This window comes from Schistocerca piceifrons, chromosome 7 (assembly GCF_021461385.2).
Source record: "Schistocerca piceifrons isolate TAMUIC-IGC-003096 chromosome 7, iqSchPice1.1, whole genome shotgun sequence".
Lineage (NCBI taxonomy): Eukaryota > Metazoa > Arthropoda > Insecta > Orthoptera > Acrididae > Schistocerca > Schistocerca piceifrons.
In genome coordinates this window covers 193,290,530-193,362,618 of record NC_060144.1, presented here as the reverse complement: position 1 = coordinate 193,362,618, position 72,089 = coordinate 193,290,530, and positions in this window count along the sequence as shown.

Genomic DNA, 72,089 nt, shown 5'->3' with positions numbered 1-72,089 from the left:
CGAGTTGTTTGGTGAATTTCAATTTCATACGTTGCGAATTGTCATCGCTGATGGTGGTGGTAAGTCACAAATTCTGCATAAGCAAGCGAGAGACATAATTTGCAGGAAACACGCTTTCTTCCAGCGCTAAGCGCCTACATGCATGTACCACAGCTGTCGCTTGGAATCGACAACCATGTAATCCATGTTCGTGCCTCGCGACATGCGCGAACCGCCTTCGTTTGTGGATCGATCTGTTACAACAATTGTAACTTGAAATGCACCGCCTTAAAATTAACCTGACCGAAAATTGCAGCTCTTCAGAGTTGTTAAGTAATTTTCGTCTCACTGTCGCCCAGGGGGACACACAGAAAATCGGGAGACAAGATTTTTTAAAAAATTTATAGCTTAATTTCCTAACAAAACAAATATAGTATCACAAATTGCAAACCAGTGCCGGCCGGTGTGGCCGTGCGGTCTAGGCGCTTCAGTCTGGAACCGCGTGACCGCTCCGGTCCCAGGTTCGAATCCTGCCTCGGGCATGGATGTGTGTGATGTCCTTAGGTTAGTTAGGTTTAGGTAGTTCTAAGTTCTAGGGGACTGATGACCACAGATGTTAAGTCCCATAGTGCTCAGAGCCATTTTTTTTTTTTTTTTTTTTGCAAACCAGTCTGCAGGGTGTATTAACACTATGCCGTCCGGCGACACCATAGTGGTGTCGTGTGCATAGTATCGCTCAGTGGCCAGCGACACCACAGTGGTGTCGTTTGCATAGTATCGCACAGTGGTCGGCGACAGCACTTTAGTATCTTTTACGTTGTGTTGATGTTTTGTTGAGGTAACATTAAGTTACACACATCAACAAGTTTTTTGTTTTTATAAGTATTTGTGCCCTTTCATCGTGGCGGACGAAAGAGACAATAGGATTATTTAGGATGAATGCGCGGACGTGTTGTCTGACGTTCCGGACGACTTGGACAACTGGGAAGAAGACACCGGATATAAAAAAAAATTAAGTGAAGCAGAATCGTCGAAAGATAGTGAAATATGTCCAACAATAATTCGGCGAACGCTACGGTTGCCAATTGATTCGGCTGAATCAGACGAAGAAGACAGTGCACAGTGGTCAAACTTTGATTTACCAAGGACCAATAGTAAATTTGAAGACTCCCCGGATCCAAACATATTTCCCAAAATACACAGAGCGTCGAGGATATCGAAGAATTATATACCGGGAACGATCTATTTGCGCCGACCGGAGTGGCCGAGCGGTTCTAGGCGCTAGAGTCTGTAACCGCGCGACCGTTACGGTCGCAGGTACGAATCCTGCCTCGGGCATGGATGTGTGTGACGTCCTTAGGTTAGTTAGGTTTAAGAAGTTCTAAGTTCTAGGTGACTGATAACCTTAGAAGTTAAGTCCCATAGTGCTCAGAGCCATTTTTGAACGATCTATTTGAATATATTAGCAACGAAACCAACAAGTACTACAGTCAAAATTGCAATAGAAGGAAACTGGATTTAAAAAATGCCAAATTTGTCGACGTTACGGGAGCCCGAACTTAGAAAATGGTTTGGGCTTACTGTCCTTATGGAAATCGTAAAAAAAAAAGCAAGGATCGATGATTATTGGTCAATGAATCCGTTGATAAACACGCCGATATTTCGCAACCCCAACCGATTCAGACAAATATCATTTTTACATTTTTCCGACAGCAACAATAAACCGGATAATGCCGACGGGCTTGTCAAAGTGCAATTACGTAATTGATTATTTTTCCAAAAAGTTCAAACAAACGTTTAATCTAAGTCAAAACATCTCAGCTGATGGAGGAATGATACCGATACCGTGGCGTGGACGGTTAAATTTTAAAGTTTACAAAAAAAATGGCTCTGAGCACTATGGGACTCAACTGCTGTGGTCATAAGTCCCCTAGAACTTAGAACTACTTAAACCTAACCAACCTAAGGACATCACACACATCCATGCCCGAGGCAGGATTCGAACCTGCGACCGTAGCGGTCGTGCGGTTCCAGACTGTAGCGCCTTTAACCGCTCGGCCACGCCGGCCGGCTTAAAGTTTACAGTCCGTCGAAAATTACGAAGTACGGCATACTCATTCGGATGCTGTGTGATTCGCGTACGGGATACATTTACTCATTCAAGAATATTCCGGCGCTGGACAGCCTTTAGCAAAAACAGTGATGAAACTATTGACACCCTCTGATGAAGAGTGGCATCACCTTTGCATGGACAATTATCATAACAATGTAGAACTTGCAGAGAAGTTACTTGAAAAGAAAATTCGAGTTTGTGGAAGGGTACGGCAAAATAGAAGATTTCCGGAGAATTAAAGCGCGCAAAAGTCAATGTGTTTGAAGCTTGTCATCAACGGAAAGGTGACAAGCGGCCGACGACAAGCCAAGTAATCCGAATTAGCGCTACCGGCTCCAAGCGAATAAATTCGTACGAGATGTGCGGACGGCAAAGTATTAATAGCGAAAATTGACGCCGGTGGAAGAATACGATCATCATGTTCGAGTAAACGTGGATCCGCAAAGGGTCGTTTGTAAGGTAACTGCGAACGTGTGTTAGCGAGCTGCCACTGGGTCAGTGTGAAGTATTGCCTGAATCAGCAAAAACATGTCTGAAATGTATGACCTGAACATACAGCGTAATGCGCAATGCTCTGGCTTGAAAGACAGCGTTGTGTCCCGGAACTGGGTTGATCCCGCGCGCCTGATTAGCGGCTGGTACACTGGCTATCCTTAGTGCGGTTTTTCAAGTGACTTTTCACACTCGTTTAGACAAAATGTTGGGTTGGTCCCAAAATACCAGCTCAGAGAATACGATACACAAACCGTTTAAATACGATAACACGAAAAAGTTTATATGATTCACAGACAGATGGCGCAGACCAGTCCCCTCCTTTCTGTTACCATGATGGCTGCGGCGTCCGCAAGGGTATTCAGGCACGTAGTTAAACGATAAAATTTGCCAAATCGTGAAAATTCTGATTTGCTGATACCTCATTTCGACACAGTTATGTACTCTACTCTTGTCAATAAAATTCTTCAGAGTACTGTGCTGACAATACGTAAAAGTTTCCAATGTTTCGGCCACTGTTTCAAATGGCATTCCTCAGGGTTTATCAGAACTAGACATGATTGTTTTAATGGGAATTCCACGATCGTTCATTAAATAAAATATGGAATTTCAGTCTTTGGTCGCTATTCTTTATTTTCAATTACCGGTTTCGGGCTAGCTGCCCATCTTCAGATCTGTTAGACAAAGTTAAAAGTATAATTAATAAGAGAGATACAGTTAGTGATAGAAATACCTTAGTTTACAAAAAGAAATTTTGGAACGTATTAAATGCCAACATACCATATATTGCAGTTACAGAGTAACTTGTCCGTACAGAACAATCGGTTCGCTGTCATAAGTAAAGTAAATTTTAATTTGTTAAAACCTTATATCGCAGTTTATAAGAGTAACCTGATTGGTAACAGCAAAAAGTGCCCTCTACCTATAACAATTGTGCATCTGTTATTATTTCACCGTATATATTAATGGCGAATATTCTTTTTAATAAAACAATTTTTTAAAGTAATAACATATGAATAATCTTTTTTTGAGTGGACCTTGAAACGAAAAAAATTACACTAATTTAGAATTTCTTTATAAAGAGACATAAAATATAATTAAAATGTGGATATTCTTTCGAAAATGTGCGTTTCCTCTTCTTTGTTTTGATTGGTGGTGGAGTGGATTTCCCTACGTCAGAACGTATACAACGCCACGCCGAGTCCTCCTCCGCCCCGCCCAATTCACCTCGCCGCCAGTACGCTGAGGGCAGTTCCGCTGCAGCTGGTTCTTACTGGGGGGTACTGTTGCATTCAAGAGTAAGCCTAAAACAGGTCTTTCAAAATCTTATAATAACTCCTGTGCATAAAATCGCTTTGCTCATTAAGTAGTAGGCCTGGGGTTTTTCTTTGATGAGCGTATATTTCAATCTCTTCGAGCACGTTGAGATAGAGACTTTTTGGAGCTTTACGTAGCACCTCCATTTGTTCATTTATATTACTCACATCATGTTTACTCTCTTTTACATGTGTTCCAAATGCTGTTCGATTGCTATGACTGCAATGTTCCCTGTATCGAATTTCAAAATTCCACCCTGTTTGTCCTATATAATAACTGTCACATTCAGCACATTTGATCCGGAATTGTTGTATTCCATTTGTTTTGTCGTTGCTGGTTTATGTCTTAGTCTATGTGCCATTTGCCCTTCATTCTGAAATGCCACTGCAATGTTTTTTGGAAAGCATTTAGCAATTCTTTCCGACACACGCCCTTTGTATGTCAGGGTGACAAACTTCTCCTTAACTTTAATTTTCCTAGAATCGTTACTGATAGCCGCGGATTTGTTTTTGATCTTGTTAAACATTCGTGTAACATCTTGTGTCCTGTATCCATTAGCTGCTGCCTCTTGCTTAATAATACCTAGTTCTTTCTGCAACTCATCTTCCTTTAGTGGCAATCTCAGGGCTCTGTTGCAGATTGCATGAAAGTACGCTCTTTTATGATGTGCCGGGTGGTGCGACGATACAGGGAACACTGCGTCTTAGCAATCGAACAGCATTTGGAACACATGTAAAAGAGAGTAAACATGAAGTGAGTAATATAAATGAACAAATGGAGGTGCTACGTAAAGCTCCAAAAAGTCTCTATCTCAACGTGCTCGAAGAGATTGAAATATACGCTCATCAAAGAAAAACCCCAGGCCTACTACTTAATGAGCAAAGCGATTTTATGCACAGGAGTTATTATAAGATTTTGAAAGACCTGTTTTAGGCTTACTCTTGAATGCAACAGTACCCCCCAGTAAGAACCAGCTGCAGCGGAACTGCCCTCAGCGTACTGGCGGCGAGGTGAATTGGGCGGGGCGGAGGAGGACTCGGCGTGGCGTTGTATACGTTCTGACGTAGGGAAATCCACTCCACCACCAATCAAAACAAAGAAGAGGAAACGCACATTTTCGAAAGAATATCCACATTTTAATTATATTTTATGTCTCTTTATAAAGAAATTCTAAATTAGTGTAAATTTTTTCGTTTCAAGGTCCACTCAAAAAAAGATTATTCATATGTTATTACTTTAAAAAATTGTTTTATTAAAAAGAATATTCGCCATTAATATATACGGTGAAATAATAACAGATGCACAATTGTTATAGGTAGAGGGCCTTTTTACTGTTACCAAACAGGTTACTCTTAAAAACTGCGATATAAGGTTTTAACAGATTAAAATTTACTTTACTTATGACAGCGAACCGATTGTTCTGTACGGACAAGTTACCCTGTAACTGCAATATATGGTATGTTGGCATTTAATACGTTCCAAAATTTCTTTTTTTAAACTAAGGTATTTCTATCACTAACTGTATCTCTCTTATTAATTATATTTTTAACTTTGTCTAACAGATCTGAAGATGGGCAGCTAGCGCGAAACCGGTAATTGAAAATAAAGAATAGCGATCAAACACTGAAACGCCATATTTTATTCCTCAGGGTGTTTTGCTGACTTCTGCATGAGAAACAGTTTAGTTCCTATATAATTCTCATGTACTATTGGAAGAAGCTGCTTTTGTGATCTGATGGGGTATTGCGGGTGAGGAGGGGGGTTGTTAGACGCCCTTTAGTAGTCTTCGCATTATTTGTCGTCATTGGTGGAAACAGATCTTCTTAACTGGCGTTTGCTTTATTTCTTGTCATTGGTGGAAATAGGGGAATGAAAAATGGGAGGTAATTGTGGCCTAGCACTGATCACCTACAGCCTAGTGCCGGCTGAGGGACGCCAGTACATCATGCCCCTGTGCCCGCTGAGGTATGCCGTGTGTGTGTGTGTGTGTGTGTGTGTGTGTGTGTGTGTGTGTGTTGCTTTGCGAAAGCTGTCATCCCGTACCGCTTTTACAGCTTGCAGCCAAGACACTAGAAGTCTGTACCTGTCCTCTCTCCTCTTGTTGTAGGGTCTCTTCGCTATTTCTATCGCCTCGCTAAACATCCTCCTCAAGGTAAGTGGCTGTTACGCCAGTATGCGGAATTCTCGAGCTGTTATCTGTTTGCCGCACACGACCTGATGTTCCTATATCCGCCTGCTAATCGACCGCCCCATCTCGTCTACTTATTAGGACTGTTGATATTTTTAATAATATCGGGAATCCGATATCTCGATACTTAAAAATGTCATTATCGGCCCTCGGTGCACTGAAAAGTAGTATCGATATATTGATGAGAATGATATCGACACATTGGCCTATAAAAATATCGTCTACACAGAACCTTACAATGCCCGTGGGATAGTATCAACCACCACTAGAGGGGTTCGTGTTTGCATCCGTGGCTAGACTTGAAAGAATGTTGAACCCGCAACTGCTGACTAGTTTTCAGAATGAAGATGGAATTTACGAATATCTTTAAAAATGATTCGAATTTTCCTACAGTTCACCTCACTGTTGCGGTTGGATCTCATCTTACTCATAATCTGCTAGTGATGGCTGAAGTGGCTGCAGAATCAGTCATTGGCTCTGTACCAACAACTTTCTTCTGCATCTAACTTCAGATCAGCCGTATGAGAGCCTCTCATCTCTGAAGTAAAGCCCACCCATCACGTCGTCTGCCAGAGAAGTCCATCTATCAAGACGTTGAAATCAGAAGTAAATTTCTACAGTGCACACCCGGCATGGGAAACTCAGGTCTCTGTGTTTTTCTGGCGTCACGTGATTTGAGTGGCTGAATGATAAATATTGCGAGTGATGACCAGTAAGAAGTTACTCTCAAATCAGGTGGTAAACTAGTTACAAAATTGGTTATATTAGGGGCTCCAAACTGTGTCGTAATCTCTCCATCTTTGTCTACGTTTATATGCTGGCCAACAAGGATGGACCTCTGTGAACACAAACATCTTTCTTACTCCCACTTCTAAAGTAGGTCAACCAATGGTGGCTGTTTTTACATTTCATTTCACTTTGTCTTGCGGGACTTGAGAGCGGTGCTGGTGTGTTACAGTTTTCCAAACTGCCCTAAACTTTCCTGTCTCCATTTCACTCGCTAAGATGTTATCTTAGCAGCCCATGTATGTCGACGTATTCTGACTTCCTGCCATTCTTCCCATAACAACTCCGCTTGCGGTACTCTGTCAAAAACAGCTCATGTCCCCCGACAACACATAGCTTGCTAAAAACAGTTTCTGTTGTCCCTGCACAACCTGGAGGTAAAATCTGTATTGTGACTTTGGGACATCCAGTGCCTTGGCGGTTTCTCTCAAATCACTGCCCAGTCCGACCACCTGGCGTGGCCCCTTGCACGTGTCCGTGAGGGCCTTCTGCGAATTCTACTGGACGCTGTTTCCCCTGACGGGTTTATGAGTCAAATGGTTCAAATGGCTCTGAGCACTATGGGACTTGGTCATCAGTCCCCTAGAACTTAGAACTACTTAAACCCAACTAACCTAAGGACATCACACACATCCATGCCCGAGGCAGGATTCGTACCTGCGACCGTAGCGGTCGCGCGGTTCCAGACTGTAGAGCCTGTAACCGCTCGGCCACTTCGGCCGGCACGGGTTTTATGACCCACGGTATATCCCCTCACAGTCAAGTGCAACCTGCCTTCATAGAGGCTTCTTAATTAGGTGTACATGCATTTTAAGATGTTGTTGTTGTGGTCTTCAGTCCAGAGACTGGGTTGATGCAGCTCTCCATGCTACTCTACCTTTGCAAGCTGCTTCATCTCCCAGTACCTACTGCAACCTACATCCTTCCGAATCTTCTTAGTGTATCCATCTCTTGGTCTCCCTCTACGATTTTACACTCCACGCTGCCCTCCAATACTACATTGGTGATTCCTTGATGCCTCAGAACATTTCCTACCAACCGATCCCTTCTTCTTGTCAAGCTGTGCCACAAATTTCTCTTCTCCCCAATTCTATTCAATACCTCCTCATTAGTTATGTGATCTACCCATCTAATCTTCAGCATTCTTTGTAGCATCACATTTCGAAAGCTTCTATTCTCTTCTTGTTCAAACTATTTATCGTCCATGTTTCACTTCCATACGGGGCTACATTCCATACAAATATTTTCAGAAACGACTTTCTGACACTTAAATCTATACTCGATGTTAACAAATTTCAACATGGGAAATTGTAACGTACGTAGTTAAATACTGGCAGTCACTGGTACTGATTCATATTTGATTTACCGCTGGAGATTAGTTTATTCCGATTTTGTTTGACTTTTTCATACAGGTCTTACATCAGTTACAGGACAGTTTGTGGAAAACGGTTGCGTAACACAGTAAGAGATGAATTCGACGAAATAGGCACGGTCAGGTCAGGGAGTAGGGGAGTGGGTGCTAGTTGCCAAGCTACACAGCTGGGAACATGTTTGCACCTTTCAGCAACTTGCTTGACATGTGTCATGTGTGGCGATAGTCTAACGTTTGATAATTAAAGTCGCTTGTAAAGCACTAAGTGCTAGAAGTGGTTCCCTGGTGAGATTTTGTATCATATCTTGGGCGTAGACCGTGATGCTGAAAGTAACATGTTTCCACTAATATGAATTCCATAGCAAACTCGCAAATGGAGGTAAATAAGAGGAAATCTGGCTATGTCTAAAGTACAATACGCTAATGGCGCAATGTAACTAGGCACTCATTGTAGGTCATACTGAAAGCTGAGCAATAGGCAGAATGTCTTTACAGTCGCTTCGAACAGACCCTCGCAAAGTGTCAGTCTGTTGCTGATGTTATGGTATCCAGTCCAAAGACTGATCTGCTGCATCTCTCCACACTGGTGTGTCCTGTGAAAGTCTTTTCATCTCTTTATAACCACTGCAACCTACATCCACTTCAACATGATTACCGCCGGCAAGCTTTCGTCTCCCTCCACTATCTTTACCCCCTAACTTCCTTCACTACCAAATCAACCATTCTCTAATGCATCACTGTCATATCAACATTAACCCTCTTTTAGCCAAATAATGCCATATAGCTATTTTTTCCAATTCGATTCAGAACCTCTTCATCAGTTATCCGATCTACTCATCCAAACATCAACATTCCCTTGTAATACGTCATTTCAAAAGTTTGTATTCTCCTCTAGGCTATACTTCTTGTTGTCCACACTCTATTCCACATAAAACTACAATCCAGCCATGAACCTCTAGAAACGGCTCACTGACACCTTTAGATTCGAAGTTTACAAATTTCTGTATTTCAGAAACATTCTTCTTGCTTTTGCCAGTCTGGATTTTATGTTTCCTTTACTTTGCCGGCGTCAATTGTTTTTATGTCCAAAGAGCAAAACTCATCTGCTGCTTTTAGTGTCCATTTCCTAATCTACTTCTTTCAGTATCCATTAATTTTTTTAATTTTTGTTAATGCTCATCTTATAACCTCTTTCCCAGGCACAACCCGTTTCGTTCAACTGCTCTTCCAAGTCCTTTGCCATTTCTGACAGAACTGCAACTTAATCAACAAACCCCTTGAATTTTAATTTCTTAGCTAAACTTCTCCTTGGTTTCCTTTATTCGCTGCTCCATTTATAGATTAAATAACACGAGAGACTAGCTGCAACCTAGACTCATTCCATTCTCAACTACTGCCATCCTATCATGTCCCTCGACTTTTACAGATACAGCCTGGTTTCTGTGCAAGTTATCGATAGTCTGTCGCTCCCAATTTTTGACCTCTGCTAACTTCAATATTTCGAATAGTGTTTAACATTCAATATTGTCAAGCTTTCTCTAATTTCACAAATTCCGTAAGCATAGGTTTTCCTTTCTTCAGTCTCTCTTCTAAGATAAGTTGCAGGGTCGTTGTGGCCTCGCATCTTCCTTCATCTCTCCAGAACCCAAAATGATCTTCCCCGCCGTCGGCTTCTACCAGCCTTTCCATTCGTCTGTAAATAATTATCGTCAGTATTTTGCAAGTATTATTTATTAAATTGATAATACGCGCATCTGCCAGCATCTGCCTTCTTTGGAACTGGCTCTATTACACTCTACATCTACATCTACATCTACATGGATACTCTGCAAATCACATTTAAGTGCCTGGCAGAGGGTTCATCGAACCATCTTCACAATTCTCTATTATTCCAATCTCCTATAGCGCGCGGAAAGAATGAACACCTATATCTCTCCGTACGAGCTCTTATTTCCCTTATTTTATTGTGGTGATCGTTTCTCCCTATGTAGGTCGGTGTCAACAAAATATTTTCACATTTGTAGGAGAAAGTTGGTGATTGGAATTTCGTGAGAAAATTCCGTCGCAACGAAAAACGCCTTTCTTTTAATGATGTCCAATCCAAATCTTGTATCATTTCTGTGACACTCTCTCCCATATTTCGCGATATTACAAAATGTGCTGCCCTTCTTTGAACTTTTTCTATATATTCCGTCAGTCCTATATGTCAAGGATCCCACACCGCGCACCAGTATTAGTGTCCTGCTAATAAAACGCAGTCTTTGGTTAGCCTTCCCCACAAAATTTTCTATGTGTTCCTTCGAATTTAAGTTGTTCGTAATTGTAATTCATAAGTATTTAGTTGAATTTATGGCCTTTAGATTTGACTGATTTATCGTGTAATCGAAGTTTAACGAATTCCTTATACCACTCATGTGGATGACCTCGCACTTTTCGTTATTTAGGATCAACTGCCAAATTTCGCACCATTCAGATATCTTCTCTAAATCGTTTTGCATTTTGTTTTGATTTTCCGGTGACTTTATTAGTCGATAAACGACAGCGTCATCTGCAAACAAGCTAAGACGGCTGCTCAGATTGTCTCCCAAATCGTTTATATAGGTGAGGAACAGCAAAGGGCCTATAACATTACCTTCGGGAGCCTCCGAGGGTATTTCATATGTCTGGAATACTTTTGTCGTTGCTTCAACAAGGCCGGCCGCGGTGGTCTCGCGGTTCTAGGCGCGCAGTCCGGAACCGTGCGACTGCTACGGTCGCAGGTTCGAATTCTGCCTCGGGCATGGATGTGTGTGATGTCCTTAGGTTAGTTAGGTTTAAGTAGTTCTAAGTTCTAGGGGACTGATGACCACTGCTGTTAAGTCCCATAGTGCTCAGAGCCATTTGAACCATTTTGCTTCAACAGGTGTGGGATCTGAGCCCTACTGACCCCAGTTAACGAAATGTTGGTTCTGAGTCAATTTTTACACGTTATTATGAGTGAAAGGGAAACGTAATTAAATTCTCTACTCGCTAATGGCTCTGACATTTTTCTAATCCCATAGATTGCTCATGTAAACACAGACAACAATGTCGGACTAAACTACACATAGGCCTACTCGCCTGCAGCTGCAATGTAAGAAAATATTTTGTGTTCGCTGATAATGCGGAGCGCAATTTAACGCAACATTTTGACCGCTGACACACGAAAAAGTCTTTCTGCTTGTAGATGACACGCTGCATTTTCCACAAAAACGAAATAAAGGAAAGTAATACTTGAACTGAACGTCCTGTCGACAACAGGAAAAAGGAAAGTGAAAGAACTCATGCTGTCAGCTGCATCGGGACTTTATGCGGAATCAGCGGCGCTGAGGGAAAAGTGTTCAAAAATGGTTCAAATGGCTCTGAGCACTATGGGACTTAACATCTTAGGTCATCAGTCCCCTAGAACTTAGAACTACTTAAACCTAACTAAACTAAGGACATCACACAACACACAGCCATCACGAGGCAGAGAAAATCCCTGACCCCGCCTGGAATCGAACCCGTGAACCCGGGCGTGGGAAGCGAGAACGCTACCGCACGACCACGAGATGCGGGCGGAAAATGTGTGCCGGACCGGGATTCGAACCCGGGATTTACCACTTACTAGGCACTTGCGTTAATGACTGCGCCACCCCGACACAGTGTTTACGGCAATGCGCGGACTACCTCGGTACGCCCCTCCACCGACCCATATTCCCACCTAGCGCAACCGATCCGTAGTCTCCATGTCCTCCTTTCTCGCTGCTTTAAGATTGCCACAGGAGGTCTAACGTGACTGCGGGTTTGCACTGAAGATGGTGCATTCAAAGTCCAACGAGGCTACTCACAAGGGGAGGCAACGACGTTTGGAACGCGGATTTACTGCAAAATTCGTACACTCGTAGAACTCCATGAGGACAACAAAATGTGTAAGCAGTAGCGCGTACTTCTCAAGCGTTATTGAGAAAATCGCAAGATAATTTCGGTCGTCGAATATATATCTGTGCGTGGCCATTTTAACCATGAAGTGGCTGCGGCCGAGTGGTGCCGGAACGGTAACACAGCGTGTTGGGTCAGAGCGTTTGTTACCCTTTATAATTAAAAAAACTGGGCGAACGGATGTGTGAACAAACTGCACTGGTGTCATCGGACGTCTGCCCTGAACAAATTCGGCGAACAATACAGAGCAAAATGTTTTCTTTTTTAAAAAATTGTTTGGTGTTCAAGCCGCTGGATCGCTGGATCGAGTTCCGTTCGTCAGTCTTTTTTTATTTTCAACACAGTCATTTTCTTTACTATTTATATTACAATTGATATAATGGGAAAAATGCGTCTAATCGGATGAACTTTTATTAAATTTACAATGTTATTTGTCAGTCTACTAATTTTTATTATCACAAATAATGTAATATTCATAACTATCGACTAGTAAACGACCAAACGCATAAAGTGATACTGAAAATGTATGCTTCTCCGTGTCTTCAAAACTGTTCGTAAATTTAATCGAAAGAGAACGAGAAATTGCTTCTCGGAAGAAGCTATTAACTACACTCGATACTGCATAACCAATTATCATGGCCGATTTTTAAGGAAATACTGCGTCATGCATGGTTTGCTTCCAAAATATCGTCTGAAAGAGAGGTTTTTGAAAATGTTAACGAAGTTTGTTTTTCCACGGAAAACGTCAAAAGACCTTGCGTATGCGGAAACGTAGCATTTATTCAATGCGGCTGGTGCCGTTTAACTTTATGTTTTCCATGTTTCTACGAAAAATACCATCCAGCAACTTGTACTCTTAATGTGGAAAGCGACGATTAATTGTACGTCTTGCGAAAGCCGTCTATGCCGGTCAAAACTTGGAGGTAACAAGTCGTTTCGGGCTCCTTCCAGGTATAAGGGATTTCTCAAATCGCGGACAAGCATACATTTTCAGTATCACTTTATGCATTTGGTCGTTTACTAGTCGATAGTTATGAATATACATTATTTGTGATAATAAAAATTAGCAGACTGACAAATAACATTGTAAATTTAATAAAAGTTCATCCGATTACACGTATTTTCCCCATTATATCAATTGTAATATAAATAGTAAAGAAAATGACTGCGTTGAAAATTTAAAAAAAACTGACGAACGGAACTCGATCCAGCGATCTAGCGGCTTGAACGCCAAACACTTAAAAAAAAAAAAAAAAAAAAAAAAAAAAAAAAAAAAAAAAAAAAAAAAAAAAAAAGACAACCTTTTGTTCTATATTGTTCGTTGAATTTGTTCAGGGCGGACGTCCGATGACAGCCATGCTGTTTGTTCGTTCATCCGTTCGCCCAGATATTTAATTATAAAGGGTAGCTAACGCTCTGACCGAACACGCTTTTTTTTTAAAAGAAAAATCTCATTTTGTTCGTTTTCTTTCGTTGTATCTGCTCTGGGCGGACGTCGAGAGACACCCGTTTCAGTTCGTTGTTGATCCATTAAAATTCATCGTTGATCCGTTAGCTCAGTTTTTTATTACAGAGGGCAGCTAACCCTCTGACCGAACGCGCTGAGCTACCGCGCCGGCACAACTCGACCGTAGCCGCTTCATGGTTAAAATGGCCACGCACAGATGTATATTCGACGATCGAAATTATCTTGCGATTTTCTCAATAACGCTTGAGACGTACGCGCTACTGCTTACACATTTTGGTGTCCCCATGGAGTACTACGAGTGTACGAATTTTGCAGTAAATCCGCGTTCCAAACGTCGTGGCCTCCCCTTGTCAGTTATACAAGTGCGCAGTGTCTGTTCTTCGGACATCTCCGAAATAACACACCACGCATTCACATGTGGCAGATCATTAAAGATGGAGCAAACCGTCAGACTGAGATACGGGCGTAATCCCAAAAGTAAGGTCTCCCATTTTTTTATAAGTACAGAACTCTGTGTGGCAGTTGGTCACACAGTTATGAAGAGTGCTTCGCGCGCTGTGTGTAAACACGCTGACGCCGCGCTGAGGCGCTCAGTCTTGGCTTGGCAGCCGTTGAGAATGGAGCTCCCGTTGGATGTTACCGCCAAGTGCGAACTGTGCCCAGTTATTCGGTTTTTGAACGCAAAGGGCACTGCGCCGATTGAAATCCATCGCCAATTGACGGACCTGTATGGTGAGTCGTGCATGGATGTCAAAAATGTTCGTAAGTGGTGTAGAGAGTTTGCAGCTGGTCGGGCCGAAATTCACGACGAACAAAGGAGCGGGAGACCGTCAGTTTCTGACAAGACAGAGTTGAAGGTTCAGTAAAGCTTGCGTGAAGATTGGCGGGTCACCCTGGATGATCTCTGCACGTTGGTTCCTGAGGTTTCCCGAAGCACCGCTCATAGAATTGAACGGAAACATTGAACTACCGGAAGGTGTGCGCAAGATGGGTGCCACGCATGCTGACTGAGGACCACATGCGGCAACTAGTTGATGCTTCCCGCGCATTTCTTCACCTCTTTGCAGCCGAACACGACAACTTTCTGGACTCAGTTGTCACGGGTGACGAATCCTGGGCATACCACTTTACACCTGAGACCCAGCAACAATCACACCAGTTCATAAGTTTCTGAACAGCATGGCGGCGTGCTCGTATGACATGGGCATACACAAACCACCACAGAGTCTACAAAAATGCATCGACAAAAATGGTGATTACGTCGAAAAATAGCTAAATGTTCAAGCTGTAAACTGACGTAAACCATCGTAGAAATAAACAAGTCTATTTACTTATAAAAAAAATAGACCTTACTTTTGGGATTACCCTCGTAGAAAATAGTGTCCCTTTAAATGGAATCATTTTATTATTTGGCTTGAACATTTAGGGAAACCACGGAAAACCTAAATCTGTGGAGCAGATGGAGATTTAATCTACCTTCCTGCCAAATGCGAGTCCATTATCTTACCACTGTTTCACTTTGCTCGGACAACTACCATGGCAAAATTTTATCTGAATTCAATGTGAAAAGTAATATTTTATTCCATAAAAAGTAGCTGCGAAATAATGTACAACATAAAAATATTTCTAGAAGTGGCTTACATCATCATATTTCCTGTAACTTACCTGCGCAATTAAGCTCAGATACTCTTCGAATCGTCGAAAATATCGAAAAACAATGGTTTCAACTCGTGACAGTGCGAAAGGAGAGTATCTATCGCTGTGTGGTTAGCGGTTACAGCTTTTCTGAGCACCAGAACACTGAAGTCTCTAACATTTCTTAACGAAACTTCTTTTTTTACCGACAGTCAACGAGTTGAAAAAGGAGTGCAGAGAAGTGACAGCTGTTATTGCCTGTAGTGAAATATTTCGCGCGAAAAGCCGGAAAGAGTGTTCGATATCTAGACCACGACCGCCGGTGCAGGACAGGATCCGCTCTGTTCCCTTGTAAGGTGGCTATAATTTCGCACCTTACAAGCACTCATCTATATACCTTGCCGCGATTTACAGCCACAATTAGGTTGTACATCGTATACATGAATATTTAAAGAAGACTGACATTGTCACGTACACCTCGTAAATAGCTGTTAACCCTTATAGCATGAAAGGTGACGGAATGTCTTTATTACCAAAATGGCGTAGTGAAAGATTGCCTATATTAGTAGAACTCGGAACACCAGTGGAAATGAAACGGCAGTCGTAACTCAAGCCCTGGGTGGAAAAGCCCGCACAGGTATGTTGGTCCTCCTTCAGACAGGAAGTGCCAAGACGAACGGTCTGGTACCTGAGCGTAGAAACACAATATAGCGGCGGCCGGCCAGTGTTGTAGCAGGGCCGGAAGGATACCCGGATAATACTTCGGAAACTCTGAAAATCTTGGACGCAGCAGGAGGAAGCGTTACCTCGGAAATCGCACGTTGGGTTATTTCCGAGGATTTTTACTCTGAGAAGCGTACCATTGTAGATATTTCCTCGCAAACTTACCGCGCTGGACGATAAAGGACTAAAATAGGATTGAAATGATAATTAAATCGAGACCTTATGCTGTCGACAGGCGTTGACATACATCAACGGGGACAGCTGAAAATGTGCGCCCCAACCGGAACTCGAACCCGGGATCTCCTGCTTACATGGCCGACGCTCTATCCATTTTTTTTAATCTAATTTTGTTCGTTAATAGAATGAGATTTTCACTCTGCAGCGGAGTGTGCGCTGATATGAAACTTCCTGGCAGATTAAAACTGTGTGCCCGACCGAGACTCGAACTCGGGACCTTTGCCTTTCGCGGGCAAGTGCTCTACCAACTGAGCTACCGAAGCACGACTCACGCCCGGTACTCACAGCTTTACTTCTGCCAGTACCTCGTCTCCTACCTTCCAAACTTTACAGAAGCTCTCCTGCAGGAGAGCTTCTGTAAAGTTTGGAAGGTAGGAGACGAGGTACTGGCAGAAGTAAAGCTGTGAGTACCGGGCGTGAGTCGTGCTTCGGTAGCTCAGTTGGTAGAGCACTTGCCCGCGAAAGGCAAAGGTCCCGAGTTCGAGTCTCGGTCGGGCACACAGTTTTAATCTGCCAGGAAGTTGTTCGTTAATGGTTGTTGTGTTTGTTCGGGGCGGACGTTCCATGACACCCGTTGAAGTTCGTTGTTGATCCATTCACTCAGTTTTTTTTGTTACAGAGGGCTGCTAACTCCATCTGAACCACTGAGGGCACCATGGAGGTAAGAATAGAGGGAGACGCCGTGACGTCACAGCTGCGAAGCTATGTGAAGCCGAGGGTAGCCATCTCAGTCCGATCAAAACATTGCTGCTGTAAGTGTTGTGGACTGACAAGGCAGCCAGTCCACAGTGACGGGTAGCCGAAAGAAAGGCACACGTACACACACACCGACTGGCGTGAAGTCTGGAACAGGATAAGTATTGAATGCTAATAAGAAAAGTATGCAGCTCCTCGAATACTTAACTTTTATTTATCCTTGTTGTATACATCGTTCTTCTTGTTGAGACATTTCATACGATAACTATCAAACTAATGGCGCCTTGCTAGGTCGTAGCCATGGACTTAGCTGAAGTCTATTCTAACTGTCTCTCGGCAAATGAGAGAAAGGCTTCGTCAGTGTAGTCGCTAGCAAAGTCGTCGTACAACTGGGGCGAGTGCTCGTCCGTATCTCGAGACCTGCCTTGTGGTGGCGCTCGGTCTGCGATCACACAGTGGCGACACGCGGGTCCGACATGTACTAAATGGACCGCGGCCGATTTAAGCTACCACCTAGCAAGTGTGGTGTCTGGCGGTGACACCACAGTAAGCTTGTGTGCATAGGCTTGTCGCTCGCTTTTGGAAGGATTTTGCGCTATTATGGTGACTTGGGTGGTTTTCGGATGTACGAATCGTTCTGATTGTGATGCGAAATCGAAGGGAATAACATTTCATGTGTAAGTTGTCTCGTTAAGTGTGATTTTACAACTTCATTGTGAATGAACGTGTGCTACATCGGTACTTGTACTATAGCGTGTTTTTCTCCTGTATGATTTTAGATTTCCTAAAAATGAAAGTCGGAAAGCTCTGTGGGAGAATGCCGTATGGAGGAAGAATTGGCGTGCCTCCAAATGGAGCACTATATGTTCTCAGCATTTCCGAGAAGAGGACATAGACCGAACTTCCCTTTCAACAGTAGGGCTCCGAGAAAATGCTGTACCATCAGTTTTCCCTACACACCCAAAACATTTTGCAAAAGGTATGTTAATTCAAAGAATTAAATTCTTAGTTTTCAAGTTCACGTTTCAGTATAATCCGTACGTATCGTCGATAATCGAGGTGTTGAGTAACTCACTTTGTCTTCATCATGTACCAAATTAAAAGCTAACACTACATTAACTGGCGTAAAGTATAGGCCAAAACAGGACACTGTGTAGATTTGCCATTCTATGTACCGTATTTCAGTAAATATTGGTGGTAATGAACAGTGTTTCCCAGTAGTGTAACGTAACTGAAATGTCCCAGTACCTATTACAAACAAGATGTATTTATGGGGCTTTGGAGGGAGGGTATAGCTAACTTAGTTTTCAGTTTCTATTATTTAGCTCTAACTCCGAAAGTAATGGAATACGCGTGTGAAGTAAATTATATCAGTTATGTGAATATTTAAGGCAGTAGTTTGTGAACATCTCACTTTGTCTGGACTACTGAGTTGCACAACATTTTTATTGCACTGTCTTTGCTAGTTAATGGCAGTTATGTTTTAGGAGTAATTGATACAGCTCTAGTTTTACTTATATATGTTGATTTTGGGAGGATTCCTTCAGGTCATTTTAATACATTAATTTCACTTTCCACCTGATTACGTCCTTACACATAGCTTTTGCCTAGGAATGATTCCATGCTGTATATAGAATTTAAGAGGGGAGGTGCTGGAACACTGAAGTGTTTCTGCAGCTACACAGTATGTTATAAAGAGATAATCTGGTTCTCCACATTGTCATGTAGAAACAAATTTATGAAACTCCTTTTTGATGAGCATCAGCCTCTGCACACAAGAGAATATTTGAGAAGAAAATTCAGGTTGGCTGTTTAGAGTATGAGACTACTGAAGCTAATAAGTTTGTCTGGTATAATTATTTAGTGAAGTCACAGAAATTAACACTTGGGCTGTGTTAGATATAACTCTGTATTTGGGTTAAGCACAACAAATGAACATTTCTTTTATTTGATGCACTATTCATTGACATTCTCCATTGAAAGATATCATTGATTAAAAAGCTTTGGCAGTACCTTCTTGTTAACATTATCCACTACTGTGGAACATTGAATATGCACCAACCACTAATGCAAAATCAGATATAACACACAATTTTATATCATTAACTGTTGGACCAGTTGTATTGAGAACTTGTTAACTGACAGCACCCATAGCGATCCAGTATGATAATTAAACAAGACACCCCAGCAGAAATATTTTACATGTTCAAAGTTTATATTTTTTCAATAAGTGTGTATTAATTGTAGCTTCGCATGTGGGAGGCATTTCAAGTTGTCTGCTGAACACAACAACGGTTTTTGTTAGGGTAATGAGTATTTTATGAACAAGATAAATAGTTGCTGGAAAAATAGAATTTATATTTCTGGAAAGGACTAAGACTAGGAGTAATTAGTGGGCTGTAACATGCTGTTCATGACAAACACTGTAACACCTTCAACCATCTGTTAAAAACAGTTCTTAATGTTTTCCATCCGTTTATTTCATTTAGGGAGACAAGAAGAGAAAGCCACCATTGCGGAAGGAGAGCTCTTCCTTTCCATCTCCAGTTTTGGCTGCCGTCAGCAGAGTGCAAGATGAAGAACTTCCTGCTCTTGTTCCTGAGTACACTGCAGGACCACCAGAACGTAGTCAGACATCCTCTGAAAGTGAGGAACTGAAGACGAAGTGTGAACACCTCATAAGAAAAACTGATCAGTACAAAAAACAAATTAAAACTCTTCAGCAGTCTAAGCGACGACTTAAGAAGAAAGTGGCTAACACTTCAGAACGGTGGCAGTTACTAAGCACGGAAAATAGTGCAGCGACAACTGACAATGACCACGATTACTTTGCAACTGGAATTTATCTCTCTGTAGTGGCAGTCCATATTGTAGTATATCTAGCTGGATTTGTGGTGCGTCACTTAGAGAAAACCTTAAAATGTGAACCATGTTTATCCGTGTTGAGAGGGGATGGTAGCCATGTTGCTTATTCTCTCATTCATAGAAAGAGTAGGGGATGGTTGGTTTTACCATCGAATGATGTTGTTGACATCTGTGTGTGTGCAGAAAAAGTGTTCAGGTGCTATACTACAGGTAATTCTAAAGTTCCTTTGAAAAATCAGTTTTCCAAATGTGTGTCTGAGGTGCTTAGTGAATTCATATCCAAGCCAGTGTTTAAGGAGTTAGCAGACCACATGAAAAATCAGCATCCCTTGGACAATCATATGATACTGCTGATTAAAGCAATTGCCACACGATACCTCCTGACACAGCAAAAACATGCAGCCAAGAGAATAAGTGATGCATTGCATGAAAATAAAATCAGGACAACCTATACAAAACTGGTACTCTTTAAAGGTCAGTAACTGATATTTGTACACAGAGGACTAGTGTGTGAGGCATCTTGTATAAAGCACTCATTATATTGAGACAAACTGGGAATGTAATCTTATCGTAATTAATAAATGATGCACATTCTTCCTTTTCCGTTATGTCTATGTTGTTATAACCAGCTACAAAATGTTTGTGATGTCTGTATCTTAAAACTATTAGTACTAGCATATTCAGGGTATCTATGAAAATTTGTTCCTGGTGTGTGATGGAGTCAGACAATTATAATTTTATGTGTGTGTGTAATACCTTTCAATTATATCTTCCTCAAACCAACATTTGGAACTACATTATATGTAGTGTTTCCAAGTGATTGATACTCCACCATACCAGTATGCAGTACTAGTTCTGCAATAGCTTGTGATCTGTGTGCTTCCAAATGGGACATACATTTCTTTTTGAAATATTTAGCCATTGTTTGGCAGAGTATGCTGTAGTATGTTCTAGCCAGTGTTGTTTATTAAGTTTCCACGAGTGACAACATATTAATGAGAAATAGAATTGCCACATTTTTGGCACATTGAAATACATTCCCATCATTGTGTGGTATGTTATGGTTTTTGCTTGTGTGTCATTACAAATTATATTTTTTTGTGATCTAGTCCAACAGTGGTTTACCCTCAAAAAACGAGAGATAGTAGTGTTCGCAGGTGAGCATTATTGGTTTTTCACTACTTCATTGGGCACTAAATTTTCTAGCAGTCTCTCCCCTAATCCATTGAAATGTAACCCATGTGTTGTACATAAACTACAGCCCACAACATTTATATCTGTAGTAAGACATATTTTATAAATTATTGCATATTTTCTTGTGTTTGTTTGCTTGACTACATTCCTGGTTTATGCAAGACCACTGTGATAAATCATATGTATGTGGAATGGTAAATAGTATTACATTTGTATCAGTCAGGAGACAGACATTTCTTTCATTCTCAACAAGCAATGATGTGGACTTTGTTACAATTTCATATAATATTTTTTTTTTTACATAGAACTGTGTTATTTTTAAATTCCACAATCTTGTGAAAAAGGCAGTTAACTGAAAAGTCACATTGTAATAATTTTTCTGTACACCTGTAACAAGCAGTTCAACAAAGTGGATAACAACAGATCAAGAAAAGCTTTTTTGCTGGAATAAAATTCTGATTATAGTACCTAATATTTATGCTTTATTTCATTCCCAGTTCCCATACTTTTTATGAATGAATAAGGAATATATAGCCTATAGTTTTATTAGGACAATGATTTCAAAAGAAAATCCTAGTTTCAATGTTAGTTAAACTTTGTCATTGGCAAGCAATGAAGCTTCTGCTTATTGATTGAGACATTCCACACTTCTCAAACTATGATGTAAAGTTTTGCTCCATGATCTGTCTCAATCCCTTCATCATTTCATTTTGTACCACTGTAAATACCTATCAACTTGACAAGAAAGGCTTTCATTTAAAAGAATGAAAATTATAAAATAGGGAATGACATAAACAAAGCTCAATGTAGAATGGTTTATGCCTAAGCTACCTAAAAACACTGGGACATTGTTGCCCTGTTAAGAAAACCCTTCCATACCAAAATAAGAAATTGGAACTGAAGTTACCTGTTTTGTGTATAACAAACACCTAATTTATATTTCTTGGGATTCTCCGCAGTTATATTCCACTTGACAACAGAATGAAGTTGTGCACAATGTGACAGGTTGTTGGCTAAACATTAACTCACATTGAGTTATTTTATCAGACTTATTTATCTGCTGCTTCATTGTTTAAATAATTAACAACAAAGGCAGATCATTTGGCTACCTCTTCAGATATAGGTGGTGGTCAGAACCGCAATCAGTCTGTTACACATTAGTAAATAGCTGCTACAATACATCATTCTGAACTCAAACAACTGAAGAGTTTTGGTTTGTATGTCACGAAAATCGGAAAAGACGTCGTCACTTTTCGTAAATCTGGCATTGCTTCGTCCAATCAGATGATCGTAAGAATAAGTAAAGAAAGAACCCTAGTTTGTGATACACGTTGATTACTGAATTAACAAAATTGTATCGTTTACATTGAAGACTAGCTCTTCGTAATATTACATTAAAAACTATTTTTAATCAGAAGAAACGCGGAATTTCGCCTTTACGAGATTTTATTTTAAACAAAAACTTTGAAACAACCAATCTGATGACGTTATATGCGTATATGGTGCAATTAGCGACTGTAATACACGCAGCGCTATAGCACACTGGCAATGTTTTGGTCAGAGTGTCATGGCAGCGAGCCACGCCCCCATGGCTTCAAAACGTAGTACGGCTGGGATACGTAGCGCCATCTCCCCTTATTCTTACCTCCATGGAGGGCACAGAGGACAGAGCGACTGCAGGGACTTATCCCTTGCACACTCCCCGTGAGACCCACATTCCCAACTTAATGTCCACACACTACACTTCATTCATAGTGCCCCTGCCCATTACACTCATTACTCGCAGCAGACAATCTTGCCGAGTCCCGTAAGAGTTCGGGCAATGCGTGTGCATCCGCACAGAAGAAGGTCAATAGCTGGTTAGCCTCAACTGTATATGAAGATGGTTGGTCAGCGTTCGGAAGAATCTGTAGAGAGGGAGAATATTCCATGGTTTTGAGAACATGATTCGCCTTCTGAGTTACAAGAGAGGGGAGCCGAGCTTTGCCGGGAAGCCAGTAGTAAAGAGAAAGAGGTCTTCCGTTTGGAGTGCCCGGGTTTGATGGTCGCTCAGTATCAGCTTTTGTTGGTACAGACGGTCTTGCTGTCTTTGCTCTCAGGAGATTTTATAGTTACAACGGTTAGGCGCTGTACTGTTGCGAACTTATAGGACTCTGGACTTCCCCTCCAGGTAGGGAGTCGTCGTTGAGTAGACAGCGTTCAGTGATCGAGTGCAGTTCTGCCTATACTCACGTTGGGACGTTATCTGACCTCCGTCCTTGTGGCTGGGAGTTAGCCTTTCTCGTCTGTAGAACAGACAGAAGAAAAGACAGTATTAGAGTATACCAGTCAGAGGACTGCCTTCTGCCGTTCCAGTGTCTGAAACAGTTTATTTTCTGACAAACTGCCTATTGGCTTCTGTCTCCGGGTGAAGCTTTGACAATGCCAGCCACTCGTGCTGGCCAAACGTCAGAAAAATCATTAGATGAACGTCGGCCGAAGAACCCGAGACAGAAGCCAATAGGCAGTTTGTCAACAAGTGGCCACGAAAGCCTTAACAATTTTGTAGTTTATTTTCTGGCTGCAGTTCTTCCATCGTCGCAGACGTGTACAATAACCATGACTCCGGCGCGCGGGACGCAGTACATACGGTGATATTGCTAATTACTTTGCCTTGTTAGGGCTATAAAGCCAAACAGCTGTGATCACGTAAATTTAATTTCCACTGAGGTTGCACACCACTGTAGGTTATTTTTGAAAGTAGTGTCTTCTAGTGTTTAGTACGTAGATGATGTCAGTCGTCTCGCGTTATTTATATTAGATCGCGTGGCCATAAAAAAAGGGGAAGATTTGGGCAATTGACCAATCGTATTAGTTAGGAAATTTATTTGTATCTCTTTATGTCCATTGGTCATTGATATATGAACATTTCTAATAAAGGGGTTTTAATCTACAATAAATGTATAAGCGGAGGTGTGGCCGAGCGGTTCTAGACGCTGCAGTCTGGAACCGCGCGACCGCTACGATTGCAGGTTCGAATCCTGCCTCGGGCATGGATGTGTGCTGTCCTTAGGTTAGTTAGGTTTAAGTAGTTCTAAGTTCTAGGGGACTGATGACCTTAGATGTTAACTCCCATAGTGCTCAGAGCCATTTGAAACATGTTTCTATAAGCGGAAACAACATTTTTAATAGTTACTACACTACTGGCCATTAAAATTGCTACACCACGAAGATGACGTGCTACAGAGGCGAAATTCAACCGACAGGAAGAAGATGTTGTGATATGCAAATGATTAGCTTTTCAGAGCATTCACACAAGGTTGGCACCGGTGGCGACATCTACAACGAGCTGACATGAGGAAAGTTTCCAACCGATTTCTCATACACAAACAGCAGTTGACCGGCGTTGCCTGCTGAAACGTTGTTGTGATGCCTCGTGTAAGGAGGAGAAATGCGTACCACCACGTTTCCGACTAGGATAAAGGTCGGATTGTAGCCTATCGCGATTGTGGTTTATCGTATCGCGACATTGCTGCTCGCGTTGGTCGAGACCCAATGACGGTTAGCGGAATATGGCATCGGTGGGTTCAGGAGGGTAATACGGAACGCCGTGCTGGATCCCAACGGCCTCGTATCACTAGCAGTCGAGATGACAGGAATCTTATCCGCATTTCTGTAACTGATCGTGCAGCCACGTCTCGATCCCCGAGTCAAGAGATGGGGACGTTTGCAAGACAACAACCATCTGCACGAACAGTTCGACGACGTTTGCAGCAGCATGGATTATCAGCTCGGAGACCACGGCTGCGGTTACCCCTTCGACCATAGATACTAGTAGACTGGCCTTGCTGTGCAGAAGCTATAGGGCTGGTGTGGCTCCAACATAAACCACGTGACTGTTGGCAAAACGTGGCGGGATTTCAAATCAGCAGTCTGCCATCCTATGTTTGTATCGTATTTTCCCCACAGTTCTCAATTGACTGCCAAACGCTTCCAACAAAAATTACTTTTTATTTGCGAAACATTATGCCAGAACTACATTTGACCTGGATTTGTTCACATAATTATTTATAAAATGTAACAAATACATCGAACGCCACTCTGGTGCGCAGCGGGACGAAATTACCATAAACTATCGATTAAAGTAAAATTTCGTTAAAATTCTTTTATACAGTAAGAGTGGGCTCGTGTCAAAACTTTAAACATTGGAATCGCCGCGTTTTGAGCTCTAGTCACTAATAAAAGAAAATGGGATATGGGAATTATGTCAACTATAGGTGCCAAAATTTTCAGTATCAATTTTAGGTGTACTTCAAAGGTTCATTTCCCAATATTTTTACAAAAGTTTAAACTTTCAGTTAAAAAAATGATATTTTAGATGAAAGGTGGGACTTTGAAGTTTCAGAAAATAATTTTGGAGCCTACATTTATTTAATAGTATTAGAAGGTAGAAAAAATTCTCTTAATATGTGTCGACTATAGGTGCTGTTACCTTATTATAATCTCACTTGAATATACAAATTCTTGCTACCTGTGGGCTATTAAGTGCCTCAAAATGAATAATGCATATACCAAAGTGAATATTGAGCACTGTAGTAAAAGATGCCTCGTGAAGCACCTATAAAATTTCAACTGAAACAGTCGTTACAGCTCTCAATTTAACAGGTATTTGTTCACAGTTGATGAAAACAATCTCAAGGAAAACTCTTTTCGAGGTTAAAACACTGTTGTCAACTTCTGTCTTAAGATAGTCGTTCTGTGGGGAAACAAACTGCAAAATAATTCCCACAATGAACTGTGACAGTATATAATTTTTTAAGAAAACTGTCTAAGGGACACTTTTCACTCCGAATATTGCAAAAGACCCTCATCCAGATTAAGAGCTATTTTCCAGGGCACAAACGGGTTAGAGCTCATCTGCCAAAACAAAAACATTTGGCAGTCTCTCAGTACAATAAGAATAGGGGCTCTTATTTTAGAAAAATAATGCCTGTACAGTGATCTGATTTTGTTCTGACACTGTGTGGGATCATGAGGAAATTTTTACTTGCCTCTGCATAATAATCATGTGGGCATAATCAAATAAAACTCCCCTTTAATTACATATTAATGATTATCATTGCAGTTTGTGAACAATTTGAATAGCTTACTACAAATGCAGCAGAAGACAATTAGTCAACCTAGAGCTTAAAAACTCACTTTTTTAACAGAAATTTCAGGCTTACCTTAGGAATAACCTTTACAGATAGGAAAAGTTGTTCTTACACTGAAAAGTGAGGTCTGTTTTCTGCAGAGTTCATAAACTGTCAATGCCATGCACAATGTCACATTCTCATGACATTTTGTACCAAATTTTGGAAATTGTTGCATATGAATGAAATATATATACCTGTACTTGCTTCACTCAAACAGCATTCCGAATTTCTTATTGCAAGCTTATGCGACAAATCCTTAGTACGTGGTGTCTGTAGTGGATGCATATTGCCAGAGGTGAACACTATCCATTGCAGTAACAACTGAGGTAATAGAAATACTTTTGTGCTTGACACTCCAATGATATTTACAAACATGCACTGCCAACACCATGCACAATCTCACATTTTCACTAAGTTCCTTAGCAAATTTTGCAATCTGTTGCATATGAATCAAATATACACTCCTGGAAATTGAAATAAGAACACCGTGAATTCATTGTCCCAGGAAGGGGAAACTTTATTGACACATTCCTGGGGTCAGATACATCACATGATCACACTGACAGAACCACAGGCACATAGACACAGGCAACAGAGCATGCACAATGTCGGCACTAGTACAGTGTATATCCACCTTTCGCAGCAATGCAGGCTGCTATTCTCCCATGGAGACGATCGTAGAGATGCTGGATGTAGTCCTGTGGAACGGCTTGCCATGCCATTTCCACCTGGCGCCTCAGTTGGACCAGCGTTCGTGCTGGACGTGCAGACCGCGTGAGACGACGCTTCATCCAGTCCCAAACATGCTCAATGGGGGACAGATCCGGAGATCTTGCTGGCCAGGGTAGTTGACTTACACCTTCTAGAGCACGTTGGGTGGCACGGGATGCATGCGGACGTGCATTGTCCTGTTGGAACAGCAAGTTCCCTTGCCGGTCTCGGAATGGTAGAACGATGGGTTCGATGACGGTTTGGATGTACCCTGCACTATTCAGTGTCCCCTCGACGATCACCAGTGGTGTACGGCCAGTGTAGGAGATCGCTCCCCACACCATGATGCCGGGTGTTGGCCCTGTGTGCATCGGCCGTATGCAGTCCTGATTGTGGCGCTCACCTGCACGGCGCCAAACACGCATACGACCATCATTGGCACCAAGGCAGGAGCGACTCTCATCCCTGAAGACGACACGTCTCCATTCGTCCCTCCATTCACGCCTGTCGCGACACCACTGGAGGCGGGCTGCACGATGTTGGGGCGTGAGCGGAAGACGGCCTAACGGTGTGCGGGATCGTAGCCCAGCTTCATGGAGACGGTTGCGAATGGTCCTCGCCGATACCCCAGGAGCAACAGTGTCCCTAATTTGCTGGGAAGTGGGGGTGCGGTCCCCTACGGCACTGTGTAGGATCCTACGGTCTTGGCGTGCATCCGTGCGTAGCTGCGGTCCGGTCCCAGGTCGACGGGCACGTGCACCTTCCGCCGACCACTTGCGACAACATCGATGTACTGTGGAAACCTCACGCCCCACGTGTTGAGCAATTCGGCGGTACGTCCACCCGGCCTCCCGCATGCCCACTATACGCCCTCGCTCAAAGTCCGTCAACTGCACATACGGTTCACATCCACGCTGTCGCGGCGTGCTACCAGTGTTAAAGACTGCGATGGAGCTCCGTATGCCACGGCAAACTGGCTGACACTGACGGCGGCGGTGCACAAATGCTGCGCAGCTAGCGCCATTCGACGGCCAACACCGCGGTTCCTGGCGTGTCCGCTGTGCCGTGCGTGTGATCATTGCTTGTACAGCCCTCTCGCAGTGTCCGGAGCAAGTATGGTGGGTCTGACACACCGGTGTCAATGTGTTCTTTTTTCCATTTCCAGGAGTGTATGTACCTGTACATGCTTCACTCAGAGCCTACTGAATTTTGTATTACAATCTCATCTGACAAATCCTTACTACCTGGTGGCTATTACGTATCTATAGCAGACACAATTTACCGAAGTGAACACAATCCATTGCACCAACTGCAGTTGACTAAGAATCAAGAGACGGGTTTAAACTTTTATGTGAAACAACTTTTGGGGGTTTGAGTTTCCATACATAACATGAAAAGAAATACATGTGGATTCTTTCAAGTGCTTTTCTCATTTAAAATTTAGTACACTTTTTTCTCAGTTGCTGCAAGTATTCAAAGAAAACTAACATCTCTTGGGAAAAATAGATATTCAGAAAAAATTAACTCAATACTTTATTTCACAACATTATTTTATTTCTTACAAAATTTTATTTCACATTTTCTTTTTACAACACAATATTTTCCAACAGATTTATTACTTAAGCCCATATTCTAAGAGGGCAGAACAATGTTTAACAGATAAAAAGATATAGAAGACACTAACAAGAGAATAAATCTAGTAAAAATATAAGGGCCCTAACAAATTAACAACACAACATACAGACCTAGAAGGAACAAAAATATAAAAAAAGACAGTACAGAAATATATATTCTGTTAAGAGCAAAAGTATATCTAGGTTTACATAAAACAAATGAATCCAATTGGTCTGAAAACAGAAGTAAAGTCCAAACATATATCGAAAAAGGCTTTGTGGATGCAGTACGGGCACTTAGAAAGCCTAAGAACTCCAGATACCTCTGTCTGTACTTTGTTTAGACATCAAGGTTCAAACATTAATAATAATGAACAACATAACCTTGGCAATTATTAACTCTAATGTAATAGGGATCAGGCATAGAATATTTAATGACCCTTAAACAGCACAGTTTTTGTGTATAAACTCCTCACACAACCTTTCTGGAATGTTTCTGTCACAGACTTTCCAAAATGGTGATTTCTAATTTTAAAATACTCAAATAAAATTGACTTAATTAGAGCATTTCTGTGATTTTCTGTGGGCTCAAAGTCCATAATATGTTCGTTGATGGATTGAAAAACACTACAGTCAACATCTGCCATAGCACATGAAACAAGAACAAGCATAACATTTTTCTTTTACAACATTCCCTTCGCCTGTTGCAACCGATAAGCTAGCTCTGCTGCTTTGCAAATTTTAATAACGTCAGTAGAAGTCGTAGCCAAACCTCCCACATTCTTTCTTCTGATTAGTTCAATGTCACTGTCCACTGCCCCACACAAGGAATTTGCACATTCTACACAATGTACTGACTTAGTCAATTTACACACAATGAATCCTGCTATGTATGCAACAACGTTCCATACATAATTTGACAGCTGTTCAAATCAGACAGCAGGAATGCTGTATGAGTGATCATGAGAGACTGATGCAACATCTAGGCCTAACTTCTCTGAATTACAATTGATAGCTGATGTAAATGGGTTAGATTGTATCACATACAGTCCAGAAGATACACTGAGAATGGAACAATCTGCAGTATCCAAAGTAGATCCAAATTCTGACCCTCTTACCTGCTGATGGATAAGCAATCGTTTGTAGGCTGCTTTGAATTGAGCTGCTGTGGGATTGTTGTTATCACCACCATATCTTCTGATTGAGCTGAAAAATGTCTCTATGTGGTCCTGTAGCAATTTATATGTAAGCAAGAAATTTAGTTTTGGTTGAGAGCTGTCTATGAGGGAAACATATAATTTTCTTAGGCTCTGTATACATACAAGAAAGCCAAGGAAACCAGTCTTTCTGTTAGTATACAAAATAGATGGCCCATTAGCCTCAAGTCTCAGCACCTTAATATATTTTTCCACTTCATCAAGAAATGGTAAAATATGGCCAGCTGTCTGCATTGATTTATACCCTTTGGACAGGAGATTCCTACCATTGAAACAATCAAAAAGGTTGTTCATTGTCCTTATAAATTTAACTGTATGTTCACATCCTTTAAAGTCAGCTAGCTGCAAATCTTTGTCAAGGAATTCTAGAGCATTAGCTACACTACCACTAAATGTTTGCACAGCAATCCTTACATTCATTTTATGACGATACCACTCAACGTGTTTTGTTCTTACTTTTGTAGCAGCCAGAAGTTTCACCACTTTTTGCAGCTCATGTAATTTTAATACATAATCCCATTTTATTGGATTTCTGTTTCCATCGAAAATGACAGCTTTACCAGCTAATGTATTGTGTATTAACTTGAACATGTGACATGGATCAAGGGATATGCAAACATCATCCTTACATAGAGTGTGTTTAAAAAAAGATTTCATTCTGCACGTTGAAAGACAGGCCCCTAGATTGTCTACCGTTGCAGTGTTTACGTGAGCACCATCAAAAGTAACAGAAATTACTTCTACTCCAGCATCATATGTAAATTTCAATGCCTCCTTAAGTAGGTTTGATTTTTCAACAGCACCCAGGCCATTGACTAAAAAGTAGCCAATTGGAATTTTCCATGAACCATTAACAGCAGTCAACATGAATGTTAATGCCTCATTTGCAACAGGCAGATTGTCATTGTCAAGATCTGTACCATAATCTATGTAACCAATAAACTTATTTCCACAAAATTCAACATGCTTCCTTATGGCAATCTCATCAAATGACATGGCACAAAGCAATTTCTTACCTTTGCTAATGAGTTCCTGACTCTTTATTCTAAGCGCTATTGCTGCTTCTTTACTGAAACCAGGATCCCCATCAACAACACTGTACCATTTTCTTAATGTTCGTGGATGTGGCAGTGATGTTTTAAAATTTTTCCTTACATAGCTATATGCCTTGCTACTGTAAAAATTTAGTGTTAGAGCAAAGGTCCGAAGAGCTGCTGGACACATATTTGCTTCTTTACCTTTACTGGCGCGTTGGAGCAACTCCGAAGTACCAGGTGGCAGCATCTGATAGCAAAAAGCCACATCATTTAAGCATAAGTATTCTAACCTGCAATCAGTCATACATTTTAAAGATGACAAGCATTGTAAACATACTTGCCTTTAGTAAATTAGCCTGGGATTCATTTACAACACGATTATTTTCAAGATTATTTATCAAAGATTTCAAAGACAAGACTTTCTTCTTCATCCCACGAGATGACCGCTGCAAATTCTTTAACTTTCTGGCTTTGATGCTAATCTGCCGTCTTGCCACGTCTATCACTTTTTCTGCTATGCCACGAGTACACAAATCGCTATTCGAAAAGTCCCCAATATACCTGAAACTTTTGTTTTTCGGGATGTTCGTTTCCATATCGCATAACGTCACTGTAAACAAAACAAAAATGCATGTTTTGAGGTATAATTTGTGGGCGAAGAATGTCCGAAATGGCACTTAACGTAACGCGCTACAGTTCTATTCTAATACAATATTTTACTAACTCGCAGTTGTTACAAACATTCTAACAACATTCAGACTTACAGGCATTGAAAGCACAGATTTCAGAAGACGAGGCATCATCTAACGAACGCCTTCTAGTGTGTGATTTACGGAGCTTAGGCCTCTTCGATTTCATATGCTCCGGAAAATCGAAAAGTGTCGGGATAGCATCACTACTTAGCCAATTCCCTCCAGTCTTAGCCCTATAAAAACCATCAGATTTGAAAATGACAGACATTGTAAATACAAATTATAAATATACATTGTAAATAATAACTAACCTATCAAAACATTTCTCCTCGAAGTGCTTCGAGCAAAGGCGCGTATGTGCAGATGGCTTAAAGTTTTTCCTCTTCAGGACCTGTATCCAAAGCTGCCTTCGGTTTTCATCCTTAGGGAACCTATGAGTAGGAACGAGAAACAGTTATACTTACTTCTGTAACCGTATTATCACAGATACTTTCCAATATGTAGTATGAGTCTGACTTTACAGGCACCACTTTCAACACTTTAATTTACGTGATACTCTATTTCAAGTGTAAAAAACATATGAAAGTCACTTCAGCAGCTTTCAATAAACGCATCTGTACTATCATAGAAACACTTACACGTGAAATGTAATGCCATTTCCCCCGACAAAACGCTGAGTACAGCCATAAGCGCAACACGAAACAACCATGTTTTGCCAACATTCACGTGACTTCAGCCCAGAGATGTTGGAGCCACGAAAATGACGTCAGGGCCAGTCTATTATGTTTATGGTCGAAGGGTTACCCTTGACGCTGCATCACGGACAGGAGTGCCTGCGATGGTGTACTCAACGACGAACATGGGTACGCGAATGGCAAAACGTCATTTTTTCGGATGAATCCAGGTTCTGTTTACAGCATCATGACGGACGCATCCGTGTTTAGCGATATCGAGGTGAACGCACATTGGAAGCGTGTATTCGTCATCGCCATACTGGCGTATCACCCGGCGTGATGGTATGGGGTGCCATTGGTTACACGTCTCGGTCACCTCTTGTTCGCACTGACGGTACTTTGAACAGTGGACGTTACATTTCAGATGTGTTACGACCCGTGGCTCCACCCTTCATTCGATCCCTGCGAAACCCTATATTTCAGGAGGATAATGCACGACCGCATGTTGCAGGTCCTGTGCGGTCCTTTCTGGATACAGAAAATGTTCGACTGCTGACCTGGCCAGCACATTCTCCAGATGTCTCACCAACTGAAAAGTCTGGTCAATGTTGGCCGAGCAACTGGCTCGTCACAATACGCCAGTCATTACTCTTGATGAACTGTGGTATCGTGTTGAAGCTGCGTGGGCAGCTGTACCTGTACACGCCATCCAAGGTCTGTTTGACTCAATGCTCAGGCGTATCAAGGCCACTATGACGGCCAGAGGTGGTTGTTCTGGGTGTTGATTTCTCAGGATCTATGCACCCAAATTGCCTGAAAATGTAATCACATGTCAGTTCTAGTATAATACAATTGTCCAATGAATACCCGTTTATCATCTGCATTTCTTCTTGGTGTAGCAATTTTAATGGCCAGTAGTGCAGTTCCCTTAATCATTCATTTATGTTTATGTTGTAATTTATATGTTAAAGTGCAAGAAGGAGATAATCACCATTAAGAGAACCTAAGATCTGCTTCAGGAATTAGTCAAACAGGGCCAAATCTTCATTTTTGTCTTCAGTATTTCCGTTGCGCACATTCATTTTACACCCGCCTGGAGTAGCATCTTGGAGCGACGAGCTGGTGAAACGGCCAGTGAAACCGAGCTGTGCCAGCAGTCTTGGCGATCTCTTAGTATAAGTGGCGATCAAACAGTTTCTGTTCGAAGGCCTATCAATCCAGAATCGGCATGCCAATCAGGAAATATTGCTGTGAGCATTGACCGATGCACCAGCTTGAAGATACCCGTTTGTTAAAAATCATTTCCAGCTGCGTGAAGACGTCCGCAAATGCCTGCTGCACACCCATGTCCGACAGGGTTCGTCTACCCATAAATGCCTTTTTTAAGGGACCGGATACTCGATAATTGCGTGAAAAGTGGGTGCTCGAGTTTCTCTCACTGACCTGGAGTAACTTCCTATCTTACATTTGCGTTGTGGGAACGTGAGTTATCTTGAAGCAGCAGCTCCGCAGAACCCCTTGTCGCAGGTTACCCGGACGTTTCGCCTTAATTTCACGCCGTAATTTCTCCTGTGATGTGCGGTGCAGTTCCCCATGTGATGGAGATGCCAGCTTCCTAGAAATCAATAAGCAGTGGACGAGGTAATCAAAGGACAAGGAGAGCATCACCTTTCCAGCAGATGGCTGGTTCTTGAACTTCTTGGAATAAAGGGACGATGGATTGTACCAATCCACCGTCCACGCTTTACACTCCGGTTCCCTATGATGGGCCCAGCTTTCGTCACCTGCAACAATGCGCTCGTGTTACCTTAGACATTGAAAGCCATTAGGTGCTTCAGGCAAACAGTCCTCAAGTTTGCTTTCCATTCGGCATTCAGCTCGCGAGCTATCCACCGTCTGCAGACCTTACGGTAGGTAGCCAAACTCCTGCTGGATAATGTGTTGCACGCTACCAACTCTGGTGTCGAGATGCTTTGCTGCGGCCGAATCGTTGTGCGCCGGTCCGCCCTAATCACATCAACTGCTCACTTGTTGTCCACAATGGGTGAGGCTGGCCGCTCAGATCGACCAGCGTCTTAGTCGAATCGTTGCTCATCACATCTGAACGGTGTTTTCCGACAGAAAGCTGCTCCATACACATTCTTCATTCTCCGATGGCTGACTACCGGCGTTTGTCCTTATCCTGTTCGGACGGATTTGGTAACAACGTCGCCATAATTCACATTTCCGCACACACATCAGAAAGACACAAATGCCACACTAATCCCCTATCTACGTGTTGGTGCTTATATACCCGTGTTGGAGTTGAGCTAGGTTGCGTATACGCTACAGTAATGCCCTCAAACCCAAAGTTTTGATCTTCCCTTGTATGTACCAATCGAAATTTTTCATTGTAAACCATAGCAGCTCTCTTTTTTTCAAGAGTTCTCGAAGTACATGGCTCTAATTACAAGCATAACTGCTTCAATAAATCGTTAGATAACAAAACTATGAGCATTGAAAATGCAGTAAAATATTCACCGCTTTCTTTCGATTACTGCAATCGCTTCGGAAATATTAGAAGTCAAAATCTTCAAAGACTCATCGCATACACAGTTTTAGAAATGCAGGAAATGTCCACCGTTGCATCAGTAGTTTCATATGGGAAGTGTAGAGCGGAAGTGGTGTGAGTCCAAAAACATCGTTTGAAGAAAAAAGGAATTTGAAAAAATTAAAAACAAAAACTGGCTATGAAATACACACGTTTATTTGTGACATATTCACTTCCAAAAGTAACAAATATTTACCTTCATAACGGAAATATTTAACTCTAAATTATGTTATTATGCAACTGTTACAAGATGTTACAATTAAATGGAGTTACAATGGTCTCGTACTGAACATTACACTCTTTCGAAGTTTGACATTTCGCTATAATTAGAAATGAGACTAAATTGCTTAAAAAATTAAATGTCGTCATCATCCTGTTCTCTCTTAGAACTAATTTTGGACGAGTACTTCATTCTACATCGACAGCCTAAATTATTGAATACTGTAGCACGCACCTCGTTTTCTTTTCATTTCTGTAGTGTTTACCAGAATTGTAACACGGCATCCCAAAATTACTTGTCCATACAGCTTCCATCCCACTTCTTTTAAGTTCATATGATGTAATACTAGTAAATTCGCCTCAAACATTAATTACACCAAATTGTTCGAAGTGCATTTTTCACTGAAATGCAGAGTTAAACTACAGTTCCATATACAACGAAACTAAAACCCCCACAAAATCATTAAAACAATATAAACCAAGCTATAGTTCTGTTTCCTAAACTAACCTTTGCAACCTGTCTGAAATAAACAAGCCTGTTCATGTTGGGGTGGTTAATCCGCAGTACGTTGACCATATTCTGCCATTTCAGAACGTTCAGTATCAATACGTTCACTGCTTAAATCTATCTTTCACATAAGCATCGACTTGTTTTACTTGTGCGGCGAAAATGGGAGGGGATTTGTAACAGCAGTAGGGAAGTGCTGCACCCTGTAAGGAAAAGTGAGGACTATGGACGCACTTGAACTTTCCTCTGGAAAGAAGACTTCATGTTTAGTACAGACATGCAACTATCCCAACTGTATCGATGTTGAACTTACACCCCTTCTACTATGCTCGCCTCACATGTTTGGTTACAAAAAAAGTAAATGGTATTGTAAGAAGATGATACTCCACTAATTCTTTTTCTGTAAAGTAAGAGAGAGGTAATGGCACAATAAGTTTGGGAGGGCGTAGCGTGCGTCGCGTCTCGATAGTTCACCCGATAAAAGTACTCGTTTTTACCAAGAAATGTAAGCTCTGGTCCGATTCCCCGTCCCGCACACAGTTTCTATTTGTCGTTAATTTTCGATTTTTTTGTTATTCTGCAACCAAGAGGAAGCAGGTACAAAAGTACATGATTATTACTATACCACTATATTATTGTTTCGTAACACGTAACGCAACCCCGAGTTAAAGCGAGTGCCAACAACTCATTATATCCAATAACAATTCAAACTAGAAAACACTCTTTAAAACTCTGAAGGTACTATAAACAAAGCGAGCGGCAACCTAAAAATTGTACAGAAACCAGACTGTAGTTATAACAGTGAAGAGACATGAAAGGGAAGAACTGGTCGAGAAGAGTGTTGCAGCGTATCTCCCAGATATTCGCTCTGTATACTGAATACGCCTTAGAGGAAACCAAGGAGAATTTTTGGAAAGGGAGATAAAGTTCAGTGAGAAGAAATAAAAATTTGAGGCCTACATGGCATTGTAATCCTGTCAGACACGGCAAAGAACTCGGAAGATCTGTTGAAGTGAATGGATGGTATATTGAAAATACGGTACAAGCAAAAGTAAAACAAGGGCTATGGAATTTTATTCAATCAGGCGATGTTGATGAAATTAGATTAGGAAATGAGACACTAAAAGTCATAGATGAGCGTTTCTATTTGAGTATGAAATATTTCACGATGGTCGAAATAGAGAGGATATAAAACGCAGTTTGGTAATACCAAGCAAAGCGTTTGTGAAAAAGAGAAATTTGTTAATATCGAATATAAATGCAAGTGTTTGAAAATTTTTGTAAAGCATTTGTCTGCAGTTGGACGGTAAACTGTTCAGACAAGAATAGAATAGAAGCTTTTGAAACGAAATGTGTGTATGTTATATTTGGCTAGGAGTACCTTCTGGGTAGTTCGTCCGCCTGGTGCAAGTCTTTTTACTCGACGACACTTCGGCGACTCTCCTGTCGATGGCGATGAAATGATGATAACAACACGCACAGTCCCGAGTGGAGAAAATCCTCCACCCGGTCGGGACTCGAACTAGTGGCCCCGTGGTCGAGAGTCGGCAAGACTAACTACAAACCCACAAGCTGCTGACGAAGCATTTGCAACGCGATGCCACAGAAGAAAGCTGAATATTAAGTGGGTAGACTGGATAAATGATGAAGAGGTACTTCATCGAACTGTAGACTTGCTAAAGTGATTAGATTATAAACGTACACATACTGAAGCATCATGGATGGCTACAATGTCTGTTTTTATACAGCATCTGCATCTCCAAATTACAGTGTGGACTCCGTGACAACAGCTCACGATAAGCTGAAAATCTGGGTTGGACTTGGAGTCTGGCAGAAATTTTCAGTTGTTGCAAACTGCTGATGTCAGTCCGGCTTCAGGAAATATGAACCCTTTTCATAACACACTGAAAGATCAAGGACTCGTCAATTTGCTATCAGAGAGAAATGTGAAGCAAAAATTAAGAGAGAGACCTGACTGAAGCAAGCAGTTTCAAGTGGACATAGGATGCAATAGCTATACCACTGTCTAACACATTCGGTTGCGAGACTCTGGTGGGGAAGTTGTTACTGTTTGACAGCTGGAGCGACACTAGCACTCCAAGCGGTGAGGTAACGGAGAGTTACCTGTGTCATGAGGACATTTTTTTCTTTTTAGTTATTGTTCTACTTAATTAACGAAGTAGTTCTTACAATTTTCGCTTTGTACACTAGCAAATTACCAAGAGACATAAATTATCATGAAAGAAATATAAAAATAGGCAAATATCACTGCTTCAACGACATTAACTGCAGCTTACTCATGAAAAAATACATTCTAACATCTGAATAATTGTTCCCCCTACCCTCCACCTCTACACCCTTCATCTCCTTTCCCAAGGTGGCTTCCGTCAACTACCCCTCCCATATGATGCCCTCTCTCCCTCCATTTATTCCTTCTATCAGCTCTGATCCTCACCCCCCTCCCTCCCTCTGTCCCTTTTCATGGGCTCACTCTCCTCCCCTTCCATCCTGTTTCCTTTTCCCAACTTACCCTGTCTTTGACTCTCTCCCCCGAGTCCTTTTGTTTTCCCCTCCACTGCCTTCCCCACTCCTTTCTCGTGTCCACCCTGCCCCCCCCCCCATTTTCTCTGTCCCCTCTCCCTCCATCAGCTACCCCCTTTTTTTGTTTTTCCTCTCATCCCCCTTCCCCCCCCCCTCACCTGCCTGGGTCCTTCCCCCCCCCCCCCCCTTCACCCCAGATTCATTTGTACTCTATAGTACAGTTTTCTGTGAGTGTTCAGTGTTGTGCATCCCCCTTTCTTAAAAAGGGGGAGCAGAAACCAGACTATTGCCGTGTTTTTTAATTGTGCATGTCTAATTACTATGTGTTTCATCAGCATCGGCCACCCTTTTTTTTTATATTTTCTTCACAACTTTTCACCATGTTCGTTTTTAAGCAGTCACCGTTTTATCACCTGTTTTTATTGTGATATCTCCTAATCATGTTTTTTAGCTTTTCTGTCGGCTGCAGAGCGGCTTGTTACGCTGCTGCCAGCCCACCCTCCTCTCTGGAGGGGGGGGGGGGGGGATCGAAATCCAATAAATAAAAGAAAAAATCTGAAAGCAAGAGAATATAAAGACATATTTCATGCTTGAGAAGCGTATATCTCTGTTGTTGTCTGTTCGTATTATGATATGGACTTCCCTTGACACACAAAATAATTTTATGAGATCTAATCATTTGCCTGTTCTTATATTTCATTCGACTGTCTAATACATGAATATTTTTGTAACTGTAATTACTTTTGATTCAAAAGCTAATTTGTTGAAGATTCTTGCCAGTTGTGGTACAGATGTAACGACTATTGTGGTGTTGGTTTCTCCAGTGTTGGAAAACAGTTTTATTTCCTTTAACGTTTTGTTATCACGTCTGTGTGGCTTTACCTTCAGCTACAGGTGTGGTGGCACATTTTGTACGTTAAATAACGTAAATATTACATTCAGTACCGGTTTTCTACGTTCCACATTCACTGATTTGTGTGAAAGTGTAGCAAACAAAACGTCGCGTTGTTGGGTGGATATTCGACGTCTTTCCGCAAAAGGTCAGGTCTTTTGCTGTTTACTAGCAACTTTTTTGTTATTAAAGGGAAAAGACAATCTTTAGAAAAAAAACAGGGCGTTGCAAAACTGTCCTGGAGGTGTTGTTTCGTACTTCCCAGGGTCCTTAGGAAACTAAAGAACGACATATGTGCTGTCGTTTTTTAGTTGTTGTCAATTTTATTGCTCCCTACTGTATAAACTATGTTACAAATCTATAAAAACGATAGTATGCGCACTCATGCGATATTGCTTGCTGGGTGCTTCGCGGTCTACTGTCGCTGTGGGCAGCAAAAAAAGCAGATGTAGTGTTTCGGTTGTCATGTTACACTGTAGTTAAACAGAGATGAAGAGGCTTGCGCTGGACATAGCGTGGAAAGATTTAGCACAACCGTATTCGGACTCAGCAACAACAACAGTATCTAATAACACTAACAATGGCTTTAGAAAGTTTATATCTGTGCAGTTTGTGACCCGTATGTTTTCAGCAGCGTATCATTAGACTTATTTAAACTGCGTTCGCTAATGGATTACGTTATGAATAGCTGACTGCAGCGCTTGCCGTTGAATTTATCGCTGCTCTGAAATGATGATTAAAGCTCTCGCGGCCGTGTGACGCGCTTTAATAGGGACCAGCCGTTCCGCTGGCTGCATAATTGGCAGCAGATGCTACTTTGATAGCACTGACATAGGAGATTAATTAATCAAGGCCTCCCTTTGAAACAGAGACAGTGCCTTTCTACGGGGTTCACCAAAAGGAATGCGAGGCTTTACTAACGGCTGACCTAGTATCCCGTTAGGCGTACAGTGCAAACCACTTCGCCAGTGTACTCTTACTTTACACAAAGGCATTACGCTCTCTGCGGTCTTGCCACTGGCTCCAGTAAAGGAAATAACTTGGAACACAGCTCGCATATTATCGGTTAAACGCATAAACCGCAGAGAGATGGGAAGGAGTAGTGTTCTGATGGACTTCTGCAAATCGTGTCTAGAGAAGAAACTTAGCTAAGTAACGAAGGAGCGATGCAGTAACGAAAACTGTTCAGGGAAGAGAAAAAAAATAATTAGCAGTGATCCTTAAACTGCGCTACACTTAACCCTTTCCTCTTGTGCCTTGTGCTGTTTTAGATTAATCTAGGCGTTCCAAAAGCCTGGAGAAAAGCACAGTGTAGTCGAATGAGTAGGTATAAGCGTTTATCGCTAACATCAACCATAGATTTATGGATAACGTTAATGCTCCCGTGTTTTGACCTTTTTGTAAGCCGATCTGGTACATCCAGACGTTCAGGCAATTTTCCATTTTATGCACAATACGATACGTATCGAAGACATTTACTTGATTTAAAAACTTCATATTTATTGATGGAAATACGAGCCGTGTATTTTAAGTAAGTACCGTTTTGAAATTTAAAAAAAGGCGTGCTAAGATATCTCAATAATTTTATTTTTACGTGAAAGCCTGTACCTTAATCTACGCACTGACGCCATTACAGTCTGATTCTTCCGTGTTTACGTTGTGTACTGAGTGTTTAAGATGCCTCCGATAATCGTGACTTCCAACGACTGTGAAGAACGGGTTGTTATAAGATTTCTTAGTGCTAAAGGCCTAAAAGCGATCGATATTCATCGTGAGATCTGTGCAGTTTACGGAGAAAACATTATGAGTAATGGAATAGTAAGAAAGTGGGTGAGAGCATTTAAAGATGGCCCCACAAATGTGCATGATGAACAACGGACTGGGAGTCCTTCGGTCGTTAATAAAAGTTTGGTGCAGGAAGTGGACAATAAGGTGAGAGAACAGACGCTTTACGATTTGCTCCTTGCGGGATGACTTTCCTAATGTTTCTCGTAGTGTTTTGTATGGCATTGTGACCGAGCACTTGAATTACCGAAAATTGTGCGCACGTTGGGTACCGAAAACGTTGACGGATGTGCACAAAACCAAACGTTTAGACAGTGCATTCACTTTCCATGAGCGGTACCACAACGACGGTGATGCTTTCTTAAGCCAAATTGTTACGGGTGGCAAAACATGGGTGGCCTACGTCACACCAGAATCAAAGCAACAGTCCATGGAAGCTGAGCAAGGACATCGCTTTGCTGCAAGACAATGCCCGTCCGCATGTGGCGAATCAGACCAGAGATCTCATCACATCTTTTCGATGGAAAACTCTAGATCATCCTCTGTACAGCCCCGATCTTGCGCCCAGTGACTACCATCTGTTCCTGCACTTGAAGAAACACCTGGGCGGTCAGCGTCTTCAAGACGACTACGAAGTCAAAACAGTGGTGATGCAGTTGTTAACAAGTCAGGCGGCAGACTTCTATGAGGAGGGTATTCAAAAACTGGTACAAAGTTGTGACAAGTGCCTCAATATTGACGGAAATTATATATAAAAGTAGATTAAGGCACAAGCTTTCATGTAAAAATAAAATTATTGAGATATCTGAGCACGTCTTTTTTTAATTTCAAAACGGTACTTACTTAAAAATCACGGCTCTTATATTAAAAGATTCTCCGTATGTCTACCAGCAGCAGCACGGACATCTAGAGTCTAGACGATAGGTAAATTTATCGTAAAGTCTCTGTAACTTATTTATGTGGACAGAAATCACTGCACCTCTTACTCTGTTCTTCAGCTCATCAATACCAAGAGGTAACTGGGAGGGGGCGGGGGGGGGGGGGGGTGAAAACGCGTTCCTTCATGTATCGACACAAGAAAAAATTGCTTGAGCCTTGTCTGGAGAACTTGGAGGAGCAGCGTTTTGGAGTCCCATGCAAACTGCCCAGCATTGAAGCAGCGTTTGTTTCATTGAGGAACTGTCGTACAGTGTTGTGCCAGTGTGTTGAAGCTCCATCCTGTTCGAATATGAAGTAATTAGAGTCCTCCTCAAGTGTGCTGTAGCATTCGAAGATAACTTATTCCAGTCACTACGTTTTCCTCAAAAATGAAGGGACCATAAACTTTTTCATAAGACATAAGGCAAAAAGCGCTCACTTTAGGTGAATCTCCTTCATGCCCAACAATTGTACGAGGGTCCTAAATCCCCCATATGCACACGTTTCGTCAGTTAACTTTATCGCTAATACTAAATGTGGCTTCATCACTGAAATCTGACTATGTTAAAAATCTATCACCTTCCATGTATTTCAGCAGAATATTGCTGAAGTTGACACTTCACCCAGCCGAAAAGAGTGCATTAATTGAATCTCTAACAAATATATTTGAGAAGGCTACGCGCAGAATCGCGGTTTGCAAGGAGGAGATGGGGGGTTATTTGGTTTAGCCCGAGCTAGCGGCCATTTGTATAGCCGTTTGAATATTTTTCTCACTGAAGCTATGTTACAGTATATTAAGCAAGATTTGAACGATGAACTGGAACTGGCGCCCAGGTAAATTGTGGGAATCGATTAATTCCTTTTGTAAAAGATGTTAATTAATCTGAAATTAATGCTCAGTCAAAAGTACCATTCAGTTCAAACTTTGCTTTAAGGAAGGTAAATGGATAAATTCAAAACGAATTTTTTATGCAGTAATCTTTATTTACTGTCGAGATACGATTCTTCTTAAATTTTAGATAAATGTAGCACGTAAAACTCATTCTTACTTGAACTCAATGGGCGGTAATGGTTTAAATGGATTCAAATAATTTAAAAATGCATTCTTATGATAAAATGGAGATCTCGCTTTCAAAAATCTTGCATCATTCGGATTTTACGTGCAAAAACTTCGTCTTCTGAGGTATTTTTACGAGCGCCACATTGATGTTTCAAATTACGTGCAAAAAAAGTCTGTTTGGGGGTTTTGAAAAGCGGCACTTCTACACTTTAAACTTGTACGAATCAGTTCAAACTTTACTGTAAGGTAGACAAATAGATCAAGTTAAAACGAAATTTTTCATCCCATAACTTTTATCCATTGTGGAGGTACAAAGTTTTAAAGTCGAGGTAAATGTAGCACTAACATTCTTACGTAAAATGAATGCGTAGGGGCGATTTGAAGTGATTCATATAAAAAATGCACGATAAAATTGAAAACTTACTTTTAAAAATCCAGCTTCATTTGATTTTAAATGCAGAAAACACGTTTTTGTTACTTTTGTATGTGTGCCAGTTCATGAGTGCAAAACGAGAGCTTTTTGAAGTGCGCTACTTCTATGCTCTAGACCTGAGTGTATTGGTTCAAATTTTGAAAGAAGGTAACAAACACATGTAATTAATGGTGGTCCTGTTATTTTGTAAAAGCTTTATCCGTTGCCACGATGTAAGCAACATGGTTCGAAAGACAGCAAAAATACTTATGCCGGATCAGCTGTCGTCCGAGTCATGCTGTGGTGGTATAATATTAAAATTATGTTAGAGTCAAAGTTAAGAACAACAATGAAACAAACTCTTCATAGCACAAAAAAATGAATATGTATTTACAGAGTTAGGGATGTGAAAGACGGGAACCAGCTTTTCGACGTATTTGGCAGCTTCAAAGATATTTAAATCAAAACATGCTGACATATTTGCGCTTCTTCACGAGTTACTCCTGCTTCCCCAGTGCAGTGAGCTCTCTTAGTTGCAAGGTATTGGCACAACTGCATCTTGCACTTTAAAGGCTAAAGTCCTCGATGCTGTGCCCAAAATCCAGCACATTATCCAGCTACAGTAAACAATATACTCAAGCGGCAAAGAAACTGGCAAAGGCGTGAGCATTCAAATACATAGATATGTAATCAGGAAGAATACGGCGCTGCGGTCGGCAGCGTCTATATAAGACAGCAAGTGTCTGGTGCATTAGTTAGCTCGGTTACTGCTGCTACAATGGCAGGTTATCAAGATTGAAGTAAGTCTGAACGTGGTGTTACAGTCGGTGCACGAGCGATGGGACACAGCATCTCCGAGGTAGCGGTGACATGGTGTTTCCCCGTACGGGCATTCCACGAGTGTACTGTGAATATCAGGAATTCGGTAAAACATCAAATCTTTCACATAGCTGCAGCCGGAAAAAGATCCTGCAAGAAATGAACCAACGAGGACTGCAGAGAATCGCTCAACTTGACAGAAGTGCAGCCCTTCCGCAAATTGCTGCAGATTTCAATGCCTGGCCCTCAACAAGTGTCAGCGTGCAAGGAGCCGAAGGCCCACTTGTGAACCCTTGATGACTGCACAACACAAAGCTTTATGTATCGCCTGGTCCCATCAACACTGACATTGGACTGTCGATGACTGGAAACATATTGCCTGGTCAGACGAGTCTCGTTCCAAATAGTATCGAGTGAATGGGTGTGTAAGGGTATGGAGACAACCTCATGAATCCATGGACCCTGCACGTCGGCAGGAGACTGATCAAACGTGGTGGCTCTGCAATGGTGTGGGGCGTGTGCAGTTGGAGTGACATGGAACTCATGATGCGTCTAGATACGATTCTGACAGGCGACACATATGTAAACATTCTGTCTGATAACCTGCATCCATTCATGTCCACTGTGCATTCCGACGGACGTGGACAATTCCAGCAGGACAATGCCACACCCCACATGTCCAGGATTGCTACAGAGTGGCTCCAGGAACACTGTTCTGATTTTAAACACTTCCGCTGGCCACCAAACTCGCCACACATGAACATTATTCAGTATATGTGGGATGCCTTGCAACGTGTTGTTCAGAAGAGATCAGCCCCTCGTACTCTTACGGATTTATGGACAGCTCTGCAGAATTCATTGTGTCACTTCACACCAGCATTACTTCAGACATTAGTCGAGTCCATGCCACGTCATGTTGCGGCACTTCTGCGTGCTCGCGAGGCCCCTACACGATATTAGGCAGGCGTAACAGTTTTTTTTTTGTGCTTCAGTGTATATCATGTTGCTATAAAAAAAAAGCCAGAAAAGCTTTTCCAGGAGGATAAATGTCTGGTGGTGGATTTGTTCCTGGGAGGGATGGCATCATGTACCATGTTACTTTAGTTCACGTGATGCATTACATTACGTGACATGGTGTCGCATCCAGCTAGTGGTCTAGACGCTCAGTGACACTGGAGACTGGAGAAGATCTGTCCAGTCAGCTAACGTGGAGATGGCTTACTGGAAGCGTGAAAGAGTCATGGAACTATGGTGATAACTGCATACTGATTCCACGACCTAATCTCACATTTGACAACAAAAAATATCTATACGTCGCGTCCAGTGAGCGGTCTATACGCTCGGTGACATTGGAGACTATAGTAGGTCTTCAACTTTTGTAGTCCTGTCTTCCTCAGTTGCGTGTAATATTACGGTATATTGATAATTTTTACTTGTGGACCGTCTGACAGCAACTGAATAAAACACAATTTTAGTGCCATACGCGTTTCGCCTTTATTTTCTGCAAAGCATCATCAGTGGCCTGGAATATGTACATATGTTAGCTATTTTATTTACATTTTTGTCACTGTGCCTATAGGTTATAAACAGTTCTGGTGATTGGTATTTCCTATTAGGTAGTAATGTTTTGAACTGTACTTACAGGTTGCGTGGACAATTTCTTACATATTACGCTCCTGTTGCATTTTTGGTGTTGTTCTTCTTCTTATGAACGCCAATTTGCGGTTTTTTCCACATTCCACAGCACTATGCACTGAACGCTTGTTTTAATGCAATGTTTTGGTTTCTGTTGCCGACTGCCAAATGTTTTTGCCAAAGATCGAATGTTATTGCCAAACTTATAAGTGTAACTATTGAAGTATCAGTGGTCTGTTCGTTCATGCATTTGTGTATGCGTTTGTATATTGTGTGTGTGTGTGTGTGTGTGTGTGTGTGTGTGTATGTGTGTGAGTGTTTTTTTGGTGTGATATTACTTTTATTTTATTTTATTTTATTTTTTATTATTTTTATTTTATTTTATTTTATTATTTTTTTTGTGCTCTGTGTGTGTGTGTGTGTGTGTGTGTGTGTGTGTGTGTGTGTGTCCAGATGGTGTGGGGAAGAGTTTCTTTTTTTTGTTTTTGTTTTATGTTATCATTTCCTTTATTAAAGTATAGTAGGGAGCCTGTGCTGATGTGTGTTTGTTCATTTATCACATGTTTGTTTTCTACTATGGGTTTCTGGATGTGGAAGTTTTCTTGCATTTGTATAAGATGTTTGTCATGGTTGCTTATTCTCATCATTTTCGTTTCTTGTTCCATGTTTGTAGGATGATGGTTGTAGTGTTTTAAATGGTCTGCAAATGTGGAATGGTTTGTTTCAGACTTCCAACATCTGATATGTTCTTTGTATCTTGTTTCAAAATTCCTGCATGTGATGCCTATGTATACTGCATCACAACTTTGACATTCAAGTTTATATATTCCTGATTGTAGGAATTTGTCCCTCTTGGTAGCTGGCTGGCTTAGGTGTGATTTAAGGGTTTGCCCAGGCTTATATGCTATTTTGAAGCCCTGTCTCTTTAGGATGTTTGCAACTCTGTGTGTTAGTTTATGTGTGTAGGTCATGGTGTACCATCTGGTTCTTTTCTGTGTGGTGTTGTCATTGTGTGTGTTTGTTGAGTGTGTTTGTAAGTTTTCAGCTTGTGAGTTCTTTTGTATTGTGGATATGTTATGTTTGTTTTTTATTTGTGTTTTTATTTTTTGATTGAGCCTGTGTACCATATGTGTGTCATACCCGTTGTTCCTAGCTATTTGTATGATTGTACTCATTTCTTGTTCATAGTTTCTCTTGCTGAGTGGGATTCTGTTTAATCTATGTAACATGTGTCTTAGTGCTGCAAGTTTCTGGCTGTGGGGGTGGTTGGATGTGGAATGTATTATTGTGTCTGTGGCTGTTGGTTTTCTGAAGATGTTAAATGTATGTTTACCATTTTCTTTTTTAATTGTAATGTCAAGAAAATTTATTTGATTTTCTTTTTCTTTTTCAAGTGTGAATTTTATGTTCTGATGAGCTTTGTTTATTTCTGAATGGAGTTCATCTATTTTTTCACTTGGCTCATCTACCAGACAAATAATGTCACCCACATATCTGTACCAATATATGATTTTGAAACTTTCATTTGTTGTTATTTTATCAAATATCTGATTTTCAAGGTGACTGATGAAAATGTTTGCTGGTGTTCCTGATATTGGGGATTCCATGGGCAGTCGATCAGTTTGTAGATAATATTCTTTCTCAAACTGAAAGTAGTTTTGTTCAGTTGTCAGTCTCAGTATGTCTGTTATTTCTTTTATTGCGTCTGTGGTGAGGTTTGTGTAAGTAAAAATTATCAATATACCGTAATATAGTAGGTCTGTCCAGCCAGCTTACGTGGAGGTGGCTAGTTGTACTTTGAAAGAGTTATGAAAGTCGGTCGGGAAATAATCGAACAAAGACAAGACTTGATAACTACAAACTCATCTGAGCAAGAATTGGATAATGACTTGAATGAAAGTAACTACTCCATGGAGGGAGGTATGATCATGAGCAGAGCCAGAGGGAATAGTATAAGATCAAGCCCCGGCCCAGACCTACACACACTTTCCTCCTGGACCACTGCCTGTCATGCACTCTTTTGCAGGCTACGCTGCGTCCACCTCTATACTGTGCGCTAGGCCACGCCGCTCCTTCCACATTGGCGCTTCTGGCATTCGCACTGCGGGGTCTCGTGTCGCCTTATATGAAACCGCCAACGTACTGCCACGCCTCGCGACTCTCTACGTGAGTTCACATGATACCACGTGAGTCTACGTAACATTTCTGGCCAACGCCCAAATCAATTCCATTTCTGTGGCGTCTCCTTTGCACTCTGAGTACTTTCTAAAAAAAACTCATTTGTCCTGGCTGCTGCTCTGTTGCCTTTCAGGAATTTCATTTTTTAAATATACGACACCTCCGGCCCCTCCCACAGAGAAAAATTTGTGGGTACTGTCCTCTGCGACCACGAATTTTTATACAAGGTCTTTCACAAATTTTATTCAATGAATGTCCACAGATCGTGGTCTCGCGGTAGCGTTCTCGCTTCCCGATCGCGGGGTCCCGGCTTCGATTCCCCGCGGGGTCAGGGATTTTCACCTGCCCCGAGATGACTTGCTGTTGTTGTGTCATCTTCATCATCATCATTCACCCCTATTACGGTCGGAGGAAGGCAACGGCAAACCACCTCCATTAGGACCTTGCCTAGTACGGCGGTGCGGGTCTCCCTCATCTTTCACCTACGCTCTGTCAAGAAGCATGGGACTTCATTTCCATTCAATTAACGGGAAAAAATACACATTTGCTTTACAATAATGTTCAAAAGATACACATAGCTGCTTTGCAACATTCCATGACAGAAATACATATAAATCAATATTTTCCTGTAAGAGAAATATTTACGTTTTTACATTTCGCACTCACTATGTGAGTAGCCTTTTCAGGTTTTATGTTGGTAACGCCATTTAGCGGTCTGTATGAAAATCACTGACTGTGCTGTGTGGAGTCTGTGGCTGTTTGGCATTGTTGGAATATTCGCTATTGTAGTGCCGGGCAGTTGGATGGGAACAGCGCGTAGCGTTGGGCAGTTGGAGATGAGCCGCCAGCAGTGGTGGATATCCGTGTGTCCGCCAGAAAAAGGGAATTTGTAAAGATGGATGTCATGAATTGATAGATATTTATATGATGACTTTTTAACTTTATTAAGGTGAATACATTGTTTGTTTTCTATCAAAATCTTTCATTTGCTAACTATGCCTATCAGTAGTTAGTGCCTTCAGTAGTTAGAATCCTTTATTTAGCTGGCAGTGTTGGCACTCGCTGTATTGCAATAGTTCGAGTAACGAAGATTTTTGTGACGTAAGTAATTCATGAAAGGTATAGGTTATTGTTAGTCAGAGCCATTCTTTTGTAGGAATTATTGAGAGTCAGATTGCGTTGTGTTAAAAATATCGTGTGTCAGTTTAGTGATGATCAGAATAAGTAAAGAGAGAAATGTCTGAATACGTTCAGTTTGGCTCAGCTGTTTGAAAATCAAATAACGTAAGAGGTTTTCCAGCACTGTCATTTTTAAATTTTCGAAGGGGACGCTTCAATTATCATTGATCCATATTCTAATACTTGGAATACAGATACATTTTATGTTACAATATGAGACATTTCATATTAGCCTACCAATTATTTTTTTTTTTTTGGGTAGGATGAGTATATATTCTATTTTACAATCACCTTTACAATAAATTACACTTGATACATTGATGTACACTTCATAACATAATTATAATTTTAGTACTTGAAAGAGAAAATAATTTACACTAGTTTTACACACTTTCTACCAGTGTTATCGTTTTTCAGCATTTGTCCGTTTTTGTCTTAACGCTGTAAATAAAGACCACTTCTAGCTTCACTTCTAATGTGTCTATCAGGCCCTAGAGATTTGTCAGAAATTATCTCTTCACTGACTCTAGATTTGCTGCTCGTAGGATGGTACCTGACTATATCCCTCTGTGGACACTGATTTACAATAGTGTTCTTAACACTTTTTGCTACTACAGTCGTTACCCGTTGTTTTGCTCTCAAATTTAAAGCAGTCTCGGCAACATTTACAATGTCTGCATAGACAACATCAAATTTCTATAGTTATTGCACCAGAGTCTATGGAAATCAAGAAAAAGAAATGACTTGACGAGAAGTTGCTGAAGGCACTTCTCTTCTGGTATTCAGTCTCACTTGCTCACTTGGTAACTCATCCAACTTATATCCTGCAGTGGTAGGTTATCTCTGCCCAATTGCAGGTTTTTGGCAGTTCAACCTTAAGTTCAGCTATATTCTTCCTTTCATTATTCACTATGTGGCACACTATTTACGTGATTAAGTTCGGCACGGTATCACTACTTGAGATATTTGTTCGTATTATATGTTCAGACTGTATCGCCGTCTTACCCATGACATTTACTTAAAAATTTTATCTTCCCTGTGCGTCGGAGCATGATATCTGTGGGGGACTTCTGTCATGACAGACGACGGTAACGTCTTCGTTTACTTAATGGTGTCCACAGAGTTTCGTTTAACATATTAGCTTCTGCACACAGTTCTTCGGAATGTCTCGCACTAGCTACATCATCTTAGCCTCACACTTCTCATGGCCATATGTGAACAAAAGTATAAATACCTGCTTGCATAATCTGAGGTTCTGGTCTACCGTCTTAAACTGTAACTGCTCGTTGTTTAACTTCGCATACTGACGTTTCACGTCACCAATTAGCCGTAGCTCTTTCTCTGAAGCAATGTATGTAAATAAATGTCTTGTTCTGTCCCCTGCTGACGGTAATGGTATTATTTTGTAGAGGTTACACACGTCGTTCTCTACTAGCGGGACATTTAACACATAACTTAAGATGTTTCGAGCAATGAAAACATCTAGCTCAATGATTGTGATTACTTGGTATCCTCTGTCTACCGTAAGGTCGACAGGGACCCGTCTGTCTTTTATGTCAAATGTTTCAAATGGCTCAGACTTAACATCTGAGGCCATCAGTCCCCTAGACTTAGAACTGCTTAAACCTAACTAACCTAAGGACATCACACACATCCATGCCCGAGGCAGGATTCGAACCCGCGACCGTAGCGGTCGCGCGGTACCAGACTGAAGCGCGTAGAACCGCTCGGCCACACCGGCTGGCTCTTTTATGTCACCTTTTAGTAGTTCTAGGTACGTTACGATCTGAACGGGATTGATCAGGTGCGGCTCCAGAATATCCTTTCGAGCGTCGACAATAGCTTATATTAACCTATCGTATTCCCCATCTAGCTCATAACTCACTGAAAATGCATATCAGTTGTATAAGCTGTTCATTAACGGTGATCAAAATTACGGCTCTCTGTAACCGTTTGTCAGTACTGTTCTCAAATTTCTACTGTGTGCCGGCTTAATTGCTTCATTCCATGCGTGATAATTTCTTCATTTTTCGCTATTGTGCGTACCGTTTGATTAAAACTAGTCAAGGTTGCTTTACTATTGTCACTTGCTCCTTCGAAAGTCGGAGTGGTTGTTTCTGTTCCTCTTCTAAGACATCTATCTTCGCCTTTAAGTATATGGCGTCATCTTCGTCTAGCGCTCTGAACAGAATCTTACTGATCTTGACCACGATGTTTAAGACTTCTTGTTCCTTTATACAGGATTCATGCCGTGCCATTTACCCAATCATACCCAGTGTCCGAAACTTCCTGGTAGATTAAAGGTGTGTGCCGGATCGAGACTCGAACTCGGGACCTTTGCCTTTCGCGGGCAAGTGCTCTACCATCTGAGCTACCAATAACGACTCACGACCCGTCCTCACAGCTTCAATTCTGCCAGTACCTCGTCTCCTACTTTCCAGACTTCACAAAAGCTCTTCTGCGAAGGTTCCGAGTTCGAGTCTCGGTCTGGCACACAGTTTTAATCTACCAGCAAGTTTCATATCAGCGCACACTCCGCTGCAGAGTGAAAATCTCATTCCGGATACCCAGTGCCTTTTTGTATTTTTCCTACGTCCAACTTCAGCGTAAGTTCCGCACTGTTACATTCTGTTGTATTCATGTTCAATAATGCTAACCTGTCTTTACTATATCATATAACTCTCCTCGCAATGACCGCAGTGTGCTCAAATTTCTCTCTCAGACCCATTTAATTAAAATAACTCACAGCTTTCCACGTTACACTGCAAATTTTCACTTGACCCATATTGTCATAATGCAGCCCAGGTGACGACTGGAAATTCGTTACTTTCGTGTACGGTTCTTGTTTGCAGTGCTCAACCCCAATGAGCAGTAGGATAACACCGATGAAGCAGTATGAACGCCAACATCAGGAAATAAAAAAATTACTTCAGTCTGTTTGCATGAACTGTGAGCAATTTATTTCGTTTCAAACAAATTACAACATTAGGTCCCATGGTTTGTACCACCGTCTACGGACCTCGTCACTGCGTATCTACGAGGGTCATTCAGTAATTAAAGAGACAAATTGGTCTGGAGAAAAAAGCTTTTATTTTTACAGACCAATACTTTTTCTACTTTTCAACGTAGTCCCCTTGAGCATTTACGCACTTGTTTCAACGGACTACAAGCTTTTTTATTCCGGCTGCAAAGAACTGATTATCTTTATGTTTGAACCATTTTCCCACAAACTTTTTCGCGTCCTCGTTGTCCTGGAACCTCTCCCCACGTAATGCCTCCTTCAGTGCACCAAACAAATGGAAATTACTACGCGCTAAATCAGGTCTGTAGGGGGAATGAGGTAATACTTCCCAGCCCATTTTGTCGATGGTTTCACGAGTTAGTTGAGCTATATGAGGACGTGTGTTGTCTTGCTGGAGAATCACACCTCTCCTCCGAGATCCACGACGTCTCTCTCTCATGGCTGGCTTCACCTTGTTTAAAAGCAAATCCGAGTAGTATTGGCTGTTCATTGTACGCTGCTCTTCGACATAATCACAAAAAACTGGACCTTCTGCATCCCAAAACACCGTCAACATGATTTTTCCTGCTGATGCTTGGGTTTTTAATTCTTTTCTTGACAAGTGAGGTGGTGTGCTTCCACTCCATGCTTTCTTTGTCTTTTTGATTCTGACTCGTAATAGTGAACCCAAGTTTCATCACAAGTTAAAATTTTGTTGAGGAAGTGCTCACCTTCTCTTTCAAACGTTCATTTAGCTCTGTGCACACTCTCAACCTTGTTTATTTGCGTAGCTGCGTCAACTCCTTTGGGACCCATCTTGCACATGTTTTGAGTTACTTCAGCTTGATAGAGATAACGCTATGAACTTTTGTCAGTACTAACTTGAACCTTATCAACTATTATTTCCACAGTCAAGCGGCAGTCGGCACGAATAATGTCACCAATTCGACTTTCAAGTGAGGGAGTTGAAACTGCAACTGGTCGGCCAGAACGGTGTTCGTCAGTCACTGAGTCACGACCATTTTTGAACTGCTCTACCCACTTGTAAAAAATTGCACGTTTCATACAACCTTCACCATAAACTTTGGACACTCACTAGTTTCTCGCCTTCAGCAAGTAAAAAACGAATAACAGAACGTTGGTCAACTAATGTGGACGTTTCAAGCGAACTCGCCATCTTGAAATGTATTTTTGAGGTTATAAACAAAACAATGTTGATAAATCAGCTGATCAGAGCTCATCCCAGTGATACCAACTTAAAGCCATAAAGGTACCAAACTTGCCCTACTAACAGTTTTTTCCCCAGACCAATATGTCTCTTTAATTATTGAATGACCATCGTAACTTACGTGATCTGCCTCGTCGTACGCCCTCATGTTTCAACAGAACCTTATCCTCGCAAAGTAATTCAAAAAAATGGTTCAAATGGCTCTGAGCACTACGGGACTTAACAGCTGAGGTCATCAGTCCCCTAGAACTTAGAACTACTTAAACGTAACTAATCTAAGGACATCACACACATCCATGCCCGAGGCAGGATTCGAATCTGCGACCGTAGCGGTCGCGCGGTTTCAGACTGAAGCGCTTAGAACCGCACGGCCACACCGGCCGGCCCAAAGTAATTCATATGGATTCTGGGTCCTATCATAATTTCCTTATTTTTTATCTCACATTGAGCATTCTGTGTTCTTGCACATCAGTGCATTTCTTGCATACGCTCCTTTAGCTCTGCCACATAATCATCAAAAATGTACCTCACTCCAGCCAGATCTTTCTATAGTATCTCTGAAATGTTACACTTTCTACCAAAGAACAATTCACGTGGCGTATAACCTGTCACACTGCTGGTGTTAAATTATACACAAAAACTGCGAATGGAACCCAACTGCTCCAATTTGTCTGTGCTCTATGTACCTAGTTTAGCGACATCTCCGTTAATGCTTGGTGCTACCTTTCTATCACTCCACTTGTCTGAGAGTGGTAACTTTGTGTCTGCGTCTTCTCGGTACGCAGTAGTTTACATACTCTTTTCATAGTCTCAATCATGAAATTACTTCCCAAATCACTTAACAATATTGACAGTATTCCATGCCTCAATATAATGTTCTCAAGTAGCACTCTCGCTACTGTACCGGCATCTTGCCTTTCAATGGATTCAGCTAACATGAAATTCATCAGTGTGTGGTGAAATGTCAGGATATACTTGTTCCCTCTGACCGTCGGGTTTAATGGACCTACTATGTCAATGTCACACCTCGAGAACGTGCTCGGGCGTCTACGTGATCTGTAGAGGCATCTTATGTATTTCCTAGCGAGCTTATTCTTCTGACAACATTCGCATTTCCGAATTATTCTTCTATATCTTTCTCTATACCGTTCCATATTCAGTACTTCTTGATTCACTCATAGTTTCTTCCAGTGCCCTTGTGCCCTCCGGTGGGAGAATTGTGAAACTGTTCCCATACTGCCGCTTTTTCAGTCACACTTATTTCTTTCGTCTTTCCTGACTCAGATGTCTCTTGTTTCCGGATATACTTTTCTGTATCCTTGATGCAGTTTTCGCATTCCTGAATATCTCTTTTCTTGGATCAGCTATTTTGCATACTGCGTCTTTGTTGGCCGCGATTGTGGCCTGCTCGTGTGCGCCGACAGACCCGCTGTTGTCGCCACGGCTTTCGTTTCCGCCCTGTCTTGACCCAAGCTACTGTCACGTTCCGGTCGCGTACCAGCCCTGAACTCTCACACTTACGAGAGTGCGTCGGCAACTTGATTTCATTTACCAACTCTTATACAGGATCTGATAGTCAGGTTCATCCAGCTTAACCCAAATTTCATCAGTCTGGATGACAGATCTGCTATACTACCTACCCATGTTAGGGGTTTATGGTCAGTACGTATCAGGAAGTTGCTTCCAAATACATATGGTCTAAAATATTTCACTGCCCAAAAAATTTCCAACACCTCCCTCTCAAACGTACTGTATCCTCTTTCTGCCTTGTGCAGCGTCCTCAAGCTGTACGCGACAGATACACTATGTGATCTAAAGTATCCGGACACCCCCAAAAACATATTTTTTCATATTAGGTGCATTGTGCTCCCACCTACTGCCAGGCACTCCATATCAGAGACCTCAGTAGTCATTAGACATCGTGAGAGAGCAGACTGAGGCGTTCCGCGGAACTCACGGACTTCGAAGGTGGACAGGTGACTGGGTTCACTTGTGTCATAGGTCTGTACGCGAGATTTTCACACTCCTAGACATCCCTAGGTTCACTGTTTCCGATGTGTTAGTGAAGTGGAAACGTAAGGGGACACGTACAGCACAAAAGCGTACAGGTCATCCCTGTCAGTTGACTTACAGAGACTGCTGACAGTTGATGAAGGTCGTAATTTGTAATAGGCAGATACCTATCCAGACCATCATACAGGAATTCCAAACTGCATCAGGATCCACTGCAAGTACTATTACAGTTAGGCGGGAGTGAGAAAACTTGGATTTCATGGTCTAGCGGCTGCTCATAAAAAAATAAGTCTCACATCACGCCGGTAAATGCCAAACGACGCCTCGCTTGGTGTAAGGAGCGTAAACATTGGACGACTGAACAGTGGAAAAACGTTGTGTGGAATGACGAATCACGGTACACAATGTGACTATCCGATGGCAGGGTATGGGCATGGCGAATGCCCGGTGAACGTCATCTACCAGCGTGTGCAGTACCAGCAGTAAAATTCGGAGGCGGTGGTGTTATGGTGTGGTCGTGTTGTTCATGGAGGGGGCTTGCACCCCTTGTTGTTCTGCGTGGCACTATCACAGCACAGGCCTACATTGGTGTCTTAAGCACCTTCTTGCTTCTCACTCTTGAAGAGCAATTCGGGGATGGCGACTGCATTTTTCAACACGAGCGAGCACCTGTTCATAATGCACGGCATATGGCGGAGTGGTTACACGACAATGACATCCCTGTAATGGACTGGCCTGCACAGAGTCCTGATCTGAATCCTACAGAACACCTTTGGGATGTTTGGGAACGCCGACTTCGTGCCGGGCCTCACCGACCGACATCGATACCTCTCTTCAGTGCAGCACTCCGTGAAGAAGGGGCTGCCATTCCTCAAGAAACCTTCCATCTCCTGACTGAACGTAAGCCTGCGAGAGTGGAAGCTGTCATGAAGGCTAAGGGTGGGCCAACACCATATTGAATTCCAGCAATACCAATGGAGGGCGCCACAAATTTGTAAGTCATTTTCAGCCAGGTGTCCGGATACTTTTGATCACATAGAATAACTCGCTTCCAAGTTTTGCCTGACTTATAACAGCTCCAATACTTGACTGGTTAGTTTCCGTGATAATTATGAAGTCCTTTTCAAAGTCTGGATATTGTAGTATTGGCGGACTAGTCAGCTTCTTTTTCAATTGCTGAAAAGCGTTTCCTTGCTCAGCACTCCATATGTAAGGAACTTCTTACTTTAATAACTCAGGTAGCGGCTTCACGATTTTGCTGAAGTTGCTTATAAAATGCCATTAGTATCCCAAAGGCCTAATTACGCCTTTAATTGCTTCATTGTTTTGTTACTCCTTTATCACTTTGACCTCCTGTGGATCTGGACTCATGCCCTGGGCCTATAAAATATGACCTTTCGCAAAAACTCGCACTTGTCCCCTTTCAGCTTTAAATTTGGAGCTAAGCCTTTCGAATACCTCCGTCAGCGGCACATGACCCAAATATTACCAAATAGATGAACTATTTGTCACCATGTAGCCCTACCAAAAAGGAGTTCATTAACTTCTGAAATGTACTAGGAGCTGTTTTAAGATCCATGGGCATTCGTTTGTACTCGTAATGACCATATTGCGCACTGAAAGCCGTCTTTTCTCGATGCTTCCCGTTTAATAAGACTTGATAACAGCCCTTCGCTAAGCTGAAGGTCGAGAAGTACTTTGCCATTCCTAGATCATCAGAATTCCGTCTATTCTTGACAATGGATACACTGAATTCAGGAAGATCCTATTAAGTCACCTATAGTCCGCCACTTTTGCTTTCCACTGGAACCCATCTTTTCCGGAATCAAAATCAAGGGAAAATTCCAATCAGTTTTACTTGGTACTATTATGCCATCCCCTAACATCTTTTCAATCTCCTGCAGGACCGCCTCCTTTTGTGCATGCCGTATTCTGTAGGCTCACGAACATACCGCCCTACATTCAGATTACGGTAGCAATTTAATTTCATGCCTGATGCTGTCTGTGTAAGATGGCACATGGAAAACGTGGCTATACGTGGTCCATAACTCTATGATTGCTGCTTTCTCTTCTATATTCAAGTGACTCGTGCGGATGTTGTCCTTTAGTACACTTATATTTTGATTTCAGTTGTGGCTTATTTTTACTGACACGGTTCACACTGAACGATCGCTGCAACGATGCCCACCCTGCTTCTGCTACCACCCGTGGGCAAACTACTGACACACTCTCATCTGTAATGTTCAGCACACTCGTTAGACATCCACCTAATTCTATTTTTACTAATGCCTCAGGTAAATGCACGTCCTTGGTGATTTCCTGTTTCGGAATGATAGCCTCTCTCATTCCATTCGCCTGTATTCCTATTTGACACACCTGTCCCTCCCGGGGACCTATTTTTAATGCTGAAACAATTTGTTTGCGCTATTTTTGCTTATCTCCGGCATTACCTGTTGCCTGCCTCTGTTGCGTTCTGACAGTTAATGAGTTTCTGTCACTATTCGCTCTCGCCTTTCCACATGTCGCTCGCTTTGCGCTTAAGCGTCTGTCGCAAGAGCTTTCTATTTTCTTTGACTGTACTACGCGGAGCTCACCCTGTGATTTCGTCATCATTTCCTTACATTCCCTTCGCTCCATGTCTGAGGTTTCTCTTGAAACTTCTTTATTTAAATGAGTGTGTTTGTACTTAAATTGCAGAATGACTGAGAAGATGAAACTTCTACGTTATTTGATTCTGAAACATGTGAGTAAAACTGAATGTACTGAGCCTACTTTTTCTTTACTTTTTCTTATCATGTCAACACTGACCCACAATATTCTAACACAATGCAATCTGACTGCTCAAAAAAATTACAACCTGACTTCAAATAATTAATTCAAAAGAATGGCCCTGACTAAAAAGGAATCTTAACAATAACCTACACATTTCACTAAGCACTTACCTCACGAAAATCCTCATTACGCGAACTACTGCAATACAGTGAGCGTCAATACTGCCAGCTAAACAAAAGATTCTAACTACTAAAGCCACTAACTACTAATAGGCATGTGGTTAGCAAAGGAAAGATTTTGTTGCAAACCAAATAATATATTTTTCACCTTAATAATGTGACATCCAGTTCAAACACAAACATAAATCGTCATTGACATCTAGTACAGAGGTATAGAATCATGAATAATGTTCAATCTCCAAGTCGAACATGTACAGATCGTTAGCCTACGCTAACATCTCAACCTCTACCCTCCATCAACGCTAACTTCTCACATCTAACATCCATCACTGCTGGTTGTTCACCTCCAACTGGCCAACAGTACTTCCATCACTACTGGCGATTAACTTCCAACAACGAGTCCGACCAGCCACAGAGTCTCGTACAAAGAAAGCGCAGTCAGAGATCCAATGCAAAGCGCTACACGGCGCTGCCAACACAGAAACAGCCCACTTACACTTTGAAAGAGCCTTCTCTTTCTTGTACCTGCACAACCAGATTAGCAAGTTTCCAACTTCTAATACTAATCTGCAACAGTTGGAGCTCACACTCTTCATTCCTATCGGTTCTTCATGGATCCACAGGCTTCCAGTGGCATAACTGATTACGACTCCATGTTCCTTGAAAAAGACTCGGCCCACCATCCTGTCAAATGGAAGATCCACATCTTCCCCAATTACGTGGAAACAAACCTCACTTTCATTCTGTTTCTCGTTCATAATTCGAGGGTTACAGCGTATTACAGATTCCGCGAATTCCTATACACTTGGCTGGGTTATACTTTTCCGCCATTTCTCAAACCATTTCTCCTAACTAGGCTTACCTGCGCACTGCTGTCCATGAAAAACGTCAGGCAATTAGTAATGCCATCCTGACAATCCAATTGTACAAACTAATTACTACTTTCGCAGTCGACTGTTAGTGCCTTTCCAGGTAAGGTCTAAGGCGACTGCTTTCTTAAGCCGTTACTTAGTTTTCCTGGCTTTTACTTCTTTTATGTGCATTCTCCGCATGACAAACGCTTTCTGGGCAGTCTCTCGCGTAATGACCGTTTCGGTTGCATTGAAAGCACGTTATGGGCTTCAGACGCACACCAGGGCGTCTAAGACTTGGCGAATTACATTATGAGCATCTTGTAAGTAGGCTATTTATGTGTTTGTATGTTGGTAGCGCTCTGTATTAAATCTCTGACTGTGCTGTGCGCACTCTGTAAGAGACTCTCTGTGGCTGGTCAGACTTGCAGTTGGAGGTGAACAGCTAGCAGCGATGGAAGTTGGTTGTGAATAGTCATCAGTGGTGGAGGTTAGAGGTTAATAATTAGCAGTGTTGGAGGTTTGCAGTTTTGGTGCGAGCAGACGGTCTGAATGTATATCCGTCATTGAGATTTATTACTGATGATTATATAATTTTTGAACTGGTTGTCACATTCTTAAAGTAAATACATTGTTCGGTCTGCAACAAAATCTTTCCTTTGCTAACAACATGCCGATTAGTAGTTAGAGCTTTCAGTAGCTAGAATCTTTTATTTAGCTGGCTGTATTGGCGCTTGCTGTATGGCAGTAGTTCGTGTAATGAAGATTTTTGTGAGGTAAGTGACTCATGAAATGTATAGGTTATTGTTAGGATTTCTTCTTAGTAAGGGCCATTCTTTTGAGTTAATTTGAAAGCAGTCAGCTCGCATTACCGTTGAATATTGTACGTAATTAATGAATAGGAAAAGTTTGGTTTATGTTTGTCAGGGCAAATTTAGTAGGTCAGTGTTGTAATGATAAAGACTAGCAAAGTGACACTTGCATTCAAATTCACTCAGCAGTTTCAGAATCAAATAAATTAATAAGTATCACCTTCTCAGTTATTTCACCTTATTAAGAAGTTACCATCTTACTACAATTACTACTCGTAATTGGTCCGTTTGCCCCTATCTTTTCTTCATACATCCAGCCCCACCTTTTTTATTCTTTTATCTGCACGACACTATCGCACCATATGGCATGGCTTTCTACACGTGAAACACTTTGTGGCTTTCTTCTCGGTCTATGGTACCGTACCACCACCTCAAGCAATTATCTTTTCTCGGACTAAGGATATTGCGCTCTCCTCTCTATCTGCTAATATTAGCTGCTCACCTCACGCGCGCACTATTGTCTTTATCCCGTCATCGCAAATCCCTTGGATAAACACTGTTGAGCTTAATTTCCACATGAGAGCAAGGCTCGCATGGTTCCTCTGATTGCTTCCCAGTAATCTTGATGCACGGCATCCAACCTCAAACCTCACTCAGCTATACTTTCCCCACGTTCTTGCCGTCTGCTAACATCTGACATACATAGGAAGTCAAGTGTCCTTTTACGAGCATAGTTTTCTACTAATACAGCACGCATATCTAGCCAAATGGTGATTAGATATCTGATTAATAACTTGTGTGTGCTGAGTCCATTATTTTAGTTTTAACAAATTTCAAAAGGATATCATGCTGCTTGGGTCTATAACTTCAAACGCAAGATCACAATACTGCCAAGGCATTCAATTAGAGCGTTCTTAGTGCCACCAAACGATTGCGGTATTACACTACTGGCCATTAAAATTGCTACACCACGAAGATGACGTGCTACAGACGCGAAATTTAACCGACAGCAAGAAGATGCTGTGATATGCAAATGATTAGCTTTTCAGAGAATACACACAAGGTTGGCGCCGGTGCTGACATGAGGAAAGTCTCCAACCGATTTCTCATACACAAACAGCAGTTGACAAGCGTTGTTGTGATGCCTCGTGTAAGGAGGAGAAATGCGTACCATCACATTTCCCACTTTGATAAAGGTCAGATTGTAGCCTATCGCTATTGCGGTTTATCGTATCGCGACATTGCTGCTCGCGTTGGTCGAGATCGAATGACTGTTAGCAGAATATGGAATCGGTGGGTTCAGGAGGGTAATATGGAACGCCGTACTGGATCCCAACGGCCTCGTATCACTCGCAGTCGAGATGACAGGCATCTTATCCGCCTGGCTGTAACGGATCGTGCAGCCACGTCTCGATCCCTGAGTCAACAGCTGGGACGTTTGCAAGACAACAACCATCTGCACGAACAGTTCGACGACGTTTGCAGCAGCATGGACTATCAGCTCGGAGTCCATGGCTGCGGTTACCGTTGACTGTGCATCACAGACAGGAGCGCCTGCAATGGTGTACTCAACGACGAATCTGGGTACACGAATGGCAAAACGTCATTTTTTCGAATGAATCCAGGTTCTGTTTACAGCATCATGATGGTCACATCTGTGTTTGGAGATATCGCGGTGAACGCACATTGGAAGCGTGTATTTGTCGTCGTCATACTGGCGTATCACCCGGCGTGATGGTATGGGGTGCCATTGGTTACACGTCTCGGTCACCTCTTGTTGGCATTGACGGCACTTTGAACAGTGGACGTTACATTTCAGATGTGTTACGACCGGTGGCTCTACCCTTCATTCGATCCCTGCGAAACCCTACATTTCAGCAGGATAATCCACGACCGCATGTTGCAGGTCCTGTACCGGCCTTTCTGGATACAGAATGGTTCAAATGGCTCTGAGCACTATGGGACTTAACATCTGTGGTCATCAGTCCCCCAGAACTTAGAACTACTTAAACCTAACTAACCTAAGGACATCACACACTTTCATGCCCGAGGCAGGATTCGAACCTGCGACCGTAGCGGTCACGCGGTTCCAGACTGAAGCGCCCAGAACCGCACGGCCACACCGGCCGGCTGGATACAGGAAATGTTCGACTGCTGCCCTGGCCAGCACATTGTCCAGATCTCTCACCAATTGAAAGCGTCTGGTCAATGGCGGCCGAGCAACAGGTTCGTCACAATACGCCGGTCACTACTCTTCACTACTCTTGATGAACTGTGGTATCGCGTTGAAGGTGCACGGGCAGCTGTACCTGTACACGCCATCCAAGCTCTGTTTGACTCAATGCCCAGGCGTATCAAGGCCGTTATTACGGCCAGAGGTGGTTGTTCTGGGTACTGTTTTCTCAGGATCTATGCACCCAAATTGCTTGAAAATGTAATCACATGTCAGTTCTAGTATAATATATTTGTCCAATGAATAGCCGTTTATCATCTGCATTTCTTCTTGGTATAGCTATTTTAATAGTCAGTAGTGTAATTTTAGCATATCTGACATACTAACGAATTGCCTACTTTGTAACTCAGGCGCCTCAAGTCCTGCGCTGGAAACATTATCTCCGTCTCGTGACACGCCTGCTAGCCTCTTAACTCACCGTTGTAATTCTCACTGCTGCCGTTGCTCTTGTGTGCCATCTGCCGCGAAGAGTTTCCCTTGCACCATTGTCTATCGTCACCGCCGCAGCTGGTGCTGCTGTCTGCATTCCGCTGTTCCACGCCACCACCTGTGACGTGGTGCGTCAGTTTGCTCTGCGGCCGCTGCCGGCTGCCCTCACTCCGTTTGATACCTGAGCCGCTGTGGGTAGTTCGCCGCTGTCGGTGCAATGCCTCTGTGACGTCTGCGACCCCGTGCTGTGGTGCCACTGGGTACCCTCGCGCCTTCTGCGGCCTGCGCCGCTATCTGCCACCGCATTGCCTCTCCACGCCGGCGAGCGATCCCACGCTGTCAGCCGCGGCGCTCGTCTGTCATCGTGCCATCGTGCACGTCCTTGCGCTGCCGTCAGCCCCCCCTGGCTGCTTTCCGGGATATCCTCACCGACTTGGGCGCCGTCCGTCCGCTTCTGTAGGCTGCACTGCCCATGGCCGCCTTCTACATCTACACATACATCTACATGGTTACTCTGCAATTCACACTTAACTGCCTGGCAGAGGGTTCATCGAACCATTTTCATACTACATACACCAAGAAGAAACGCAATACATACACCTAGAAGAAATGCAGATGATAAACGGGTATTCATTCGACAAATATACTAGAACCGACAAGCGATTACATTTTCACGCAATTTGGGTGCATAGATCCTGAGAAATCAGTACCCAGAACAACCACCTCTGGCCGTCATAACGGCCTTGATACGCCTGGGCATTGAGTCAAACAGAGCTTGGATGGCGTGTACAGGTACAGCTGCACATGCAGCTTCAACACGATACCACAGTTTATCGAGACTAGTGACTGGTGTATTGTGACGAGCCACTTGCTCGGCCACCATTGACCAGACGTTTTCAATTGGTGAGAGATCTGGAGAACGTGCTGGCTAGGGCAGCAGCCGAACATTTTCTGTATCCAGAAAGGCCCGTACAGGACCTGCAACATGCGGTCGTGCATTAACCTGTTGGAATGTATGGTTTCGCAGGGATCGAATGAAGGGTAGAGCCACGGGTCGTAACTCATCTGAAATGTAACGTCCACTGTCCCAAGTGCCGTCAGTGCGAACAAGAGGTGACCGAGACGTGTAACCAATGGCGCCCCATACCATCACGCCGGGTGATAAGCCAGTATGGTGATAACGAATACACGCTTCCAATGTCCGTTCACTGCGATGTCGTCAAACACGGATGCGACCATCATGATGCTGTAAACAGAACCTGGATTCATCCGAAAAAATGACGTTTTGCCATTCGTGCACCGAGGTTCGTCGTTGAGTACATCATCGCAGGCGCTCCTGTCTGTGATGCAGCGTCAAGGATAACCGCAGCCATGATCTCCGAGCTGATAGTCCATGCTGCTGCAAACGTCGTCGAACTGTTCGTGCATCTGGTTGTTGTCTTGCAAACGTCCCCATCTGTTGACTCAGGGATCGAGACGTGGCAGCACGATCCGTTACAACCATGCGGATAAGATGCCTGTCATCTTTACTGCTAGTGATACGAGGTCGTTGGGATCCGTCACGGCGTTCCGTATTACCCTCCTGAACCCACCGATTCCATATTCTGCTACCTGTCATTCGATCTCGAACAACGCGAGCGGCAATGTCGCGATACGATAAACCGCAACAGCGATAGGCTATAATCTGACCTTTATCAAAGTGGGAAATGTGATGGAACGCATTTCTCCTCCTTACACGAGGCATCACAACAACGTTTCACCAGGCAACGTCGGTCAGTTGCTGTTTGTCTATGAGAAATCGGTTGCAAACTTTCCTCATGTAAGCACGTTGTAGGTGTCGCCACCGGCGCCAACCTTGTGTGAATGATCTGAAAAGCTAATCATTTGCATATCACAGCATCTTCTTCCTGTCGGTTAAATTTCGCATCTGTAGCACGTCATCTTCGTGGTGTAGCAATTTTAATGGCCAGTAGTGTACTTCTTTGGCGCGCGGGATTAGCCGAGCGGTCTAGGCGCTGCAATCATGGACTGTGGGCCTGGTCCCGGCGAAGATTCGAGGCCTCCCTCGGGCATGGGTGTGTGTGTTTGTCCTTAGGATAATTTAGGTTAAGTAGTGTGTAAGCTTAGGGACTGATGACTTTATCAGTTAAGTCCCATAAGATTTCAGACACATTGAACATTTGAACATACTACTTCTCTACCATTCCACTCTCGAATGGCGCGTGGGAAAAAGGAACACCTAAATATTTCCGTTCGAGCTCTGATTTCTCATATTGTATTATGATGATCATTTCTCCCTACGTAGGTTGGTGTCAACAAAATATTTTCGCATCCAGAAGAGAAAACTGGTGATTGAATTCGTAAATAGATCTCACCGCAAAGAAAATCGCCTTTGTTTCAGTGACTGCCACCCCAACTCGCGTACCATATCAGTGACACTCTCACTCCTATTGTGAGAAAACAGGAAACGAGCTGCGCTTCTTTGCACTTTTTCGATGTCGTCCGTCAATCCTATCTGGTAAGGATCTCACAGCGCGCAGCAATATTCCAGCAGAGGACGAACAAGTAATGTGGGCTGTCTCTTTAGTGGATTTGTCGCATCTTCTAAGTGTTCTGCCAACAAGGCGCAGTCTTTGTTTCGCCTTCCCCACAACATTATCTATGCGGTCTTTCCAATTTAAGTTGCTCGTAATGGTAATTGCTAGGTATTTAGTCGAACTGACAGTCCTTAGATTGGTGCGATTTATCGTGTACCCAAAATTTATCGGATTTCTTTTAGTACCCATGCAGATGACCTCGCGCTTTTCTTTGTTTAGCGCTAATTGCCACTTTTCGCACCATACAGAAATTCTCTCTAGATCATTTTGTAATTGGAATTGATCGTCTGATGATTTTACTAGACGGTAAATTACAGCGTCATCTTCAAACAATCTAAGGAGGCTACTCAGATTATCACCTAGATCATTTATGTAAATTAGGAACAGCAGAGGGCCTATGACACTACCTTGCGGGACACCAGATATCACTTCTGTTCTCCTCAATGATTAACGCCTATCACTACGAACTGTGACCTCTCGGAGAGGAAATCACGAATCCAGTCACACAACTGAGGCGATACTTCACCTACACGCAATTTGATTAATAGTCGTTTGTGAGGAACGGTATCAAAAGCCTTCTGGAAATCTAGGAATATGGAATCGATCTGAGATCCCTTGTCGACAGCACTCATTACTTCATGGAAATAAAGAGCTAGCTGTGTTGCACAAGAACGATATTTTCTGAATCGGTATTGGTTATGTATCAATAAGTTATTTTCTTCAAGGTGATTCATAATGTTCGAGTACAGTATTTACTCCAAAATCCTACTGCAAATTGAGGTCAATGATATGGGTCTGTAATTCAATGGGTTACTCCTATTTCCTTTCTTGAATATTGGTGTGACCTGCGCTACTTTCCAGTCCTTAGGAACAGACCTTTTGTCAAGTGAGCATTTGTATATGACTGCTAAGAAAGGCGCTATTGTGTCTGCATATTCTGAGAGGAACCTGATTGGTATACCACCTGGACCGGAAGACTTGCCTTTCTTAAGTGATTTAAGTTTTTTCGCAACACCTAAGATATCTACTTTTATGTCACTCATGCTAACAGTTGTTCTAGTTTCGAATTCTGGAACATTTACTTCGTCTTCTTTCGTGAAGGAATTACGGAAAACTGTTTCTAGTAACTCCGCTTTAGCGGCACCATCATCGGTAACATTCCCATCGCTATCGCGCAGTGACGGTATTGACTGCTTATTGCCGCTGGTGTACTTTGCATACGACCAAAATCTCTTTGGGTTTTCTACCATTGTGGAAACTATTAAAAGCATGTCGCATTGACGTCCGCACTAAATTTCGAGCTTCCGTGAAACTTAGCCAGTCTTGGGGATTTTGCATTCTTCTGAATTTGACATGCTTTTTTCTACATCTACATCTACATTTATACTCCGCAAGCCACCCAACGGTGTGTGGCGGAGGGCACTTTACGTGCCACTGTCATTACCTCCCTTTCCTGTTCCAGTCGCGTATGGTTCGCAGGAAGAACGACTGCCGGAAAGCCTCCGTGCGCGCTCGAATCTCTCTAATTTTACATTCGTGATCTCCTCGGGAGGTATAAGTAGGGGGAAGCAATATATTCGATACCTCATCCAGAAACGCACCCTCTCGAAACCTGGAGAGCAAGCTACACCGCGATGCAGAGCGCCTCTCTTGCAGAGTCTGCCACTTGAGTTTGCTAAACATCTCCGTAACGCTATCACGCTTACCAAATAATCCTGTGACGAAACGCGCCGCTCTTCTTTGGATCTTCTCTATCTCCTCCGTCAACCCGACCGGGTGCGGTTCCCACACTGATGAACAATACTCAAGTATAGGTCGAACGAGTGTTTTGTAAGCCACCTCGTTCGTTGATGGACCATGTTTTCTAAGGACTCTCCCAATGAATCTCAACCTGGCACCCGCCTTGCCAACAATTAATTTTATATGATCATTCCACTTCAAATCGTTCCGCATGCATACTCCCAGAAAATTTACAGAAGTAACTCCTACCAGTGTTTGTTCCGCTATTGTATAATCATACGATAAAGGATCCTTCTTTCTATGTATTCGCAATACATTACATTTGTCTATGTGAAGGGTCGGTTGCCACTCCCCGCACCAAGTGCCTATCCGCTGCAGATCTTCTTGGATTTCGCTGCAGTTTTCTAATACTGCAACTTCTCTGTATACTACAGAGTGTTCTGACGTACCATGGTGGATCAGTGCCGTCTCTAATTAACTTATGCGGTATGAATCTAACTATTGCTGTCGATACTGTATCTTAGAATTTGAGCCATATCTGGTCTACACTTACGTAATTAGCTTGGAAGGAATGGAGACTTTCTCTTAGGAAGGATGTACTTGTCCACAGGCGCCGTCCGTTGCTCGCTAGTTCCAGCCTCTTCTTCTTTCTCCGCGCACCTTGTTCTTCCCGGAATCGAGAGAGAAGTCTTCTTTATTTTCTGTGCTGGGTCCCGCATTTGCCGCTGGCCTGCAAACGGGTTATTCAAGTATTGCAAAATGGGTTCTCAAAGTTATTCCCTCATTTTACGTCACGTCGGGCTGAGCAGATTCGATATTCCAAAGCGAGGCGACCTATTCCTATAACTCGTAGTGTGATAACTGCACGCTGATTCCGCGACCTAACCCCACATCTGGCAACAAAAAATATCTCTACGTCGCGTCCAGTGAGCGGTCTATACGCTCGGTGACATTGGAGACTATAGTAGGTCTGTCCAGCCAGCTAACGTGGAGGTGGCTAATTGCAGGTTGAAAGAGTAATGAAAGTCGGTCGGGAAATAACAGAGCAAAGACAAAACTTGAATAACTAATATCTTTAATTGCTCATCTGAGCAAGAATTGGATAATGACTTGAATGAAATTACACTACTCCATGGGGGGAGGTACACGGCTATGTATGATCATGAACAGAGCCAGAGTAGACCAAGAACCGGTCCAGACCTAGACAGACTTTCCCCCTGCACCACTGCCTGTAATAAACTTTTTTTCCGGCTACCTCGCCTCCGCCTTTATACTGTGCAGTAGACCACGCCACTCCTTCCATATTGGCGCTTCCGGCCTCCGCTCTGTCGGGTCTCTTGTAACCATATACGGCCACTGCAATGACTGCCACGCCTCTAAGCTCTCCAAGTGAGGTAATACACTCCTGGAAATTGAAATAAGAACACCGTGAATTCATTGTCCCAGGAAGGGGAAACTTTATTGACACATTCCTGGGGTCAGATACATCACATGATCACACTGACAGAACCACAGGCACATAGACACAGGCAACAGAGCATGCACAATGTCGGCACTAGTACAGTGTATATCCACCTTTCGCAGCAATGCAGGCTGCTATTCTCCCATGGAGACGATCGTAGAGATGCTGGATGTAGTCCTGTGGAACGGCTTGCCATGCCATTTCCACCTGGCGAATCAGTTGGACCAGCATTCGTGCTGGACGTGCAGACCGCGTGAGACGACGCTTCATCCAGTCCCAAACATGCTCAATGGGGGACAGATCCGGAGATCTTGCTGGCCAGGGTAGTTGACTTACACCTTCTAGAGCACGTTGGGTGGCACGGGATACATGCGGACGTGCATTGTCCTCTTGGAACAGCAAGTTCCCTTGCCGGTCTAGGAATGGTAGAACGATGGGTTCGATGACGGTTTGGATGTACCGTGCACTATTCAGTGTCCCCTCGACGATCACCAGTGGTGTACGGCCAGTGTAGGAGATCGCTCCCCACACCATGATGCCGGGTGTTGGCCCTGTGTGCCTCGGTCGTATGCAGTCCTGATTGTGGCGCTCACCTGCACGGCGCCAAACACGCATACGACCATCATTGGCACCAAGGCAGAAGCGACTCTCATCGCTGAAGACGACACGTCTCCTTTCGTCCCTCCATTCACGCCTGTCGCGACACCACTGGAGGCGGGCTGCACGATGTTGGGGCGTGAGCGGAAGACGGCCTAACGGTGTGCGGGACCGTAGCCCAGCTTCATGGAGACGGTTGCGAATGGTCCTCGCCGATACCCCAGGAGCAACAGTGTCCCTAATTTGCTGGGAAGTGGCGGTGCGGTCCCCTACGGCACTGCGTAGGGTCCTACGGTCTTGGCGTGCATCCGTGCGTCGCTGCGGTCCGGTCCCAGGTCGACGGGCACGTGCACCTTCCGCCGACCACTGGCGACAACATCGATGTACTGTGGAGACCTCACGCCCTACGTGTTGAGCAATTCGGCGGTACGTCCACCCGGCCTCCCGCATGCCCACTATACGCCCTCGCTCAAAGTCCGTCAACTGCACATACGGTTCACGTCCACGCTGTCGCGGCATGGTACCAGTGTTAAAGACTGCGATGGAGCTCCGTATGCCACGGCAAACTGGCTGACACTGACGGCGGCGGTGCACAAATGCTGCGCAGCTAGCGCCATTCGACGGCCAACGCCGCGGTTCCTGGTGTGTCCGCTGTGCCGTGCGTGTGATCATTGCTTGTACAGCCCTCTCGCAGTGTCCGGAGCAAGTATGGTGGGTCTGACACACCGGTGTCAATGTGTTCTTTTTTCCATTTCTAGGAGTGTATGATACCTCGTGAGTGTACGTAACATTTCCGGTCAATGCCCAAACCAACGCCTTTCCTCTGACGTCTCTTTTGTACTCAGAGTACTTTCTAGAAAACTTATTCATCCCGGCTGCTCTTCTCATGCCTTTCAGGCGTTGCATTTTTTAATATGCGATAATTGGTACAAATACTACTAAGTAAAAAAGCTTGAATATTTCAAGATGTTTTGATTTAAACGTCTTTGTAGCTGCCACATAAGTCGAAGGTAGTTACCTTCTTATACACACCTAACTCTGTCCAGGACATATTCGCCTTTTTTGTGCTGTGATAGGAGCATTTTCATTCAGGTAGTCTATACAGCTTATTAATCAAAAGTAGCCTCAACGCTTGTCAGACAGTCATAAGAGGACTTACATGTTCACTGCTAACATGAGGAGTATACTTTCACGGACTCTGCGCAAACGTTTCTCTTCAAGCTCACGATACCAACGACCAATGTTTCTCGACATAGGTGGGCCAACCCCAAAACACTAAAAAACTCATACTGGGCTTTAATCACTGACTCAAACCGACTAAAACGGTAGTACCCAAAACACCTTAGTATGTGCGGACGCCATCTTGCCAAAGACTGCCTGAACAGATGCGTGGAATGGCACATAGTAGCTATTCTCTGAAACTCTAGGTCATGTGCATTCAATCACTACACATTTTCTGTCTGGCGCGGCCTCTGTTTTGTAATTATTACACTCTAAACTAGAATCATTCTTTATGATAGACCTGGTTTTTCAACTACCGTGCCACTCGGCTTCTTCAGGCGCTGACTTGACTCCAATCAGACTGTGGTCTATTGTTGGTCCCGCTAAGCTATTTATAGCTGATTGTGAGTTTGACTCACGACACCTACTATTCGTTTTGATGCACTTTTGTATTTCAGAGCCCCCCCCCCCCCCTGATGTCTTTGAGTTTTTCTGCTCTGGTGAATGTGATGGCCGGCGAGAGCTTAATAAATTGAGTGTCAAAACCCAAGCCTTGTTTAAACTGAAATCTCCATCCTGCTTTGATAGGTTTACCGATATCTTTATTCCGATAGACCCCGTAATTAAACTGTCCGAGAAACTTGGTTTTGCACCACTGGTCTCATCATATTTCATTACAGAAGCTTCTGTCATATACACACCTGGATAGCTGAGACGTGCCAGTCCCAGATCCAATAAGCCCGGAAGATTAGCCCTGTTGGGAGAAACCTCTTTATCGTAGCGATCTTCAGTGTCGGGCAAGAGGGCTTGCACGCTTCAATGACGCTGGAGGCTATGCCGGTGGTAGCATAGTCACTGGCAGGCCCGCACAATCTAGACAGGTCTCACTGGAGGGGCCTCATAAAGAATGTCTCACTACTTAGCGAAGAGACTGCTGTTTTTTTCCCCAGAGAGCTCCAGCAGCAGCAGCTGCGTACAGCCACAGTGATCCCAGGTTTCCCAAGCTGGCATCTGGCCACCGCCGCCAGACCTCTTCTACAATAAACTCTGGGCATAATTCGGAGACGACAGTTAGGTAGAGCAGTAGAGTGTTGTACATTTGGGAGGATTGGATCATTGGCTTCACTCTCTGGACTGTGTAACGATACAGGTATCAGTACAACACTAAATTGTATCTTTATCAGCAGAATTACTAAATTTCTCCAGATAAATTGTTATTTTGAAAAGTAGCAGTTGGCACCACTGAAGTTACGGTCCGCTGACATTGAGAGAGATGCTTTATGAGACGCGCCTCATGTGGAGCCGGCCGGAGTGGCCGTGCGGTTCTAGGCGCTACAGTCTGGAACCGGGCGACAGCTACGGTCGCAAGTTCGAATCCTGCCTCGGGCATGGATGTTTGTGATGTCCTTAGGTTAGTTAGGTTTAATTAGTTCTAAGTTCTAGGCGACTGATGACCTCAGATGTTAAGTCCCATAGTGCTCAGAGCCATTTGAACCATTTTTTGAACCTCATGTGGACATTTATGCCATCTAGCGGTTGCATTGAGCAATCGGGTTGTAAAAACGGGTGTGGTTATGAATCACCGTAATGTTCTACCACCTCCTGGTGGAAATAGCAAACAGTCTATGTTACACATACGCTAAACTATATTTCGAAATAGTTAAATATATTATGTTCTGTTTATTTTGTTAAAAAGCTTAAGAGTGTTAAAACGACTGTAAACTTATGTGTTGCGTATTATATGCAGCCATGGCTTTAGAAATAAGTAATAATTGTTAAGGGAATTCCTGCATATTAATCTGAGGGGCAATAACCCGCCCTTTTTGAGAAGAAATAGCACTCAAACAAAGATTGTCTAAGTAGGCAATAGCAGTATGAGTACAGTGCACATGTAAGACGTTTGTGTGGTGAAAAACGAGCACTGGTAAAATTTGCCTCGGATGACTGCTGAATATTGATACTATTTCATAAAAAGTACAGCTACACTAAATGTCACGGAAGACGTGTTTTGTTCTGACTTATTGTGGAGTAAAAGCCAGTTGTATAGTGGATCATGGCGCTTTGCAAGCTGCAAGAGATGTATTGTTGGCTATACA